Source organism: Mesoplodon densirostris, chromosome 6 (assembly GCF_025265405.1).
Source record: "Mesoplodon densirostris isolate mMesDen1 chromosome 6, mMesDen1 primary haplotype, whole genome shotgun sequence".
NCBI lineage: Eukaryota > Metazoa > Chordata > Mammalia > Artiodactyla > Ziphiidae > Mesoplodon > Mesoplodon densirostris.
Genome location: NC_082666.1, coordinates 6657540 through 6725774, shown reverse-complemented (window position 1 = coordinate 6725774; position 68235 = coordinate 6657540). Strand labels below are relative to the sequence as shown.

Here is a 68235-nt window from a genome sequence, read left to right as displayed (position 1 = left end):
AGCCGGGACGCCCCCGGCGGGCTGCTGCAGGAGGCGCCCCTCAGAGAAGCCGTTTGCCGCCGGTGTGTAACCTGATATTTTTCTGCACGGCCCCCAGAGGAATTTTTCCATTACCCAGGCAGCGCCGCAAGCCGCAGCCTTTTCCCTCTCCCCGCCTGGCTCGCCCGCCGCCCCCCGCCGCACCCCGCTGTTCCCCGCAGCCTCTCAGAGCCGCCGCGCCGAGGCACTCTGTGCAAATGTAACCTTTCAGCAGGCCCCGCCTCCGCCAGGAAGCTGCGCGCCGGGTTGCCAGGAACGCAGCGCGGCGCGCTCAGAGCTGGAAGGCGGCCCGTTAATCAGCGGCGGCTGACAGAAAATCAGACAGCCCGGGCGGCCGGCCGGCCTCGGCCCTCTCCCTCCCGGCGCCTCCGCGCCTCGCTCGCTGCGCGCCCGCTCTTTGTTCCTCCGGCTCGCCCTGCTCTTCCCTCCGCGGGGCTGCGCCTCTCCATCACGCCCCCTTCTCCTCCCCGATTCTCGTCCTCTCCTCTCTTTTCCCTCTCCTCCTGGCCCTGTGCTTCCCGCTCTCTCCCCCTCCTGCCAGATGGCCTCGGACTCGCTTCCTTTCCTTCTCCTGGACAGCAGAAAGTCAAAGAAAAGGGGCGCATTCACCCCGTTCTTCGCCAGCTTATTGGGGGGAGGTTGGGCTCCCCAGTGCGCCTCTCGGTAACATCTTCCCCACCGTCTCCCCGGGATCTCAAGACCGGCCCCCGCCCCAGATAGAAAGATCTTAAGCTGAGCTTTATGAATGACCTTAAGGTGGAGGAGTCCATGAAATCCCTAAAATTTTATGTCCCACTTTGGGTGCATGGCGGGGTGGGAGGGGGGGGTTGTCCAAAGGTTTCGTGGGTTTTTCAAAGCAGTCAGTGATTCAGAAAGGTTAAAAATCACAGCCCTAGAGATGCTTCCCATTCATCTTAATGAATCTATTCAACACATATTTATTGAGACCTACTACGTGCCAGGTGCGTGCTAAGTCCTGGGCATATAGCCATGAACTCCAGACGAGGACCCTCACATTAGACAAACTATAAATGTGTCATTACAGGCACTCTGGGGCTGGGAAGGAACTGGGGAGAGGTTGAGTGGAATGACAGGTGAGCGAACCTGGGCTGGGGCGGGTGGAGGGGTGGTCTGAGGACTTCACAGGTGCCCCGTTCCTACAAAGCCTGCACCCCAGCCTCACCACTCCCAGTGCAGGCGCCAGGCCGGTGCAGCCCTTCCCCGTTCTGTTCCCACACCACCATAAACACACTCAAAGCATGCTTGGGGCTGGGGGCAGGGGGGACACTACGGCCCCACCCTGTGCCCTCTTCAAGGCAGTAGAGCTGGCAGAGTGACCCAAAGGTCACCGTGTTCTATGTAGACAGGCTCAAAATGTGAGGCTGTGCTTGTTTTTTTTTTTTTTTTTTGCGGTACGCGGGCCTCTCACTGTTGTGGCCTCTCCCATTGTGGAGCACAGGCTCCGGATGCGCGCAGGCTCAGGGGCCATGGCTCACGGGCCCAGCCGCTCCGTGGCCTGTGGGATCTTCCCGGACCGGGGCACGAACCCGTGTCCCCTGCATCGGCAGGCGGACTCTGAACCACTGCGCCACCAGGGAAGCCCTCTGTGCTAGTTTTGTAGTAAGAACATTCGCTAGCATCCCTTGAGCAGCTGCTCTGTAGCAGGCACTGGGCTAAGCATTTTACATGCGTCATCTTTCATTGGCTTATTCGCCGCTTCGACAAGTGTCTCCTGAGCCCCTCCTCTTGCCTGGCATCCTGCCAGACGCTGAGGATAAACCACTGGGGGTGCTCCTTGCCCTCATGGAGCTCACAGTCTGGTAGAGAAGAGACAACAGGCAATTAACAGATGTCACAGCGGTGACAAGGGCTGGGGATGAAATAAGCAAGGCAGTGAGAGAGACAGCAACCAGTGGGCAAGGCAGGAGGCGGGTGGTAGCTAGGCTGGCTAGGGATGGTCAAGGCTGCCATCCCTGAGGAGGGGGCATTCAAGCTGGGATGTAAAGGGTGGGAAGGAGCTGGTCCCCTGACGGGCCAGAGAGGAAATTCCCAGGCAGGGGTAACAATCCACAAAAAGGTTGTGCCATCCTTACAACTACCTTAGGAGGTGGACACCACCACTGTGCCCATTTTACAGATGAGGAAACCGAGGCTCAGAAAAGTGAAATTCCTTCTGGCCTGGGGTCACCCCGCTAGGAACAGGCAAAGCAGGCCCTGGAATCCAGGCCTTCCCCCCACCCTTTCCTCTTTCACCTCCGGCCCCCCCCCACCCCCCACCTCCTTCCTGAGGACTGGTTAGCAGGCTCTCTGTGAAGGCAGCAGTGTGTGGCGGTGTACAGTGCAAAATGCTCTAGTCTGGACTAGGAGGCCTGAGCTCTAATCCTGTCTCTGCCTCTCCCAGCAGGGTGACCTTGGGCAATTCACCTACCTTCTCTAGGCCTCAGTTTCCCCCTCTGTGTACAAGGATAATAAAGGCATGCCTCTCACAAGGCTGCAGTCCAGCGAGGTCAAGGGCATAGAGTGTTTAACAGAGGTCTGTGCACCCAGAAAGCGATCGGTGTGATCGTAGCTGACGCCAGATTAAATGAAGTGTCGCTATAGAAGTGGTTTCTATAAGCTGGCAAAAATGAGACAGGATATTTTGTTGCTGCGAATGGCAGTGAGGGATTGCCTCCACCTTTTGTTAAAGGGTCCGTGGTGACGCTGCCCGATGCCCCCTCCTCGCTCACCTCCCCAAGCACCCAGCCTTTGTCTAACCCTCCACATGCAGCTCTAGCGGTGCTGTTCAGTTTTGCCCATCAAGAGGTGGTAAGGAGATTCTGCTCACTGCACCCCTGGCCTCAGCAAGAATTTACTTTTTACAATCCCCACCGTGCTCCTGGGCTGCGTGTAGGAGAGATGAGGGGCAAGGAATCCCCGAGGATGGGGAACTAAATTCTGATCCTGGAGAAAGAGGAATCTCACGGTTGGTGGTTAATTTCCACTGTGAACTTGGAGCCAGGCAGAACTCAGGTCTGCTGTCTGGCTTCCACCCTCTCATCTGTAAAATGGGTGTGATAATAACAGCACTTCCTTTGTAGCTGATCAAGTTCGAGAGGCCTTAGCCAGTTCCTGGCCCCAGCAAGGGCTCTGCTGTCAGTGAGCCTTTATTATTGTGGTGTTTCTGCCCTGGGAGGTTGGGAAGACAGAATAGAGGTACCATGTGAACTGAACATTGTAGGACAAAGAACTGGAGGGCGCAAGGAAAGGGAGTGGCCGCAGAGGGGCACCTGGGGAGCGGCAGATGGGCAAGGGGCAACTGAGGAGGAAGACAGGGTGGGCCTGTATCGGAGCAGCCTCAGATCTGGACAGCTGGCTGCCTCTTCCACACGCTGCATCAGTGAGGATGCTTCTGGCTGCAGGTAATGGGCATGCTGACTCAGGCTGGCATAAGCAATAAGTACACCAAACAAAACATAACAGGCAGTCCAGAGGTGAGGACAGCTCCCGGGTCGGTGCCATACCTTCTTCAGCCAGAGCTTAATCCTCAGGGAATAGTGGAGGCCACCTGTTTCCTTCCTGGAGTCCAGCGGAAGGGAGAGAGGACCTGGCACGGAGTGGGTGCTCCATGAAGGTTTGTCAAATGAATGCTGAACGGTGCCCTATTTCTGTAAGTTTAGAGAATCTTGAGAGAGCAGCCATCAGTTAAATAAACAAGCCTTCAGACCAGGGTTTCTCAGGAGAACGTCTGGACCTTCTACATTGGAATCACTAAGGGGATGGGTGACAGGCTGAATAATCTAATCACCCCTAAAGATACCAGGTCATAATCCCTGAAACCTGTGGATGTTACCTTATAGGGCAAAAGAGACACGGCAGATGAGATTAAATAAAGGATCTCGAGATAGGGAAATTATCCTGGATTGTCTGGACAGGCCCTAATGTAATCACAAGTGTTCTTATAGGAGGAAGGCAGAGGAGATTTGATAGAGAGGAGGAAAGGTGATCTGAAGACAGAGGCAGAGATTGGAGTGATGTGGCCACAAGCCAAGGAATGCCAGCAGTCACCAGAAGCTGGGAGCAGCAAGAAACAGATTCTCCCCTGGAGCCTCCAGAGCAACCCGCCCTGCCAACACCTAATTTTAGCCCAGTGAGACTCAGTTTGGACTTCCGTCTACAGAACTGCAAGAGGATACATCTCTGTTGTATTAAGCCACCCAGTTGGAGGTCACGTGTTACCGCAGCCCTAGGAAACAGGATGGTTATTAAAATGCAGATTACTGGGCTCCAAACTAAAAACACTGGATGCTGGGCCAGAGACTCTGCATTTTAAGCAAGCTTTTCTCCCCCCTCTCCCATCCTGCATGACCGTTGCACACTGAAGTGTGAGGAAGAAACTGCATTGGAACAGAAGGGTGACCTGGGCTTGATCCACACAGGAAAACACTGGCGAGAATTAGCTTCGACTCATGGCAGCCTCTTTGGGGTCCTGAGGACCCAGTCCTGTGGAACTCAGCAGCTCTCCCAGGAGCCCTACCCCAAGGCCATGCATATACTGGTCCCGGCCTGGGCCCGCCTGGGCCCGCCTGGGCCCCCTCCCCTCCTCTTATTTCTTGTTCCCCTTCTCTACCGGTCTTCAGTGTCCCTTATCACAGATTACAGCACTGGATTGTGGCTTCCCCAGGGCTGTGAGTTCCCCCGGGCAGGCCCAGTCCTATCCTAGCCACCAGGGGTCCCTACATTACCCTTGGCATACACTGAGAGCTTTGTAAACACCTGAATGTCATGATGTCACTGACCCACTGACAGGGGCTGAGCAAGTACTGGCTGTCTGGTCCCCTCGCCCTGCCCCACTCCTGCAGAAGCAGGCCAGCCCCCCAGATGTTCACAGGAATGCAGGCAGAGCCCCTCCACACCCTCCCTGCCTCTCCCCCAGCACCACCCTGGGTGGCTTGCCAGCAGGTAAATAGAGGAGGGGTCTGGGAAGGAAGAACCCACAGCAGCCTGGCTCTTGGGGGCTGGAAAGGAGTGTGAGGGGACCAGCACTGCCTTGGAATAAGGACACCACTTCTCACCTCTCCCTGCCTCTAACCAGCTGGGTGACTGGCCTTGGGCCCATCCCTTTCCCTCCCTGGTCCTCCGTCCTTCAGCCAAAGGGGCTCAACAGCTGCGGTCCCCAGAGCTCGGGAGCAGGGTTCCTGCATGCCATCAGAATGCACAATATCCAAGTGTCTTTTTTTTTTTTTTTTTTTTTTTGGCCATACCACACATGGTATGCAGGATCTTAGTTCCCCCACCAGGGATCTAACCTGAGACCCCTCCAGTGGAAGCACGGAGTCCTAACCACTGGACCGCCAGGGAAGTCCCCAAGTGTCTTTTGTGGGGACATGTACTACTCCCCAGTTCCAAGCAGGTCTGCTCCTCCAGGCCGTGTTATCTAAACCTGCTGCATTCACTCACTGAACTCGCCCAGCTCTGAAGACTTGCGGGTCTTTCCCCATTCTGCTCCCGGGCCTAAAGCAACCTTGCAAATAAGTGTGGCCATTTGCCAGCCCATGGAAGGCTGATGGCGAAATGATCAAGTCCAGCCCTTCTTTCTACCAGCCCGGGATAGATGGCCACTGCTGGCTACCTCCGTATCACTCCTCCGCTTAAACCCTCCAGGGCTCCCTGTTGGCTACAGCAGTCCTTTCCAAACCTCCCTTTCTAGCAGGGAGACTTTCCTACACCTGTGTTTATAAAACAGATGAATGCTAAGCAGCTCATGTTGAGGCAGGAGTGAGGGCAAGACTGGACTCTGCCCCCAACCTCCCCTCTCCTTGTATGGTTTGCTAATATTGGCAAACCATTAGCCAAAAGATAAGAAAGGTATGAGTGTAGCCCACAGACCTCCCACCCCTCCTTGGCTGCCTCCTGGGACAGGGGTCATGGTTGCAGGAAGCCTCCCCAGGAAAGAGCCCAGCAGGGTCCCCACCTCCCAGCGCCTACAGACACACCCACAAATGTTTGATGGACCACCACCCTGCACCAGGCTCTGTGCTAGACACTGGGATACACGAGGCAGAAATGGCTGCCTTCAGAGAGCAGGAACCTTTGGGGAGGGGCCTGGCACCCAAGAAACAAGTCCAGGGGTAAGATGAACAAGTGCCACAAAGACAACAGATCCAGGAACGGGAATCTGGCATGAAGGATTGGGGGACATCGTTACACCAGAGGGTCAGGGAGGGCCTCTCTGAGAAGCACTGGGAACAGAGCATCAGAGCAGAGGGAACAGCACATGCAAAGGCCCTGTGGCTCTGTGTGCTCCTAGTCGGGAATCATGGGATAAGCAAAACTGTCACAAGTCCCTGCCTCTCCTCAAAAGGACAGGTACGTGTCGTTCCCAGCAGCTTCACTCATCAGTCAGAGACCAGAAACCAGAATAGCCATTGACAGGAAACGGGATAAACAAACAGTGAAATTCAACTGAGCAATGAAAAAGGAAGGTACGGGTGGGGCTCAATGACACGGATGAATCCCCAGAATATGCGGAGTGAAAAAGCCGAGCAAAAAAGAGACCGTCCTCTGCTTACACTTGTGTGTAAAGGAACAACAGTCCGTGGGGATGGAGGTCAGATTAGTGGATCCGTGGAGTGGAGCACGATGGGAACTTCCCCCAAGCGATGGGGATGTTCGGATGGATTCTTGCTCAGGGTGGCGCTCACACAGTGACACAAATGTAAGAACGGCAGAGCTGTACACTAACAGGACAGCGTTTTATCTTCTGTAAAGTATACCTCAAGAAAGTACTGAAAGGCAGAGAAATACAGTTTGCCCTATTTGGAAAGAAAGACTCCCGCGTCACCCCAGCCCACCACTTCCAAATCAGGAGTCACCCTGCAGGCTTTGCCTGATGTCACAGCCAGGGCAGAAGAGTCCTGGCTCCCCTCCCACCCCGGCAAAAGCCACCGAAACCCCGTCTTGCCCAATGCGCACGTGAGGACGAAGGTCCTCCCTGACTCTCCCTCTGTCTCCCAGTTCTTTCGACTCGAGGTTCGAGGGCCTGGAGGGGGTCCCGGGGTGGGGATGGGGTGGGCCTGGAGACCAACTTTCTGGAATGTTCGGTGTCAGGCTGGGAAGGGCCCGGCCCCTCTCGAGCAGCTAGGCTGTAACCCGAGCCTCCGGTTACGCGGATTTCTCCCAGGGCAGGACTCCCACCCCCCAGGTTCTGGAATGCAGCCTGGGGCGTGGAGGGTGGCCCGGGAAGGGGTAACAAAGGTGCAAACGCTTTGAAATTCTGCTTCCTGCCCCCCCAGCCCCAGAGCTAAACAAACACTCCCTCTCCTGCTGGCTGGGCCTTTATCGGGAGTGGAGTGGGGACAGTCCGGTGCCAGCCCCTGCCTGGGCTGGGATTGCGTTTCCATTCTCACCTGCCACCACCCAACCTCCAGGCCTAGCTGCGCCCGCCGGCTGCCCGAAGCCCACCAGCGCACGAGGTCCAGCGCTTCCTCCCCAACTCGATGGGCTCCAAACCTGGGCCCACCCGTTGTCGGGATGACATTCAGCCCCACAGGTTGGGGGTCCGGGAGGAGGAGGCATCAGGGGCCTCCCGCAGTGGTTGAGGCTGGCAGTGAGGCCAAGACTGAGGTCGTGGGGTTAAAGGCCAGCTTGGGGGAAACATGCACCCCGGTTGCTTCTCCCCTCGCCTACCCCAGTGAGGCCTGCTTGCATGGGTCCAGCGCCAGGATTCTGGTTCTCAAACCCGGACAGGCTGAGGCAGGGGCTGTGTAGTGTCCCCAGCATTGTTTTGTTTAGCTACCTTTATTCGGGGGGCCTTCCAACAGCTCCCTGAAGCGCAGTGAGGATGGGATGCGGATGCCGCGGGCGGGGCCCAGCTCTGGGAGCTTCCCAATCTCAGCAAATAAATAAGGGGGTGGGGAGGGGCAACATGAGGCTCCAGCCCCTCTCCGACGTCTCCAGAGGTGACGGGGGAGCAGCCAGGCGGGAGAGCTTACCGGGACAGGACAGGGGAACCAGCAATACACACGCAGTGACACACGCACGTAATGACACACGAGTGGGCACTCAAGCACACGCATAGGCACCAGGCCCCCCTCCCCCACTCCCCCAGCTCCCAGGCCAGTCCCAACAACCCAACCCCTGCAGTGTGCTTTAAAAAGCCCCAGCAGAGCCCACCACTCCCCCAGAAGACCCCTGTCCCACCCGCTGGCCCTACAGCAGCCTCCCCTCCTCCCCCGCTCTCTGCCCTTCCTGTCCTCCCACCGCTGAGCCCCACCTTCACCCCCCAGCTCAGCTCCCATCTGTACCCCGGCCCTAAAACACAAGGCTCGGACTTCCCTGGTGGCGGAGTGGTTAAGAATCTGCCTGCCAACGCAGAGGACACGGGTTCGAGCCCTGGTCTGGGAAGATCCCACATGCCACGGAGCAACTAAGCCCGTGCAACACAACTACTGAGCCTGCGCTCTAGAGCCCACGAGCCACAACTACTGAAGCCCACATGCCACAACTACTGAAGCCTGCGTGCCTAGAGCCCGTGCTCCACAGCAAGAGAAGCCACTGCAATGAGAAGCCCGCGCACCGCAATAAAGAGCAGCCTCTGCTCACCGCAACTAGAGAAAGCCTACGCGCAGCAACGAAGACCCAACGCAGCCAAAAATAAAAAATATAAATAAATTAATAAATTAATTTTAAAAAAACCCAAAAACACAAGGCTCCCCAAGGCCAGGCCCACATGGCCCCTGGAGCCTCTCCATCCACGGAGCCTCCCCTCGGGCAGGACCTCCACCTCAGCGATGTCCCCACTGGACCCCAAGGGAGGACCCCCTGCCTCCCTCCTCAGCCCGCACTTTGGCCACCCTGGGCCCCTGTCTCATCCATCTGTCCAGGGGTATGACCTGGGGGCCAGGCGCCGGGGATGGGGGCAGGAGCTGGCCGGACCATTGGAGGAAATCCCCAGCTTAGTCTCTTGGTGAAGGGAAAGCCAGGATAGAAGTGGGCTTGAGGGCGTCATCCCTGCCGGCAGGGATGTTACAGAAGTTGAGCCAGGGTGGGGTGGGGCTGAGAGCCCGACAAGGCCCTCCACACCATACAAACCAGCAGATGTGGTCCAGCCATGTGAGACCTGCTGGTGTCCTTGGGGGTCTCCCCCTCTCCAAGCAGCTTCGCCGACTCCACCAAGCTGGCCTGGGGGTCTCCCCTGCCCTTCCCAGACCCCTGTGCTGCTCCTGCCACGTCACTGACCACTCGGCCCTTGTCTCCAAGGCTCCGTCCCCCCGCCAGCTGGGGCTCCAGGATTCTGCTCATCGACAGGCACCGAGAGAGAAGTGGATTAGTGAGCGAGTGAATGAATGAACGAACGAATGAATGAATGAGGGAAGAGCTTTTCCACCAGCTGCTCATTTACAGGCTTCCCCGCCCTTGCAGGTCATGCCCACACTCGGGGGAAGAATCTACCCCGTCCCCAGCCTTGTGTTGGTCATTAACTCAGTGCCTGGACTTGCCTGGTTAATAAATAATTAAGCTGGACAGGGGCTGACCTCAGGCTGACCTTGAGCCTCTCCGCAGGTCCTCCCCCAGTCGGATGTGTGACTGTTTCATAGTGACCCTTTTCTCCTCTTCTCTGCTGGTGGGTTCTGAATCCTGGGGAAGCTCCAGGCATAGAGAAGGCCTGGCCCCAGCCCTGGGGTGCCCCAGCCTGCCCGCGAGGCCACCTGCCCCCCACCCCAGGACACAGAGAGTAGGGACTCCTTTTTCTCCGCTCCCCTTACCAAAGCCCAGAATCCCTGAACTGAGCCAGCACGCGGGCCTCAAGCTGGGCTCTGCTGATGATGCGCTGAGTGACCTGGGGGTCCAGCTCGCCCCCACCACTGGGCCTCGGTTTCCCCATCGGTCAAACAAGGAGGATGGGTTCAGCATGACTGCAACTCATTCCGCGATGCTGTGGAAACGGGCGAGTGTTGTGACAGATCCAGAGGAGACCTCAGAGACCACTTCATCGTGTGCCGCGAAGGCCCGAGATCACACAGCAACTGGGGGCGGGCTGGGAGGAGGACACAGTCTCTTGAGCCATAGTCCGTCCTGGTCTCCCTCCCCTCCATGGCAGCCCTCCTTGTTGTCCATTATTCTCTTGTCTTCTTGTCATTCATTCATTCAGTGATAAGATAGGCAGGGCTCAGCATGGGGGGCCAGGGTCTTGCCCTCAGGGAGGCCCAAACTAGGGGACACAGACCTCCCAGGCAGCTACATTCCAGAGCAATTTGTGCAGGTACGCAAAAGGGAGGGGTGAGAGCAGGTGGAGGAGAAGAGGAGAGGGGAAGCAGGGCCTCCTGGCAGGGGTAACAGCAGAGCAAAGGCCCCACAGAGCAAGAATGACCCCTTGGGAGAGTTACACGCAGCTCAGTTTGGTTGGCTGTATCAAGACCTGATGAGTGGGACCTCCCTGGTGGTCCAGTGGGTAAGACTCCGTGCTGCCAATGCAGGGGGCCTGGGTCCGATCCCTGGTCGAGGAACTAGATCCCACATGCCGCAACTAAGAAGTCTGCACGCCGCAACTGAGAGTCCGCAAGCCACAACTAACAGTCTGCATGCTGCAGCTAAAAGGTCCTGCATGCCACAACAAACATCCTGCGTGCCGCAACTAAGGCCCGGCACAGCCGAAATAAAATAAGTAAATTAATTAATTAAAAAAAATAAATCTTAAAAAAAAAAGACCTGATGAGCCACAAGGAGGAGTTTGAAATTAACTCCAAGACAGTGAGGAGTGAAAGGGTTCGAACTAAGGAGAGGCGTGGTCAGATTGCTGGGAAGATGGCTCTGGCTGCTGCTGCTGCATGGAATGATTGAATGGAGTAGACACAGCCTGGGAGGCTATGAGTGTCACTCCAGGCAAGAGGCAGTGGAGTCTGGGTCGCTGGCAGGGGGTGGGAGAGAAGTAGATAGATCCAAGAGTTACTAAGAAGTAGGATCATTAAGACTTGATAACTAACTTCTGCTTCTGGCCAAGATGGAGTAACAGAGGCCAGATTTCCTATCCCACTTGAAACAACCAAAAAATTCAGACCAAAAAAAAAAAAAAAATACATGAAACAGTGGTTTTCAAGAAAGAACCATCTGAAGGGATTAGAGGGAACTGTGTCTGATGCTCATACAGGGTTGGAAATACTGCCTGTTCCCACCAGTCAGACTGGAAAACTCATAATTCACAGGGAAGTAGGTATAGCATTTAGGAGGGTCTTGTCTCAGAGGTGGGGAATAATTAGCCCTAAACTGAGCATTGCTAAAAACCCACCTAATAAATCATAAAGCAAGCCCCAAAAGGATCAGTTGGATCCCAAGTAATTTAACTGCTTCCCAGAATAAAGCTCAAGCAGATTTATAAAAATACAAAAGTATCCAAAAATCACATCTGGTATCCACCAAACATTACCAGGTGTGCAAAGAAGCAAGAAAACATGACCCATAAAGAAAAGAATAATCAATCAATTGAACCTGACCCAGAACTGACACAGATGTTAGAATTAGCAGAGAAGGATTCTAAAACAGTTTTGATAACTGTATTCCATGTTTTCAAAATGTTAGAGACATGAAGTTATAAAAAAAGATCCAAATTAACTTTTTTTTTTTTAGATGTTGGGGGTAGGAGTTTTTATCAATTAATTTATTTATTTTTATTGTGTTGGGTCTTCGTTTCTGTGCGAGAGCTTTCTCTAGTTGTGGCAAGCAGGGGCCACTCTTCATCGTGGTGCGCGGGCCTCTCACTATCGTGGCCTCTCTTGTTGTGGAGCACAGGCTCCAGACGCGCAGGCTCAGTAGTTGTGGCTCACAGGCCTAGTTGCTCCATGGCATGTGGGATCCTCCCATACCAGGGCTCGAACCCATGTCCCCTGCATTAGCGGGAAGATTCTCAACCACTGCACCACCAGGGAAGCCCCAAATTAACTTTTTTTTGGCGGTATGTGGGCCTCTCACTGTTGTGGACTCTCCTGTTGCGGAGCACAGGCTCTGGACGTGCAGGCTCAGCAGCCATGGCTCACGGGCCCAGCCGCTCCGGGGCATGTGGGATCTTCCCGGACCGGGGCACGAACCCGTGTCCCCTGCATCAGCAGGCGGACTCTCAACCACTGCACCACCAGGGAAGCCCCCAAATTAACTTTTAAGAGTTGAAAATTACTATGTCTGAGATGAAAAGTACACTGAATGGGATTTGTGGCAGATTAGACAAGACAGAAGAAAAGTTAATGAACCTGAAGGCACAGCAATAAAACTTATCCAAAATGAAACAGAGAAAAAAGAATTCTTTTTTAAAATGGAAAGAACACCAGTCAGCTGTAGGATAATTCCAAGCAGCCGAATATATGGGGAGTCCCAGAGGAAAGGAGGAAGGGGAACAGAAGAAATAGTGGAAGAAATCATGGATGAAAAATTTCCAAATTTAATGAAACCTGTATCTAAGAAGCTCAATGAACCCCAAGCACAGATGCTTGGTGACCAACTGGAAGTGGAGGGTGCAGGAGAAGGAGCAGACAAGGGTGATGTCCTCGCTTCTGGCCCAGGAGACATGGCTGGGGTACCATTCTCTGAGGGGGAGGCCTGCAGGGGGCGCAGGTACGGTGGGATCCATGTCAGGTTTAGGGACACAGATGGAGGTGTCAAGGGCAGCAGGCATGATGGGTCTAGTGTTCAGAAGGCAATGGAATGGAGATAGAAGTCCAGGAGGCCATGGACTTGGTGGGCCCTGCCGGAGAGAGCTGAGGGCCAGGAGAAGACCCCAGGACACACCATCAGTTAATCAAGAGGCAGAGCCTGAAGGGCCACATGGGGAGCTGAGAAGGGACATGAAGAGAGGGAGTAGGGAAACCCAAGGAGCACGGTACCCAGGTGGACTGGCCCTGCTGAGAGACTGGTCTAAAGTGGCCATGTCACTCAGAGGTGAAGTCTGGTGTGGCTGGCTTGGCCCCAGGGCAGGACTGTCTCAGGATGTTGTACAGAAAGTGGTAGATGTCCTGGGGAGGGTTGGGACCACAGGGGTCTGGAAGAGGGTGGCAAGCCTAAAATATTCTCGCAAGAGTGAGGACTAGATGGGTGGGAGATGGGGTGGAGGCAGGGATGTCTGAATTGCAGACCTCAGAAGTGCAGCCGTGGAAGTGATGGCCAGGTCAGCGTGGACCACAGTGCAGGGGCCAAGCTAAGGCCCCCGGAAACAACAGGATGCAGAAAGGGAGAGACCAGCATATTGGCCAGGGTGTCCTGGTGGCGCCAGAGGAACACTGAGCCTGGAGAGGAGGACGGTGGGAGGCCCCAAAGTCTTCTGAGCATGAAGCATTGTGCCAGGGGTGAGGAGGTGATCCCGGGGACCAGGGTGCAGGAACCACAAAGGGGTGAGGGAGTTGCGTGGGGGTGGAGGGAGAGGCAAGCTGTGGTGGGTGGAAGAGCATCACAGACTTGGGTTAGGAATCACAGAGATTCCTATGGAGAGAGAAAGAGAGAAAAGAGAGTGCAAGCAAGCTCATTTTCTGCACACCGGGCTCCATCACTCTCACCCAGGCGGGCAGCTTAAGGAAGGATGCGCTTGTGCATGCCTTCACAGGAGGCTCCAGCTCCTGAGAGGAGAGCTCTGGCCCAGCCCCGACCTGGGCCTTGAAGCCAGGGAGGTGGGATGGTGCAAAAGTCGAGAGGAGCCAGGCCCCACGGCCTGCCACCGGAGCCCGAGGATGCTCAGAGCAGACAGGCCGGGGCGCAGGTGTGAGAGGCCCAAGCAGGGACGTGGCATGCGGCGGCCTGCCTCTCTAAGCTCAGAGGCTCAGGAGAGCCTCTCTTGGCAAGGGGCCCGGGGGAGGACTCAGCCTGCTCGGCAGGGCCACCTGCTGTCTCTTGCCCCTGCCAGCCCTAGAGGCCCCGGGGTGGGGGGGGGGTGCAGGGAGGAGGCCGTTTCCCTGGACCCAAGCCGGGTGCAGGGGGCAGCTGGCCGTCCTGGCCAGCTTCTACCTCCCTCTTCAGAATCTTCTACCAGGTAAGCAGCAGCCAAGCCCTGCCCTGGTCTCTCTGTCCTTTTGCACTCTGCTGAAAGATCGGCAAGTGCCCTCCTCCTGCTGGGAGCGTGCTGTGCTCCCTAACGAATGTGCAGTTACACACACCCAGGGAGCTGTGTGTATGCTCCAAACGTGCGTGGAGACAAACAGAGACCCAGGTACAAATGTAAGCAACCTCGGAAACGTGCATGTGCTTGGGAGGAGCTACCTCCACTAACAGGCATGTGTGTAGAGGAGTTACACATGGGCGTATGCAAACACAAGGAAGGCATGAAACCACAAAGGTGAGTACCTGCACCACGTGCGCCTGCATACCCATGCCTGCCAGCGTGCACACATTACGCACCCAGAATGCAAACATAGAGCAGATGTCCAGGCACACACGGCCATTTCATACACATCCCTGTAGCTCCATGCATCCACAGAGGTGCCCATTCCATGTGCTTTTATAAGCATTCACAGAGACATTCACCCCACACACAAATGTGCACTGAAAACTAAGTGCAAGCAGATGTACACAGGCACATGCAAGACGCATGTACAAACACGCACAAAGATGCACATTTACATAAATGCACACATGCATACACACACGCAGTTATTTGTGCATATATGGAGCCACTCATGCTTATATATGTGTACATGCATGCACACGTGCACAGCCATGTACACAACGCACAAATACACACATACAAAAATGCACGTGCAGATATGTCCTCATATATATCTGGATGCTTAGAAAAGCCTAACTAAAGGCGGTCAACACATTCATGCTACACTGAAAGCGCCATGAGTGCAGGGACTGTGGCCCCCTCGTTCACGGCTGCACCGCTGAAGCCCAGCGCAGGGCCTGGTGCCCAGAGGACACTGGGAAACAGCTTGGGCAAAAGCTCAGAGGCAGGAGGGCGACAGACGGTCTGGGGAGTGGCCAGGGGTCCCTTGTGAGTGAGTGGGGCTGGGATGGGCCCGGTGGCTGGGAGGGGGGCTTTCAGGATGGTCACTCCTTCTCCTTCCTCCCACCCTCCTCTTCCTCCCCTCCTTCCCCATTGATTCTCCTCTGCTACACATACTGAGGGCAGGTGGAATGTCAGGTGGGGCAGGAGGGAGGGGGGTGTCACAGAAAACCCATGGCCTTGCAGCCAGGAAGGCAGGTCTTGCTTGGCTCTATCTTAGTGCTGGGGGACCCGGCCAGGGTACTGATTTTCTCGGGGCCTCAGTTACATGCTAGGTGTTCAGCTGTAAGAATTTTCACAAAGTGAACCCACCTGTATAACTAAACAGCATCCAAATCAAAAAAATAGAACATATCCAGCTCCCCAGAGCAAATGAAGGTCAATTTTTACAGAACATAAGGCCCCCGCAGGCCGGCCTGTGCACCCCCACCCCCGCCCCCATAAGTTTCTATTTGCCCTCACAGCCAGCAAGCAGGCACTTCGTCCCCTCAGCTCAGGACCGCTTTTCCAGGGTCCCTGCCCCCCACAGGGAGAAAAGGCAGGAACAGCCCGTCAGCCTCCAGCGCTCCGGCCCTGCCTCTCCTCAGCCTCAGGCCAGGGCCCCTGTGTCCGGCGGAGGGGCCACCTCCCCTTCAGCACCACCTCTGGAGTCCCATCTGGGGAGCCAGGAAATCTTGGGAGAGGGAGCACGGAGACCCCAAGTTTCTATACCACCCTGCCCCTTCGGTTGAGCCACTTGTTGGTAGCACCCAAGGGCCTATGGCTTTAAGGGAAGACTTGAACCCAGGGCTGACCCAGTCCAAAGCCCACAGCCCGTACAGAGGTGGAGATCATTATCTCCATTTCACCGGGGAGGAAACTGAGGCTCAAGGAGACCACGAGCAGAGCCAGGACTCCAGCTGTGGGGGAGAACTTGACCCTGTCATCCCCCTGCTCAAAGCCTCTCTGTGCTTCCCTTCGCTGGGACACTCCAAAGCCCTCCATGACCTGGCCCTGCCATCCTCTCCCTGGGGGGACATAAGGTCCAAACCCCTTTTTGTTGAAGGCCTGGGACAGGGACAGGGGCTTGCCCAAGGTCACACGCTAGTGAGTGGAGGGACAGGATTGGAGCTCAGATCCCCAGCTTTCCAGCCTGGAACTGCCTCCCCTGGACCAGCCTAGTACTGGGAAAGGAGAGACCTCCCCCACTCCTCCCCTTTCCCTCCTCCCTGGAGGCTGCAGAGGCGAGCTGCCCTGAGCCAAGTGGGCCTGGAGGACCTGACCCAACCCCGCTTCCTCCCTGACCACTCCCCCAGCCTTTTGATATGTCAGTACCCACTGAGAAGGCCCCCCCATCTCCCCTCTGTTAGCTGGGTTCTAGTGTCATGGGGCCATTTGCTGGCTGTATGGGGTGGACAGGGCACCTCCCCTCTCTGAGCTTAGTTTACTCATCTGTAAAATGGGGTTATGACACATCTCCTAGAGTCGCTGGTAAGAAATGGTGGTATAAACGTGAAATAAACCCCCAACACGCTTCCTTCCGGGCGACAAGCCCAGGCACTCCTCATAAAGCCTCCCATTTTATCCTCCCAACAAGCTAGACGTAGGAACTGCCCGGGTTTATACGGGAGAGGAAACTGAGGCTGAGGTCACGCACTTTCCCAGGCAGCAGGGCTCCAAAAACTGGGAGCAGGGGTTGGTCCTCCCCGGCCAGCTCTCTGGCTCTCCAGGGGCAGGGCCAACACTAGGGGCGTTCTCTGCACCCAAGCGGGGCTCTGGGTGCCAGGCCCACGGGACGGGGCGGCCAGCGCGGGGGCCCGGGGCCAAGCTGGGGAGGGCGGGTTGTAGTGGGCGGGCGCCTGTCAGCGCGGGGTCGGCCTTGGGTCGATACAGCGGCGGGCTGAATGGGCGAAGAGAGAGCACAGAGGCGGGGGTGGGGGGCGCGGGGGGCGGGGGGGGAGGGGGAGGAGGAAGTGGAGGACGGCCGAGGGGAGGGGAGGGAGGTAGGGCCCGCCCCCGCCCCCGCCCCCGCCCCTCCTCCCCTCACCCAGCCCGGCGGCCCCTGCCCGGGTCTGCATCCTTCAGCGCAGAGCGCGGCCCCGCGGCCCCGCCGTGGGATCGATAACTAATTTCACCGCAGCAGCCGCCCCAGTTTTTTCCCGATAATTGTGCGCCTGCAGCTGCGAGCAAGGCCCCCAGCCCGGCGTGCGGCCCCCGCCCGCTCCCGATCAATTGACACCGCCACCGGGCGGCAGGAAAACTCATTTTTCTCTCCCTCCCCGGCTCCCGGTGGGCGCAGGCGAAGCTCCGCCTCGGGCCGGGGCGCGGGCCGGTTCCCGGACTGACTCGAGTTTGGGAAGGTTTCCAGGGTATCCGAGGCAGCCGGAGGGCCTCAGTTTCTCTGTTCCACAAGTAGGGGCGTGGCCGAGGACCTGGGGGCTGGACTGACCCCGCCCCCTCGGCTTTCCCTGGGCGGGCCAGCGGTGCACCTGCCCCCCCATCACTTCTGGGAGGGAGGGCCAACAGCGCAGGCGCCGTGGTCTGGACACGTGGTTTCGAATCCGGCCTTTACCAGTTACCACTGTGTGACCTTGGACTGGTTCTGCCCTTTGGACTCTTCCTCTCCGAGCCTCAGTTTCCCCATCTTCCCAAAGGGGCTGGCATAGTCGTCGGTGCGCAGGGCTGTAGATGGGTGTGCGCACGTACGTGCTCCATAAATGGCGGGTGTCATTACAGAGTGGAGGAAATCTTCACTCAGTTACGCACTGAGCACCTGCTGTGCGCCAGGTACTGTTCTGGGCTTGAGGACAGAGCAGTGATGAAGCAGACAAAAGTCTCTGCCCTCGTGGAACTGACCTTCTAACGAGGGCACGAACGATAAACATGTAAGTGAAGTAACCAGTGAGAAGACGAGAAAAGCCATGGAGCAAAGTAAACTAGGGCGTGGGGCATAGGGTATGAGGAGGGGTTGCAAGGGCAGTGCAGCCCCCCAGGACCAACTGAGCAGGGCTTCATTGCCAGAGGCCCCTTTGCAAAGCTCTGAGCTGCCCTCTTTGCAAAGCTCCCAGCCTGCTGTCTGCTCAAGGTCAGGGAAAGCTGCAGACTTGGCATTCTCTGAGAAGGGTGGGCAGGAGGAAGGAGAGCAGAGGGGGGGAGAAGGCGAGATGGGGGGGTGTCTAGAGGGGGGGGTGTGTGCAGACAGAGGGAGAAGGGAGGACAGAGCTCCAGTGGCCCTGAGGCCTGGAAGGTCAAAGTCGGACGGGACTCAGGTAGCCAGCCGCCCCAGCTGGGCCACGGAGGCTCAGAGAGGGGCAGAGGCCTGCCCAAGGCCACGGTACATGTGGGGGTCAGAGGTGGGCTCCTGGGTCTTGGCTCCAGACCCTGCAGAAGGGTGAGAAGGGCCAGAGAGGAAGAGAGGAGAGGAGAGACTCACGAGGATAGGGAGGGGTGGGGGCAGCCCAGAGGCTGGGTCAGAGCGGGGCTGGGAGCTTCCTTGGAGCAACATGGGTTGTGTTAGGACATCTTCGGGAGGACTGGGAATGACTCGGAATGACTCAGGGAACCCAATCTGCTGACCAGACTCCCTCCACCCCACCTCCCCTCCAAGCCAGTTACCCAAATTTGACAGAGGAGTCCTAAGGCTTCTGCATGATGGTGGGTGAGCCAGGCAGGGGGCGGGGCCCTTGGCTGCTGGGGAGGTGGGCTGTTCTGGGGCTGAACAAACCTCAGGACATTCCCCCTGCCTCAGTTTCCTCATCTCGAAAATGGAGTTAGTGGTGAAGTTCTGAGGTTCTGTCTGTCTCCTTCCCTCCGGATTCCTGGCACACCCAGCCCCATCACGGGGTTGAGAGCAGTGACTCGGCAGAAATGAAAGCTCGAGACTGCTAGCAACCAAATGAGGTTAGCAGGGGAGGGAAGGGCTGGACTGGGTGGCTGGGATTTGGAACAAACGGAGCTAGGCCGCACCCACCTGTTTGTCTGTCCATCCATCCACCCACCCAGACTGTCATTCACTCATTCAGCACACACTTAGTAAGCACCTACTATGTGCGGGGCAGTGGGGAGGGGAGTGGGCATAAGGTCCTGCCTCTCCCATCCTCTCCCTCTCCCCATGACCCCCACGCTTTCTCTCGAGGAGTGGTCGAAGGAGCACTGGACTGGGAGTCAATATAGGACTGATGTCCCCTGGGTGCCCTTCTGTGCCTCGGCTGGACTAACAACAGCCACGTCAAGGGTCTGGCTCCCAGCATCATGTTCAGTCCCTCAGTTCCCCTAAGGCCAGATGAGGGATCGGAGACCAGGACCCACCCAGGGTCCCACGGCCAGGAGGCTGTGCCTGACCCAGAGCCCTGTCTGCCTGTCCCGAGTCTGGGAGGAATGATTGCCTATCAGGAAGGATTTGAGGATCCCAGGCAAAAACCAGGCTACAGTGTTCAGAGTCCCCTTGTCCTGTCCCTCAACTAGTGGCTTTGGCTGCCAGTCATCTCAGAAAGGGCCTGTGTGGGTCAGCCTAGCAGCTGCCCCTTTGCCCACACCCAATGGTGGCTGATGCCCTGGGAGGCCATCCAGGGCAACTTCAGCCTCCACAGTGAGACCAAACCTCGCTTTTCAGAGATATGTATATTCAGTCCGTCCCATCTCTCAGAACACCATGGCAGATGACATCCAAGGCCTTACAGAATTCTTGATCTGGAGACATGGGATCCTGTCCCCCTGGGCCTTGGACCAAGGGCCCTACTTTATGGCAAGGAAAGAGCACAGTGGGTGTGCAAGCACAGTAGCCACTGGTCTGACCCTGGAGCAATGGGCCTGACGGAACGCTGGGGCAGCCAGCTCGTGTGACACCCTGTGTCCAGAACCCACAGCTAATCAGTGGTGCTGTGACCCCCAAAACTAGGACACACGGTCCAGGAACAAGCTGTGGAAATAGGATTGTGCCCGCCTCCATCACTCCAGTGCCTCACTTGTAGATTTGTACTTCTCTCTGCAGCCTGAGATTTTGTCAGAGAAGAGGTACCGGTTCCCTGGTACTGGGTGGGGGTGAGGGGGGAGAGCTGGAGGGAGGGAACAGGAAGTGGAGGGAGGGAACAGGAAGTGGAGGGAGGGAACAGGAAGTAGAGGGAGGGAACAGGAGGTGGAGGGAGGGAACAGGAAGTGGAGGGAGGGAACAGGAAGTGGGGGGAGGGCTCCACCGGGCACAGAATGGATCCCACTGAACTGAAAGCTGTGACTGCCATCTGACCACTTTGGAGGCCCCATGCCAGGGACCAGCAGGCCGAGAAAGGAGTTACTGTTCAGGGGTGGGTCATCTACCCCAGATCCAGCTGCGGGGGCAATAGTTTGCTTCAGTAACAGGCTTGTGTCAAGTCTTTGCAGGGGCTGTGGATGGCCAGCTCCTTTAAGGAGACTCTAATGGGCCAGGGCCCAGTGCAGGGCAGGGGCGGAGCTGAGTCCTGCAATGGGTGGACTGTATTGAATACCTTTCCTGCGCTACTTCCAGCGTCTTGGCTTTGCCTCTTAATCCAGGCCCAGTGGCGGTGAATAAACAGCCCCTGCAGGGTCTGGCCAGGCAACTGCAGGCCAACAGTGCTTCACCCTGAGTTGCATCTCTCTTCCTGCCCTGGGAGTTCACTGATGCCCCATATGGGATGTCCATCTCCCCATCAGGAACCCACTCAGAGATCAGCTGTAACACCATTCAGGCCAGCCCTTGATCCAAGGGAGACGGAGCTATGGGGTGCCTCCCCTTTCTTCCCCCAGGCAGATCGTCCCAAGATGCATTTCATAAGGAATCTCGGACAACCCTGGGGGCCTGGGCACCCAGGTTGCCTTAATGGTGAACTCAGGAATGCACATTTGTATTGGTTCTCCTTCCTCTCCTGTTTCCCTCTCCCCTCTCCCCATCCCTCACTCTTGCCCCTGCAACTGTACTCCCCAAAAAACTACGTGTATCTTAGCCTTTATTTTAGCCTGCTTTCAGGGAGCCCAGACCAAACAGGTGTTATGGGCAGAATTATGTCCTTAACCCCTTCCCGCCAAATTAGTAGGTTGAAGTCCTAACCCCCAGTACCTTAGATGTGAATATATTTGGACACAGGGTCTTTAAAGAGGTGATTAAGTTAAAATGAGGTCATCAGGATGGGCCCTAATCCAATATGACTGGTGTCCTTCTAAGAAGAGGAGATTGGGACACAGACACGCACAGAGGAAGGATCACATGAAGACACAGCAAGAAGATGGCCGTCTACAAGCCAAGGAGGGAGGCCTCAGGAGAAACCAACTCTGCCTATACCTTGATCATGGGTTTCCAGTCTCCAGGCTGGAAGAAACTAAATTTCTGTTGTTTAAGCCATCCGGTCTGTGGCACTTTGTTAGGTCAGCCCTGGGAAACCAATACACAGGTATATTCTATTGTCCCATTTTACAACCAAAGAAACAGAGGCTTTGAGAGGCAAAGGACTCGCCCAGGGTCACACAGCTAGTGAGTAGCAGAGCCCAAATGCAAACAGGGGTCTTTGGGCGGCAGACTGCAAGCCCTCCACACTAGGGTTACTAGGAACCCAGTAAGTCTTCAAATCCCGTCCCCCCACCACCCAGTCTCCCCTCCCACGTCTGGGAAGCCCCTCCCTCTATCCAAGCCCACCCCTCCTTCTCCAGCCTTGACTGCATTGGCCTTGGGAGGCTCCCTCCAGCTGCCCGCCTCTGGGCCTCTGGCTCTGCTGTTGCTGCAGCACTAAGCTTTGCCAGCTCATTCCCTCCCGCCTTTCCTCTGAAGTCTGTTCTCCAGCAGTGTTACACATACACACACACACACACACACACACACACTCACACACTCACACTCTCCCGCACGCTCTGCGCTCACCTCAGAACTCAGGCTCTTTCTACCACCTTCCCTAATGCCTCCTGCAGACCAGCCACAGAGTGGCTTTGGGGGTGCCCCCTGAAGACCACACCTCCCTTGCTCCCTGTGTCCCAGTTCCCCAGTGAGCACCCTCCTGTCCTAGCTGGGCACTGTGCACAGAGCACCTCACTAACTCCTACCCCCTGCAGCAGGGACTAGTATTGTCTCCATTTTCTATATGAGGAACTGGGGCCCAGAGAGGGATAGGGCTCTGCCTAAGGATGCACAGCAATGACAGGTGGGGCTGGGATTCATCCCAAGTCTCAGGACCGAGCTCTCTCCAGCAGAGGCCAAACTCAAAGAATGGGATTAATTCCAAAATGTTGTGGCTATGACACGGGACTTTCCCTGCGAGCAGGTTAGGATGCAGGGCAGAGGGCAGGGACTGGGCACGTGCACCCGGAGGTCATGCCCCTCCCTGCTACTGCCCTGATCCTACCCCTGTGGGTGTTCCACTCCCCCAAGGACAAGCATGAACCTCCACCCTGCCCACACTCATTATCATGTGGCCGCCTGACGCTCGGCCATGAGGGTGCTATGCAGAGACCCTCAGAGACTCCCACTCGGAGGGTGGCAGGGGATGCTGGCGGTGGCCAACTGTTATCAAGCACCTCCTGTGTGCCAGGCTCTTTGCTGTGTTGTAGCAATGGAAGGGAGAGGCAGACCAGGGCTGACCTCCAAGAGCACATGGTCTAGTGGGGGAAACACACACAATGAACTTTCTGATCACAACAGATGCTGGGAGAGAAAGGCAGTCAGTAATGGGGTGGTTTGACCCAGTCTCAGGAGAGGTTAGGGAGGGCTTCCCAGAGGGCGGGGCCCTGGAGTGGAGATCTGAAGACTGAGTGGCAGTCACCTAGCTAAAGAGGGAGGGAACGGCATGGCAGCTTGAGGGAACAGCATGTGTTGTTCAAAGGGCCTGTGCAGGGAGGGCCGCAGGGAGGGCCACGGGGAGAAGGGGCAGAGAGAAGGCCTGTGGAGTGGAGCTGGTGGAGGCTTCAGATGAGGCTGGAAAGACTCCCAAGGGCTAGGACATGGGGGGCCCTGTGAGCACGTTAGACTCTTGTTTTTCTCTGGAAGACATTTGTGTTTTGAGACCCCTGCACCAGTTCTCCATGATGGAGAATGGGGTCAAGGCAGGTCGGCAGTGTGTCCAGGGCAGAGGGCCTGGCTGGGGATGTGTTAGCTGGCACGAATATTAAAAAAAAAAAAAAAAAAAAGACGCAAAACTCAGCACAGCAGCAACAATAATACCCAGTCCTCACCTGAAACTGACACAACATTGTAAATGAACTATACCCCAATAAAAATTAAAAAAAAAATCCAGTCCTGATTTCAAACTGGAAGGGACCTCAGAGATTCTTAGTTTGTGGACACACAGTTTTACACACGAGGATACTGAGGCCTGGAGAGAGGAAGTGCTTTAAATCCACATGAGTCTGCTGGTTCATTGATTTAACATACATTTTTTTGAGCAACTGCTAGGTGCCAGACACTGTGCAAGAGGCTGGGGACATAAAGAAGAGCAAGACAGAGCTGTCTTACTGTCCCAGGGTGCGCTGAGGCCAAACCTGCGTGGTTCTCAGGGCAGGATGGCTACTAGGGGGGAGGGAGGGGGATAACGATATTGACAAAATTATACTCACGAGCATTGTCCATCCCCAGACACTGTGTCAAACCTTCCTTAAACATGATCTCATTAATTGCTACAACACTGCAAGGGAGTGCTGTGGTGCCATTTTACAGATGACAGGATTAAAAGAGAGGTGGCATGACCTGCCTCACCCACGGATGAGGGAGGGACCAGGCAGGCTGTCTGGGCTAAGGGGCCACCCCTCACCCGGCCACCGCACCCCAGCTTGCCCTCCTCCTGGCCTGATCAGGTCCTCCGCAGGACCCAGGACCCCGGCCAGAGCTGGGGGATGCGGGGGCGGGGGGCTGCCTGGAGAAGTAGTGCCTGAGGTACTGGGAGGTCTCTGCTCCTTCCCCCATTCAGCGGAGGAGCCCAGGCTGGGGGATGGAGGTCATGGGGAGGTCAGGGAGGAAGCAAGGAGCGGAATGTGTCAGCGCTGAAGGCTGCAGGCAGCCTCCTTCCTTCTCCCACTCTCTCCTCCCCCTCCAACAGTAAAGCAGCCTCCCTGAGTCCACGGTCTCTGCAGGGGCGAGGGGACCAGAGTTGGGAGTGGAGCGCTCTGGCCTCCCCCTGCTCCAGCCGCCCTCCGGGGCACAGTCTTGGCTCCACCACTGTCCCCCATCACTACCTGCAGGAACATACGGGCTGCACACCCCTCCTGCATCGAGCAAGCAGGCATGTGCACACGCGTGTGGTCGCAGCCTCCTCGCTCATGTATCCACACCTGTGCATTCACTCGTTCATTCATTCATTCCACAAAGTTCTGAGCACCTGCTCTGGGCTAGACCTCATGCTGGGTGCTGGTGACAGGGGAGAACAAGGCAGTCTAGGTTTCTGCTCTCAGAACAGGACCTCAGAAGGAAGAAGGATGCTCACAAGCGATTATCCTACCCTGTGGTTAGTGCTGAGACCAGGGGAGCACATGGGAGGGAGTTGCTGTGAGGTCAAAGGGTAATCATCCCAGTGGGGGTAGCAGTCAGGGAAGGCTACCTGGAGGAGGTAACCTTTCCAAGACCTAAAGACTGAGTAGGAGTTAGTCAGTGAGGAGGAAAAGGGAAAAGTGTTCCAGACAGAGGGAACAGCATGGGCGAAGGCCTGGACTCCCACGGGAACATGACCTACCTAAGGAACGGAGTGGAAGCAGGCAGGCCTGGATCTTAGGGTGCAAGCTGGGGAGCTGGGGAGGTGGAGAGGCTGCAGGTGCTAGACGGTGCTGGGTCCTGGAGGCCATGGTGAAGTGGTGAACTTCTCCCTGGGCCAACAGGTGGCTGTGAGCCGGGGAGTGACAGGTCAAAGGTGAATTTCAGAATGCTCATCCAGACTGCACATGTACCTGCACGCAGGTCCTGGCCCACGCAGACCTGCACATGCACACCTGTTCACAAGTACCTGTACACACATGCTTCCCACCCGGACACACGCAGGGATACACCTGTGTGCCTGGCCCTGTGCTGAGCTCTTCACACACATGGCATCCAGTTGGGCCCTACAGCTAAGTCCTACCAATTCTCTGCATTTTACCGAAGAGAAAACTGAGGCTCAGAGAGGTGGGGGGACCTGTCCAGAGACTGATGTGATAGCTCAGCACAGTGGAGAAGCAGCGCCCGGGCTCCGGTCTCCAGGCTAAGCTTGTGACCCCTGGGCTCTGAGACCTCCTGGTGAAGAGAGGCAGTGGCGGACAGCAGCCCAGAGGGGCGCCACAGCTCTGCTTTGGAAGCACATTCGCCTGTTTCTCCTGCTCACCTCTCAGGCGCCCCCCCCCGCCAACAGCAACCCCAGGCTCTGCAGTCAAACGGGCTAGTTTTGTTTCCTGGAGAAAATACAGATGGAAAGTCCCAGACAAGGACTCCTCTGTGACCCCATGACCTCAGAAAGCTCCCACCTCTGCCCCTTAATCCTTTGCAAAGCAGCATCACTGCATATTACTTCTTTTCTTTCTGGAACAGCAGGGCTGGCTAAGACCTGGGAGAAGAGCTGGTGCAACACCCCCGTATGGGTTTGCTGTAGCTGCTGCAACAAATAACCACAAATTTAGTGGCTTAACCCAAATGTATTCTCTTATGGTCTGGGGGTCAGAAGCCCAAAGTCCAGGTGTCAGCAGGGCTCTGTTCCTTCTGTGGGTCTAGGGTAGAATCTTGCTTCTTCCAGCTTCTAGACGCTGCCCACTTTCCTTGGCTGTGGCCCCACCCTCCTTCAAAGCCAGCAGCACAGCACCTTCCAATCTCTCTTTCTGATTCTGAGCTTCTTGCCTCTCTTGTGATTACAATGGGCCCACCCCCCTAGCCTGACTGTAAGCCCCTGGAGGGCTCAGCAGTGCTTCTCCCACCTCCCCCAGCCTTTACACACTGCCCAGGATAGGCATGGGGTCCACCACTGCTGCCTAGAAGACAGGGAACCCCATCCAGGCTTCCTGGGAAGGAGTCAAGATGCTCCTGAGGTCTTCGGCTCTCTGGCTCCAAACTTGAGACCTGCCTCTCCCTTGCCAGAGGTAAGAGCTGGCCAAGGAGGAGTTGAAGTTTGAGCTGGTGGGGACCCGTAAGTCCTGCATGAATTCCCCTAGGCCTGATTGGTATCTCCCACTTTGGGGGAACAATGCCAGCAGCCAGTTAGCTGGGCCCCACCAGGCTCTGGACCTCTCCTGGGGGCAAAGGGGAGGGGGAGCTCCAGGACCTGGAACCAAGGGCACTCCAGGGAGCTTGGAGCAGGGAGTCCCTACTCTGCCATGTCCCTGCTGGGCCACCCATGGGGAGTCTCACCCCCTCTCTGAGCCCCAGGGGCCCATTGGGAAGATGGAGATAATCGTGGAGCCCTCTTCCTGGGTTGTGTGGGGATTCAGGGCAACTGGTTGAGCACGTACTGTGTAGTAAGAACAGTTCAAACCTGCGAAGCAGGCAGACCTGGGCCTTCGTGGGGCCCTGGCTTACCATGAAAACAGCTATGTCTCCACCTGGATCCTGGAGAGAAGGTGACACACAGCGGAGCTGCCGCCCTCCTGCGCTCAGCTGACCTCTGCTGTGAGCAAGTAAGAGCTTTGCGGAATCTGGCAGGGGGCCCAGCAGATGGGTGACTGGTATCCCAGTGGGACTGGGTGGAGAGAGAACGGGGCCCTCTGGTCGTCTGGGCCTCTCTCCCTGAGGGATGGAGTCTCAAGGCTGGAGACTGGCCTTTCCAGGCCTCCTCTCTCTGCACCACACCCAGAAGAATTAAGTAGGAAGATGTCCCCAGGAAGAGCTCCTTGGCAAGACACCCCATGGGGAGGCAGCCACCACCCAGGGGAGACGTTGGAGAAACGCTGGTGAGACAACATCCCTGGGCTCCTACCCACCCCCAGGCTCACCTGCGTGCTCCCCCAGGATCAGGACACCCCAGGAGCCAGAAGCTGGGGCAGGGCCACCCCAGCTTCCACAATGCCCTGGAAAGATCTTTTCACACTGATTCAGTACCAGTTTTTGAAGGAGGCCAGAGGTTGCCTCCACGTCGCCCCTCCCCCTTGGTTCTCTGGAACCCTCCATCACAGCTGCCCTGCCCCTCCGTCCCCTCCAAGTGGTAAACCTCCCTGCCCCGTCCAGGAGCTGGCCTCACTGAGTCCCCTTGCATCAGGCCAGGCTCAGTCCTGGAGGCCACAGCCCAGACCCTGAGCCAGCCCAAGGGGGGAACCCACACTGAGGGGGTGCCCAGTGCATTTATGGGACACATGGAGATGAGCAAATTCAGTCAGGTCAGTAGTTCATTGTGCAGCAATTTATCACACACTGCAGAGAGGTAGAGACATATCAGCTCTAGAGCTAGAAGGCCCTAGGTTCACATCCCAGCTCCACCACTTACCAGCCAGGTGGCCTTGGGCAGGTGATTTGACTGATATTGTTCCTCAGTTTCCCTACCTTGAGAGTTATTGTGAGGATTAAATGAATGACTGCAAAGTAACGTAATAAATACACGTCACCTATTATTATTATTATCATTATTATTATTGTTATAAGCCAGGAGATGAGAACTGTTGACACAGGCTGCTAGATCTCTTTTCTCTTCAACCATAAGAATAACACCCCCGGGCTTCCCTGGTGGCGCAGTGGTTAAGAATCCGCCTGCCAATGCAGGGGACACGGGTTCGAACCCTGGTCCGGGAAGATCCCACATGCCGCGGAGCAACTAAGCCCATGCGCCACAACTACTGAGCCTACACTCTAGAGCCGCAAGCCACAACTACTGAGCCTGTGTGCCGCAACTACTGAAGCCCGGGCGCCTAGAGCCCATGCTCCACAACAAGAGAAGCCACTGCAATGAGGAGCCCGCACACTGCGACAAAGGGTAGCCCCTGCTCGCGGCAACTAGAGAAAGCTCGTGCGCAGCAACGAAGACCCAACGCAGCCAAAAATAAAATAAATTAAAAAAACGAACAAACAAACAAAAACGAATAGCACCCCCCATTCTTAGCTAGGCATAGAACTGCCTGGCCTAGAGACTACATTTCCCACCTTCCCTTGCAGCTAGATGTGGCCATGTGACCAAGTTCTGACCAATGGGATGTTGGCAGAAGTGCTGGGGTTCACTCCCTGGGAGTCTCCTTAAAGGACAGGGAGGACACCTTCTCCCTTTTTTCTCCTTTCTGGGATTAGAATGTGAGCATGGAGGCTGGAGCTGGAGCAGCCATTGTGCACTGCGAGGTTGCAGCTGTGTGTCGAGGACGGCAGGGCAACAAGACAGTAGGAGCCCGGGTCCCCAATGGCCATGGACTCTCATACCAGCCCTGACTGCCTGTATTTATTTCAGCAAAGAATAGAAACTTTTCTTGCTTAAACCACTAATATTTGAAGTCTGCCCTGTGTGAAGCACAACCAAATCCTTTTTAACACAGAGATGCAGGCAGTTCCCTGCCTCGTGGGGACTTCAGTTGACTTGAGAGTTGTGGAGGATCCATAACCATGTAAACAAAGAAGGAAATAATTGCAGTTGTGAAAAGAGCTATGAAGGAAATGAAACGAGGGAATGGAGAACAATATGGGAGGTGGAAGAGGCATTGACTGACTCTGGGAGGACAGTCCACGGAGGGCCTCGGGAGGAGGGAACAGCCGAGCTGAGATCTGAGGTGGGAGGAGAGGAGAGGTAAAGGAAGGAAGAGGGACCCCACCCTTCCAGGAGCACAAGCCTGGGGTGGAGCCTGGTGGTCCTGGGCCCCTAGCCTGGTCCTGCCTCTTCCCAGCTGTGGCACCCAGGCGAGCTATTTCTCTCTCTGAGTCAAAGCGTTCAGCAAGTACCTGACACATAGTAGGGCTCCAATGAAAGATGGCTGTTTTAGAACACACGGGTGACCGGTGCATGAAATCATAGGGGGGACAGAGGCAGAGGGTGGAGCTGTGTTCTGGAAGTCTTCACAATAGAGGGAACATTTAGATTGGGTCCTGAGGGGGGACTGCCCTGGTGGTCCAGTGGTAAAGAATCCGCCTTCCAATGCAGGGGACTCGGAGTCGATCCTTGGTTGGGGAACTAAGACCCCATATGCCACGGGGCAACTAAGCCCGCATGCCACAACTACTGAGCTTGTGCGCCACAGCTACTGAGCTTGCGCCCGTCAACCAGACAGCCCGCAGGCCTCAACCAGAGAGCCTGCAGGCCGCAAACTAAAGAGCCCACACGCCACACCACGAAGAGCCCACGTGCCTAGGGGAAGAAAAGGTCTTCTAGGAGCGTGGATCACACCCCCTTTCTACTTGCCATGCACTTTGGAGCCAGCCCCACCCATCATACCTCCTCGGAGCCTAGCTTCTGGTTTCTCCATTGGCCAGTCCATTCTAGGTGGGGTCTGACATACAGGCTGGGATTGTCTTCTAACCCCAATTTAATCCCTCCTGCTTCTTTTGGTCACACCCATTGCGTTCCCTCAACCACCGGGCAGTGGGGACCTTCTGGGCTGGATTCTGTGGGTTCCCAGGTCTAGCAAGGCCCTGCTGAACCAGGACCCTGCCCAGACCCCTTGCTGTCCCCTGGCCTCTGCCACACCACCCTGCTCTTCCCTCCTGCCGTGAGTCCCCTCTCTCACACTCACAAAATCCAGCCCACCCACTGTGCGCTCGGCCATTGCCACCACTTACTCTCACCTGCCCTGGCCTTTGCTTTCAATTCATCCATGCCACTTCCTGCAGGAAGCCTTCCTGATGTCTGGAGTAAAGCCTTTTCTCTGAACTGTCTGTAGTCCCACCATCATGGCCTGTATTTATGGATCTATTTGATTCGTGTCTGTCCCCCCCCCCACTAAATGATGAATCAGTCCTGTCCACAGAGGCATCCACAGCACTTAGCACAGGGCTGGCACAGAGTAAGTGCTCAGCAAACACTTATTAAAGGGAGGAAGTAGGAGAATTAGTCCAAACTTCCAGGAAAGATGAGAAAACAGGCTGAGAGGCTTGGCCCAGGCGGGAGTCAGGTCTCCTGCCCCCGGAGTGAGCCCTCCATTCTCTCTCCCTTCTCCCCTCTGCCAGCTTAACCCAGGAGAGAGCAGACCGTGGGGCGGGGGTGGGAGCAGCGGGAGGGGTGGGAGGGAGCTGCAGACAGAACACCCAGTCCCTTGGGGAGGCAGAAAGCTGGAGCTGGAGGGGAGGCTGAAGCTCGCATCTGGTTTGGCCCACCTAGGCCTCACATCCACCTCTACACCCCGCCTAACCACGCCCCACCCTCCCCCTCCTGGGGAAGCACCGGAGGGCCCTTTCAGAGCTGCCCTTGGATTTGTGTGCACATACAGCCAGTTATATGGTGCCGTGCATGCATCTAAACATCAGTTCCTGACACAGAACACTGAAACCTGTCTTGAGGCTTGCGGCCAATTTGTTCCTGTATTTAGTATATGAAAGCCCCACCCCCCTCCACAAAAGGATGGTGCCTGGACCCAGGAGGCCTGGGTTGAATGGAGTCCTAGGTTTGAATCTAGACTGAGGGGCTCCCTCTCCTTCCTGAGGCCTAGCACTGCCAGTTCTGTTCCCCAAGCTCTGGGACCTGACCCTTTTGCGAGCCTTAGGGTCCCCATCTGCAACTTGGAACTAGAACTCTGTCCCCGGCCTGCCACTCTGGGGTGCTGGGACAGGCGCGGGAAGTCAGCTGGGCGGGCAGAGGAGAGGGTTCAAGGAGGCATCATGGGACACTGGGGCAGGGAGTCAGGAGGCTGGGGCTTTCTGGAAGCTGTCCGTGGTTGAGCCCCTCTGCAGTGAGGGCAAGGCCCGGGCTGGAGGTGGGGAGAGAGGCCACCCAGCTTTGTAATTGGAGGAATCAGTGTACCGGGAACCTGGAATTCTCTCAGCGCCCTCCACCTCCCGCCACCAGACTGGCTGCCCCTAAGGCTTATTATTATGGCTGCTGTTATTGAAAGATTCCTTTTCCCTGTTTCCCAAGCGCGAACCCACAGCTGATCAGGATGCAGTCGTGGAGTCCTCACAGCCAGAGGCCTGTGGGGGGGGGGGGTGGTTACCGGAGCGTGGGCTGCCACAGGGGGCGCTGCGGCAGCGGACCAGGAGGAGGGCACCTGGCAGGGGTGGGGAGCGGTTCCGAGGAAGGCCCACAAGAAGAGATAAAGCTCCAACCCAAGAGCTGACCGTGAGGCCTGGAAGGAAAAGATGGGAAGGGCTTTTCAGGCAGGAGGAACAGCATATGCTAGGGCCCGAGATAGGGCAATATCTGGGAACCACAGTTATTGTCTGGCCCAGGGGCTGAGTGGGAGCATCACGACCGGTGGTGATGGCATGGTACCCGCCGGCGGGGCCTTGAACGCCGAGGACAACCCTCTTCTTAGCTCCATGGGCAGGGCTTGGACGTTCCACACCCCCTCCCCCGCCTCCTCCCCTCCTCCGGGAGGTCCGGGAAGGCTGGACCCGCCGCTGCCCTTTCAAGTCGGCCTCCCGGAGGCTCCGAGCTGGCCGGGCGCAGGGGCCGCTGCTACTCCGCCGACATCAAAGCCCGCCGCCCCGGCCTGATCCGGGTGCGGGAGTGGCGGGCGAGCCGGGAGGGAGGCAGGTTTGGGCGGATTCCCCTTTCATCCCGCGGCTCGGCCGGCGCGCCCTCCGGGAGGCCCTGCACGTCCCTGCAGGGCATGTCCCTACAGGGCCTGGCAGTCAGGGAAGGTAGGGGCTGCGGGGACCGCGAGGCTGCGCTGCTGGGCCCAGCGGGGACAGAGCCTCCATCCTGGTCGGGCTGTGTGACATCGGGCCTGTCGCTGCCTTCTCTGTGCTTCGGCTTCCACAGCTACCCTCCTCCCTGCCCAGGAAGCCCTAGCACCGGGAAGATTCTGGTCAGATTCCCTAATGTCTGGATTACTGAGCTCCGAGCAGGGAGCTAGGGCTCCCCTTGGTCGGCAGCCACCCTAAGAGGCAGCTATACTTATCACCCCCATTTTACAGATGGGAAAATCTTGGCATTAGGAGGTCACACACCTGGCTAAGTAGCAGAGCTGGGTATTGACCTGGGTTTGTCTGTTTGTTTGTTGTGTGGTTTTGTTTTTTTCTCCAGAGACTTGAAGCTTAGCTGTTGCCTCCGGGATGAGAAGGGCAGGGCTCCCCAGAGCCCAGGCGGGGAACCATCTCAGTCAACACCAGAACCCCAGTTGGAGGTACTGTTATGATGCCCATTATATAGCTAAGGGACTGAGGCACAGAGGAGTGAAGGGTGGGCCTCAGTCTCACGGGAAATGACCAAGTCAAAATTTGAACCCACGCTGAGCCGCGGTGCCTGATTTCATAGCTTTGGCCACAGAGAGCAGTGATGTCACCATCACCATCCCCCACCTCACGGGTCAAACACACAGTTACAGAGCCTGGAAGTGCTTCTCTGTGCAGGGCCTTATCTGCCAAGAGAGGGCGGTTTTAATGGGCCTCCCCAGGATGTCAGGTGCACTCAGTCTGGGGGGATGGATGGGTGCCCGGGTATCAGGCAGATGCCACCCCAACCCAGGGATTTAGAATTCCTCCCTGGAAAATCAGATCATCAAGGAAGTCACATACCGTGAAATGAGTATGATCCTTGCCAGAAACCCACAGGGAGCACCGGAGAATCATCACACGGCACCTTACAGGCAGGGAAACTGAGGCGCAGAACACAGCAGGGAGCCCCCTCGCCCAGCATTTACTAAGGGCCTCCTGTGTGGTAGGGTCTGGGCTGGGGACCTGTTCAGTCCCTGTGCTCCCGGAACTCAGGGTCTGCTGAGAGTGGTCCTCTGTGCACCAGTCATGTAACCATTGTTCAGTTCTGATCCAGGAGGGCTTCCCTGAGGAGGAGATATCTAAGCTGAGACCTGATGTTTAACAGAAGTCAGTGAAGCCAGTGGGAAGAGCATGTCAGGCAGGGGGGAAAGCAGGTGCAAAGGCCCTGGGGGCGTGAAGGAGTCTGGCCTGCTGCAGAAGAGGGGAGAAGCCAAGGAGAAAGCAGAGGGGCAGGACCTCGGGGCTTGGAAAAGCCTGCGTGGGCCAGGTCAGTGCCTGGTGGCAGGAGAAGAGGCAAGGTGGGGGGAGGGGAGAGTGAAGCCTGGCAACCACGTCGGTGACACCCCAGGACTTCAGGTCTCCTTGGGAGATCCCCGGCTGGGAGCAGGATTGAGGTGGGAGCTGTCTCCAGCCCTGTTCTAAACCCAACTCTGTTGAGCTACTAAAGGAAGAAGGAAGGAGATCAAAAGGGAAAATTCGCAAGTTAGATTTACCCGCAATTCTATTAAACCACCAAAAGCTGTTGGAAAATAGTATTAGGGTCTTAACTCCACAAACGCTGAAAATCCCAGCCTGGAAGGCCCATGGAGGCCCGGCCCTGTCCACCCTGCACTGGGGCAGGAGGGAGGGCCGACTGGATTGAACAGCCTGGCCTGGTCTGAGGGCTCAGCCAACATGCAAACTGGGTAGAGCTGGCGGCTCCCCAAGACGGGGTCTGGGCTTCTCAGAAGTGTGCTGTGTACAGGGTAGAGCCGTTTCCACCCTGGTCTTTGCCTTGTTTGTGGAGGGGGGAGGGGGGCTATGGGAGAGGGAGGGAGAGGAGGAGACTGCCTTGTGCTGGATGGCAGTCTTCGAGGGGTGTCTGCCCTGTGGGATACCCACTTTGGTTCCTTCCCTCAAAATAATGTCAGCTCCCGGGATGGTGGAGCCCAGACGCTGGCCCTGAGTCTGGGGGATCTCCAGGTGGGTCTCATCTGATCCTCACAAGGACTGGACCCCAGTCATGAAGCTTGGCCAGACTCCCAAGCCTGGGTGCTTGACCTGGGGCTCCCCACGCAGACTCTCCCTGGGGCTAACCCACAGGTATACTGAGGCACTGTGTGTGTGTATGTGTGTGTGTCTGTACCCTCACGCACACGTGTATGTACCTGCGCACACATGTGTATATGTTAAGGGTAGGTTAAGAGTACAGACTGGCTGGACTGGCTGGGCTTAGATCCTGGCTTAGCCCCTTACCAGCTGTGTGACCTTGGGTGAGTGACCCTCAATCATGGGGCATATGTGAGTTAATCTGAGGAACCCTGCAGTACAACCCTTGAAACAGAGTAACTGCTCAGTTTTGGCTATTATGATTATTATTCCTTATTATTCCAAAAAGGCTGACTGTGGGATTCCTTTAGGAACACGTTCTAAGGAGGGAGCGGGTCTGTGGATGGGCCTCAGGAAGTCCTAGAAGCTCCTGGAATTGACTGCAAAGCTTTGTGTGTGGGTACATTTTTCTGGACAGATAAGGTCCTTAGCTTTCGTCAAAAGGTTTCATGACCCGCCCCCCAAAGTGGCACCTTCCTTTGCCAGCGTTGATGGCATCCCCAGTGCTTGGAGGGCCCAACTTCTGGGGCTGCCTGTTGCCTGGGGTGGCTCGGCAGGGCAGGTGGATGTTGGGCTGCCCTGCTGACCCACCACTGGCACCCACACTTGGGGAGCCATGTGTGCCCAGGGATAATGAGACCCCAACTCAAGGGGAATTATGTTTTAAGGTTGAGACAACGCAGCGCGTTGTATCTAAACCAGCTCCCTTCTCCGGGATGGGGGAGGCTCGAAACCAGATTTCAAAGGCGAGCTTTGAATAAACAAAACACAATAAAAATAACCCTTAGAACCCAAATGCTGAATGGCAGCTCCAGGCATATTCAACCAGCTGACGCCAGCCCTCTCGACAGGCACAGCCCACCAAGGGGCGCCTGCCAGGAGCCTCCACGCATCTGGGGCCTAGGGGACAGGCACCGACACCTGCCCCCCTCCCCCAGCAGGCCACCTGGCTCAGCCCCACCCTTCAGGCCTTGCTGGGACTCCTGCCAGCTCCATCCTGGTGGCTCTGTCAGGCTGGAAGGGTTCTTGCCCAATTTTCACCTGCTGAAGTCAGGGGCCTCCCCATCTGGCATCAGGGAAGTTGTGAGTATATGGCAAGGGGCAGTGCCCCCCCAGTCCCCCAGGGAAATGTGAAGCTGCTCCTGGGAGGTAGTGCAGCTTTGCAGGTTCCAACCTTGGTTCAGCTGTGTGACCCCAAGACGGTGGCCACACCTCTCTGAGCCTCATGTAGAAATGCAGATCATCACAGTACCTCCTTCACGGGATGGAGCTTTGGCTCCCTCCACGGTAGTCCTCGAAATTAGGACAGGAGAGAGGCTGTCAGGGAGACCTGGGCATATATGAGCACGTGGAAGGACCAGGAGATCAGTATGCCAAGGCCAGGAGCCACGCCTGGGCCACCAGAACACCCACACTTGCTGTGACACTCTGGGTCTCAGTTTCTCCATCTCTACAATTAAATGACCTTGAAAGAGCCTTCTCCGATTTCCCAGTTAGACTGACGAGTGGGAACACTATGGGCAGAAAGTGTGTGCAATACAGAATGTATATAAAATCGACACCGCACCCCAAAAAAAAAAAAATCAGTATCACAATACAAAAATACACGAGTGTAAGCATTTCCTTATATGATGCAGAATAACTCGGGAAGGTGCCCAGGAAACGTTGCTACCTAGTGGGAGGGACCAGGACCTCGTGGGGGATGGCTGAGCAGGGCTTTCTTCTCTCTGGTTTCTGGCCTCTGCCTACCGATGCTGGGCATGCGTTATTTAGTCGATACAGACATGCAGGGGTATTTGTAAAGTCCCTTTGGAGCTTTGCTGGTCCTGACCTCCTGCCTGATGCTGACCCAGCTCCCAGGGAGCTGCCCTGAGGGAACTGGGGACCCATGAAAGGATTTGGGGTCAGGACAAAGCCCAGTCCTAAGCCGATCTGTTACTGCCCCTCCAACAAACCTCGTGGACCCTCCTGCCAGCCCTCCCTGTAGCCCCAGCCCAGCATTCACCACAGTGTAATGTCTGTGTCCAGGACCAGCTATACAATTTGCAAGGGCCCAGGGCAAAGTGAAAATGTAGGGCTCCTTGTTCAAAATTGATTAAGCATCTCAAGATGACGGCTTTAAACTCAGTGGAGGGCCCTTTTAGGCAAGCCCCTGTGTGGCTGACGGCAGGGGTCACACACTGCGTGCCCAGCCCCGTCTGTATCTGCCTGGCCACCACGATGTGGGCTCCCTGAGGCAGGAGTGTGTCTGTCTTGTTCACAGAGCCTGGTACACAGTAGATACCCAATAAATGTGTTCTGTGAATGAATACGGGAGAAGGAACAGAACTGAAGTGTGGGCAGAGTTTACCATTGATAGGCAGCCTGTGTATGCTGGCTACAGTCCTGCCCTCCTGCGCCTTTCCCTCTGGGCCAGAGGAAATCTGGGGCTAGTTTTTCTGGAGGAGGAAACCCTCACCTCAGGGGAGGCAGCTGCCCTGTGCTCTCCTGCACACCTGCCTGTACATCCCTCATCACAGCACTTCTCACTGACTTCTTATCTGGAGCTCAGCTGTGTGACCCTGGGAAAATGACTTAACCTCTCTGTGATCCGGTTTTTTCATCTGTAATATGGAGCTAAGGGTGTGCCTACTTCACAGAGCTGCGCCCTCCTTCATGGATCAGTAAGCTCTGAAGCATGGCAGTCTTTGGACCAATGTCTGTACAAGGACCTGCTCGATAGCCTTTGTCGCTGTGCCTCTGTGATCTCCGGCGAACTCTGAGCTCCATGAGGGCAGGGCCCAGGTCTGTCTTGCTCACGTGGATTCTTGGTTAACATTATGGAATGGCTGTGGGCTGTCCGAAGTTACTCAGAAGCCATCCTGGGGAGGCATCGTCCCCTGGAGAATGCACACTAGGGATCTGGGCTGCCTGGGCCAGCAGGTTCCTGGAAGAAGATTCTTTGGGGTTTGCTGTGCCCTGCAGCTGGGGGAGCTGGAAGCCAGCCCAGAGCCCAGATGGGGGCTCCCTGCGAGCTTGCGGGTGTCACCGCAATCCCCAGGGCTGCCAGGTGCAGACAATAAATCCGGAAACCCTGGCGGGTGAGTCATTAAGGGTCCCCAAGGCCTCATGATGGGAGATGGCAGACGAGCTGCCCCCGGCTCTTTGGGTCCAAGTGCCACCATTCAAGAGGGTTCCAGAACCCAGTGATGGGTCCAGTCTCTGCTGCTGGCTCGGACTCCACCCAGCATCCGAAGCTGGCTCCGATGGGCCCAGACGGCACAGTGAGCATCACCAGTATCACCCCCTTTCCTGAGGCTGTTTACAGGGGAATGTCGAGGCTGGTGGAGGTGGCAGCATGCACTGTCTCCACGGAGGGGTTTGATGGCCCTCGGCAGGAGCCCCTGGAAGCTGCAGACCATCTGTCACTTAGGGCATATTTGGGAGGGAAGGACAACAGGACCCCAAAAGGCAGAAATGTCAGGGAAAGGGAGGACGTGGCAGGGCGGGGCGTCGGGGGGAGTTAGGATGAATGGCACAGACAAAGGCAGTAGGAATGAGCAGTGCGCGGCCCCACGTGGCCGGTGCAGTGGGGGGGGGGGGGTGTGCGTGTGCCTGTCTTGGCTAGGGGAACTCCAGCCCTTCCTCCTGCCTCATCAACAGCCCTCCTGGGCCCCTTGCCCTACCCTGACCCGTGCTAAGAATCGTGGCACCAGCCTCGCTGCAGGGCCTGTAGCAATCACCTCCCTTCCCGTGCTCTTGGTCTGCTGTCTGGGTCTGACCATGCCTCCATCTCACTGTCGTCAAAAGGCCCAGGTGTCCACCCCGTGCCCCAAACTGTGGGTTTGGTCCCCCCTCTGTGCCCCCAAAGCCCGGGCCTCCCCTCATGGCACTTGTCACTGTGTCCTGCAATCGCCCATTTGAGTCCATGTCCCCCACCAGACTGTAGCGTCCTGAGGGCAGGGCTGCGCCTTACGGTGCTCCCAGGGCCCAGCGTGTGTGTGGCACACAGTAGGTGCTCACTGAACTGCCGGCAGAATGAAAGTGAATGAGCCCCTGGGGCAGCTCATGTCCCCAGAGCCCACCGTGGGACCGGCTCTCTCGGGTTCCATGTCTCCCGTGGCACCTCATTGCTATCCGAGCTCGGGGTTGGTGGGGGGGCTCTCTGACCACGCCCCTGTCTGGAGGCAGCGCTGCCCTCCCACCTCCCCGCGGGTCCAGCCCCACCCTCTGGGCAATTCTTGAGGCTTGCGGCTCACAGGACCCTTTGCTCCTGTCCTTTCGCTTGCCAGTCTCCACAGCCTCCGCAAACACCACCTCCAAACACGTCTCTCTCCCTCCCTGACCTTGCCCCGGTTCTCCCTGCCCCCAAGGTGCTCTTCATGCAGGAGGAGGGACCCGGGGCAGGAAGGATCCTCCAGACCACCCTGCTTGCCCTGGGGTGAGGGAGCCCCAGGATTGTACATCGTCCGCATCTCTTCCTGCTGAATCTGAATCCTGACTCCAACCCTTCAAAACGAAGTGACCTTGAGAAAGAGATGAACCTCTCTGGGTCTCGGTTTCCCAGCGACAAATGGTTGTGAGAGGACACGGGTGTGGGTGTCTGAAGGCTGGGCACTGGCATAGGACAGGCGTGGACCTGGTCCCAGCTCCGGCTCCTGCGCTTGGCATGGCCTGGGCAAGACCCCCTAACTTCTCTGGGCCTTGGTTTCCTTATCTGCAAAGGAGCCAAGGAGATGCCCTTGCAGCCGGTGGAGAGGCCCCGTGAGGTGGGGACCGCCGTGAGAAAGGAACAGAGATTTTCCTGCTTCTCCCATCACTTCCTTCTGCCCTGGGTTGGGAGTCATTCCTCCCTCCCCGCCACCCCCAAAACTAGACCAGCTCCCACTGCCCCCCCAGCCTGGGTTGGCCCCGGTCTGCCCATGGTCCAGGGCCGGGGTGTGGGTGGCAGATGGAATGGGGTGCAGGCTGCTATTGCTCAGAGTGATAAGGGCAGACAGGAACTGGAAGAGACCAGTGGGGGATACGCCTGCCTTGCCCACCCCCAGAGATTCAGGGGGGCTCTGAGCTTGTAGGCAGCAAGAGCTGGGGCACCAGCCCCAGCCACAGCCACTTCCCCAGCCTTCCTGCCGCACTGCTCCCAGGAGCCCAGGCGGGATTGGCCATCTGCCAGCCCTGAGTGGAAATGTACCAGCGAAAAGGACCCTGCTGGGGACCCTGGGGAGGGGTCCATCCCCTCCCTGCAGCACTCCCTCCCCTTCTTGGGCACCCCACATTCAAGTTCAAGCTCTGCCTGCAGAGGGGCAGGGGCATGTTGGAAAGGTCTACACAGGGCTGGGGTGGAGGTTGCATCTGCGGCCTCCAAGGCAACAAGTGGACTCTGGAATGTCGGGGTGCAGTCGCTGGGAGACCCTAGCTGGGGAGGACGTGCACGTGTCTTCTGTGAGTATGTGGGGTTTCTAAGTGTCGTGGTGTGAGTCTTTGCATGGGTGTGGGTGTGGGTGTGGGTGTGGAGGTTTGTGGTGCCTATCTGTGTGCATGTGTGACGTGTGTGTGCGACGAGTGTGTGGTGTGCGCGTGGGGCGCGTCTCCGGGGGCCTGTCTGCGGCTGTCCCTGCGTGTCCCTGCGTTTCTGCTGGCAGTGGCAGGAGGGGAGGCTCGGGGCTGCCGCTGAAGGTCCTCTTGACACAGAATCCATGTTTGGCGAGGAGGGAAAGAGAGAGCGGAGGGAGGAGCGGGGAGGAGAACGGAGAGAGGGAAGGAAGAAATGGAGGGCTGGGGCGGGGGCGAGGCGGGCGGGGAGGGGGCGGGGAGCGGAGGGGTCCCCGAGAAACCGGGCTGCGGGACCCCGCGTGGCCGCCCGCCGGGTTCCCATCCCCAGCCCACAGGGCTGGTCCCCGCCGGGAGGCCGCTGTCCGGCCGCCCCGCTTTGGGAGCCCCGACGCCGCAGGGCCGCCCCCCGCCCCCTTCCCCGCCCCTGTGCGCTGCACGCGGGACTCAATCTTCAGTGCTCGCGGCTGACGGCGCTGTTGCAAGCTTAGCAGTATTTTGGTTGAACAACGAAAAGCGAGAAAGACAAGTTGGGGGTTGGGGAGCCTCCCCTCCCCGCCTCGCGGTCCAGCAGCGAACTCGGGCAGGTGGAAGGAGGCGGCGCGGCGCAGGGCCGGAGACGCGAGCGCCGCGCGAGGGGAAAAGTTTCCGACCCTTTAGCAAGAAGCTGAGAAGTTTCGGCCGCGCCGGGCGGTGCCAAAGCCAGGCCAACACTGCCCCCGCGTGGGCGCGGCGCGGCGCTGCAGCCGGTGGCCGGTTTGGGGTCCGCGGAAACTGAGGCTCGGAGAGGGCGAGGTGGGCTGTGCAAGGCCACGAGGAAAAGGTGCAGTACAATCAGGCCTCCTCCGGGACCCGCAGGCTCTCCAGGAAATAGAAGTACTGGGGGGGGCGTGGGGGAGGGGTGAAAGTCCAGAAAGGGGGGATGGAGGGGATAGGTCATCCCAGGAATCGAAATCCCACTACACTCCCCAGTGAAGGGGAATGGTAGCACTGCTCCATCCCATCCCCACAGGGTTGGTAGATCCGTGGCCTTTTCTGGAGCCAGGGCCCTCCTTCGAAACAGTTCTCCCCCATCCACAACCCGTCCTGGCCCTAAAATCCCCACGGCCGGTCCACCCCAAATCCCAGCCTTTGCTATTCAGCACTGCGTCTGGGTGTGGATTCCGTGGCTGTTTCTTCACTGGCCAGGAGGTGGCGATAAAGACCTCGATCCCGGCCTTGGCGAGGGGTTGGAGCCAAAGCGCTGCTTCTAGGAGACAGGGGAGGGGGCCAAACTTTGCCCAGCAGTGGGAACGCAGGTGTGTGGCAGGGCCAAACCTGGCAGACAGGCAAATGGGGGTGGCACTGCTGGGTCAGTGCAGCGGTCAGAAAAGCTCCAGGCAGTTCCTGCCACCTTGTCTTGTGCCACCTCCTGTGTGACTCTGAACACTGCCCCCCTAAGTGGAAGAGAAACATCTGACCCCTGCCCACCCAGATGCTTGCCCCCCAGGAACCAGATGAGACCCTGGCCTGGGGAACACAGAAGACAAATGTTTGTCCCTTTGGCCACAGTCTGGATGCCCTCACCCCACAGGGGAGGTCCGCAAGCAGCCTTTGGTTCCCGTCAAAGATGGAGGCTGGGCTGGGGGAGGTTGGGGCAGGTGCCTGTTTCAGGTGTGGGCTGATCTAGGTTGACAGAGGCTTGGTCCCAGGTTTGAGGTGTGTGGCAGGGTCTCCCACCTCCCAGAAGAGGGGCTCACTTGGAACAAGCCTGACCCCTGAAGATGCCTTGCCCCCCATCTTCATCCCAGCTGTGACTCTGCCCCAGGCCTCCCCCTGGCCCAGGACCCCCAAAGACCAGCAACCAGGAGAGGTTTGTAGGGTGAGCCCTGACAGCAGATACCAGCCACCGGGGATGTGCGTTTATTTGTGGGTCAGGGAAGGCCTCTCCTCACCCCTCACCCGTGTCCACACCTGGGCTTGGTCACCAGCAGCCATTCACCTCTGAGTGCGACGCGATGTTGACGGCAGGAGAAGCTGGTGCCCCTTAGGGCGGCCTTGTTTCAGGACTGTGTGTGCAACACCAAGCTGGGCAGGAAGGACTCCTAGAGCGAGAAGGAGGACCAGCTGGGCGTTTTGGGGGCCTCTGGGCAGGAGATGGGGTTCCCTGGGCCCAGGGGGATTCTACACCACAGCCCGAAGGGGCAGGCACTGTGGTCAGCCCCATTTTACAGATGCGGAAACTGACACGAAAAAGACCCCACCGATCGAAAGTTAGGAGCTTGCGATCTGAACCCAGGCAGCCTGGCCTGAGAGCCCCCCTTAGCCAAGCACATACGGGGGTTTTATCCAGAGCCCTGGCCACCCCACTGGGCACCAACCCCCACCAGGTAGGGGGGCTCCAGGTGGCTGGCTGCCAGCAGTTGCTCACTAGCTTCTGGCTCCAGGAACAGGGTGATTTGCCCACCTGCTCCAGAAAGGTTTTGAGGTCCCCCCGCTGCCTCTGGGTGGTGGGCCTGGGGATGATGGGCAGGCTGCTGTTCATAGAGGTGTCCTCAGAGAGGTGGCCCTTCGGCTCCAGGGTGGACCTAAGGGGGACAGGAGCCCATGAACTGTGTGGACCCTGAGTCCCAGGTCTACCCATGGCTGGCAGAGCCCTCAGGGGCCCAGACCACAGCTGGACAGGGAGGTGTACAGGATGAGGAGATGCATGAATCCCATCCCCTTCCACAAAGCCTCACAGGCCAGGGAAGTCCCAGCCGATGAGTTGGCCATGGTGTCCTCCTTGGCCCTGGGATACAGAGCTTTGGGCAAACTCTCCAGCCGTCTCCCGACACACCCGAACACCTGCTCCGATGTTGCTGACCCGCTGGCTGTCCTGTTCTCGAGGATGCCCCGCTGGACTGGAGGAGAGAGAGCACGGGTGAGATCTCCACCCAGGCGGGGCACCTATACCCCCCTCTCTCCTCCTCCCTCTGGCAGGCAAGATCTGGCAGAGTCCTGTCTCCATGGCAACCCAAGGCTCCCAGTACCTTCTGGCTGCCTCCAGGGAAGGCTCTGGTTTTAAAACTATCCTGCATGACTGTTTCTGCCTCTATTACCGAAGCTGTGCCCCCTACCCCCTCCCCACACCCCCACTCCTGCTTCAGCCCAAAATGGGCCCCACTTCCCACAGTGGGAAGGCCAGTCGTCCCACCATGTAAATCCAAGAGATGATGCTGAGAATCCTGTGGGGACGGAGAGTGTTTCTTGTCCAACAGCTGCCCCTCCGGCTGGTCAGGAATCCCGAATTCCTCAGGATGGAAAGGGCTGGGAAGCAGCCGCTGAGCTCCACTCTGGTGTTCTGGGGTAGGACCACAGCCCAGTGGCTGACAAGGAAGCGTCTCCCATGCCAGCCAACTGCCATTCCCAAGAAACTTTCTCCAGGTGCTCCCTTTCCTTGGATTCCCAGGGGTGGCCAGGGGGCACTCTGGCTTCTCTTTTCAGCTGCTGTGTCATCTGCCCTCAGGGCCTTGGCTGCCCGATCAAACAACCAGAAGTTGGGCAGAATTGCAGATTCCACCTCCAACTTCCTGTGACCCTGAGGGGGATGGGTCGGGTTCCTTCTGAATCAGCCAAGGTCCTGGATTTTGAGGGCTTTGCCCCCAGCGAGGCTTTGGGGCAGCCGTTCCCTGAAAGCGCACACAGTGGGTGCTTAATAAATAGATGAGGCTGTTGGACTGCTGGATCCTGAGAAGAGAAGGGGCTGGGCAGATGGGGAAAGCAGGCCTTAGGAAAGATCATACCAGAGCAAAGACGTGTATTCTTCCCACCTCTTGACACCCACTTCAGAAAACACTGGAAACTGTGCCAACATGAACAAAGCTCTGCCTGGGAACCTGGGCCTGGTGGTTGGTTCTTAGCTTCTTTGCTGGACCAGGCAGTGCCAGCCTTCCGTGGAGGTGTGACCTTCTAGAACTTTCTGGGCACCCCCCAAGCCAGGCCTCCGAGGTCTGCCTTCAGGGATACGGGAAAAAGATGCTTCGGGTGCCTTTGTTCCTACCTTCTCCAGCCCCTGGAGGCCACGTGCGAGGTCTGCAGGCTGAGGTTGTGGGTTCCAAGGTGGGCAGATACAGCATGTGGGAACCCTTGGCAGTGAAAAATCCTTCCGTGGTAGCCAGGCCTGGACAGCCACTGTTTCCTGGCCCACAGCTGCAGCCTTGGGACACCTCTGCTGGACCTCAGACCCTCTACTTGGTCCTTGAAGGTCACCCCAACAGCCTCCGGAGAGGCCCGTTCAAGGGCCTCCTCCACAGGATCAATGGCCTCTTGGACTTTTTGGCTGGCCCCTAATTCCCAGGACCCAGGGCCACAGCCTCTGCTCTTCAGGTTTCAGGCTGGAACTTTCTGGAGTCCTGGAGCTCCCCTTCCTGTCTGCTCACCTGCACAGCTGCGTTCCCAGTAGCGGAGCGCTGTGTCCCGTAGCATCTCATCCGCAAACCGCACGCGGAAAGGGCAACACCGCCTGCGGTGCCCTGAGCCTTCCCCCGAGGAGTTGTGGGTGAGCACGGCCTTGAGCTTGGGGGCCTGTGTAGCGTGGGGCCTGGTGAGAGAGATGAGAAGGGCCTGAGCCCCCAGCCCCCCATGCCACCCTGACAACACACATCCACCAGGCCGGAGCTCCCTGTGGGATCCTGACAATCACAGCTGGCCTCTCCTGAGCACTTCCTGCCCTTCAGGCAATGGCTTGTAACAGGCATCAGCCCACCAAACCCACACAACTCTGTGAAACACGATCATTATTCCCATTTTACAGATGAGGAAACTGAGGCACAGAGGGTTTTTGATTTTCGTTTTTTGCAACTTGCCCAAGATCGCACAGCTGGTTAGGGGTGGAGCCGAGATCTGAATTCTGGTTCCAGAGCCAGCTCGTATATCAAGCAATTCAGCAGAGACAATAAGGATATGAACTGCGGAGTCAGGCAGTCCTGGGTTTCAATTCTGACTCTGTTGAGCCTGAGTTTCTTTGTCTGTAAAATGGGGATCATTGTTGTGCCCACCGTACAGGGTTGTGAAGAGATGATAGGGACTGAAAAGCACCGTCCCCCGCACCACCAACCAGACCAGGGTCTGCAGGGCCAAGGGTAAGCATCTCTAACTGAGAACTGTTCTTATAATCGTCAATTTCAATTATGCCCCTTCCCAGTCCTGCGACATGGGGCAGACTGCCCTCAAGTCTCCATTTTACAGTTTTCCCTTTTAAATTATGTACTATGTATTGTAGACACGATAATAGCATCCTTATGAGAGTCTGGTGAGTATCAAATAACTTACGTGAGGCATCTGGTACAGGGCCTGGCAAGGAGCCTGTGCTCAATAAAGGGGATCTGTTATGGTTACATTTATTAATTTCAGCCTCCAGAGCAAGGCTGCAGGAGGGCTTGCTTGATTCATCCACAGCTCTGTTATTCAGAAATGCCACATTTGACCTTACGTACAATGCTTATTGATATATCTGACTCCATTTATCTGACCACATCTTTATGTCCGTTTGGACACAGAGGGGACACTTTTCATAAGCCCATTGAAGAGCCAGGCATCCAGGAGATGGCCAAGACAGTGTCGGCTACAGGCATTGGGACCTAGTTATGCAACAGCTGTTTGCTTATCCATGCCTGCTTGGTGCTGGCCTCAGGACCAGCCAAAGGCTTGCCCCAGCTGTGCCCACTGGTCTGAAATCTCAGCTTCTCCTCTCAAATGCTGCTGGAGCATGTTCTAATGCACCCAGCTGTCCTCAGCAGGGCCTACTAGGGAACCCCACACACCTTAAGGTGCTCAAGAATTAGCTCCTGAATGTGAAACACTGTGAAGATATCCATCCTTGTTGTTGCTTACATTCAAGATAATGAGCTCCATACTCTTATTTATTATATCTTATGAGAAGTAGTGTGTTTATTTGGTCTGATTGATTTAAAGTTCCTGGGTTGGCAAATGTGTTTCATTTCTGGCACCTACACTGATCCACTGGTGGTGTCTGCCTGGAGCACTGTGTCAGGAAGGGTTCTGAGGCTCAGTGGGCGAAAAGTGCTGTGATCAGTTAGTACTGTCTGCCATGGGTCCAGGAGGAGAAGGAATGGCATGTCTAGTGTATTTCCTCTCCCTGGTCTTTAAACTCATGGGCAATGCTCTTCACCTTTCATCCATGTTTAAGCCTGTTTAAGCAGGAGGAATTATTTCTGCATTCTTTTCCCCCTCCATTAGAACTACAGTATCTAGGTCCAGTTTAGCTCTAATGCCCAGGCTCTTCCTACCCCCACCCCTTATTTTACTTCCCCCGATATTTGACATATAGTAAAAGCTAATAAAGGTTAGAGGAAGAAATGGATGAATGAATGGTGGGGTTGTGTGAAAGGATGGAAGACTGGGTAGCTGGGTAGGTGGGTGGACAGATAGATGAATTAATGAAAAGGTCTTTTTTTTTTTTTTTTTTTTTTGACCACACCGCATGGCTTGCAGGATCTTAGTTCCTGGACCAGGGATTGAACCTGGGCCACAGCAGTGAAAGCACCGAGTCCTAACCACTGGACCGCCAGGGAATTCCCGAAAAGGTCTTAATACAAGGATTGGATCTTAGGAGGATGGGCACATGTATGGATGCATAGGTGGGTTTTAATGATTATGTAGATGAGTGTGTAGACTTGTACATGGCTTCAAGACTAAAAATGGATAGCATCCTGGATTTACAAGTGGATGGAAGGATTGGTAGATGATCAATCCCTGGATTCATGGGTAGATGGATAGAATTGTGGGAATTTGGGAATAGCTGGATGACTGGCTGGCTGGCTGGCTGGATACGTGGATTAATGGATCAACAGGAGACCTGATTCACGGGTGGATGGATGGATGGAGAGATTCATGAATAGGTTTTTAAAAGACCTGGTTCACAGATAAGGTGTATTCAAGGGCGAATGGGTGAATGGGAGAATGAATATATGAATGGATTCATCGATGAATTATGAAGGTGTTGGTAGAAGACCTGATTAATGGGTGGATGAATTCATAGATGTTGATGGATGATCCTTGAACAGGTTGGGAGAAGACCTGATTCATGGATGGACACACAGATGGATGAATAGGTGGACAGATGGATACATTCATGGGTGAAAGGCAGAGGAAAGAAAGGAAGGAAAGAAACGCTCTTTCTCCCCACTCCCCTACCCCATCCTCCCATAACGCACTGATTGGTCTTCTCGACCGTGGTGAATTGTGAGTGATCTCTCCTGAAGGGCCCCAGGGCAGGTATCTGATGGAGCAAAATCTTCTTAAGACTATTCTTGAAGTACAATGACTGGCCCCTTGAAGACAAATAGGCCACACCTGCCATGAGTGATCAGGGTCCCCCACAGTCAGAGCATTGATGACAACCCTGTCCCCACCAGCTGGTCACTGACACTTACCCCAGGTCTGGGAGGACGGAGGAGCGGGGACACTGAGGAGGACTTCCAGAGTGTTCTGACACACCCCTTTGATGTTATGATGCTGAGTTTGCTGGGAGCCAGGAGGAGATGGAAATAGTTCTGAGTCTTCTCTTGGGGACAATCCTTACCAGGCTCTTCCTGGTTACATGGCCTTGGGCCTCAGTTTACTCATCTGTACAATAGGGGCAGTGGTAGACCCGCCCTCGAGGGGTGGTTGCCATCGCCAGGACTCTGCCAGGCATACTCTGCTAACACTGCCATTATTCTATGCCAGGTGGTGGGACCCCCACCGGAAATGACTCAGCTCCCCCGTGGGGGCCGTAGGGGCCTCACTCAGTGGTCGCGGCTGCTTCGCAGACTCAGCCCTGAGCTGGCATAGGAACTGCCAGGACCGTCCGGGGAGGAACTCTCCTAGGAGGTCGCCCAAAGAGTCGGGGTTCTCCCTGGCCGAGCCCGTGCGGGGGTCCTCGCACTGTCCAGGCCCGGGTCCCGGGTCCCGGGGCTCGCCGGCCAAGAGCATGGGCGGCAGCAGCAGTGACCTCAGCCCTGTCCGGCTCCGGGCCGCCCGCTGGGCCACGGTGGGCAGGACGGGCAGGCGCGACCGGGGGCGCCTGACGCCCACCCCGGGATCCGAGGGCGAGGACTCACACGCGGGGGCCTCCCACCACTCGGCGCCGCCCTCCGAAGCCCAGGAGTCCCCGGAGGCCCACGCGCCAGAGGCTGCTCGGAGCTCGGGCAGCAGCAGCCTCGGCAGCAGCGGGTCTCTCCGTCTACGATCGCCACCGCCGGGGAGCCCCTCGGGCGCCACCTGCTGGGCACAGGAGCTGGGCCGACGCCGGGGCATGTCTGGCCCTGCGCTCAGCTCAGGGCATCCTCAAGCCAGTGGGGGCGGTGCCGTGTGAAGTGGAGAGGAGGGCGTAGACCAGCCTCCAGGCCGTAGCGCCCGGAGCGGGGCAGCGTGGTTCGGGGCTACTACCACCGGCTCGCCAGACAGTAAGTGGCTTCAGGCTAGAGCGTCCGATCCTGAAAAACGGTGACGGTGAGAGTACCCACTTTTTTAATTTTTTTAATATCACAAATGAGGTCTTTTATTTGTCACCATTAAAAGTCTGATTTTTAAACAGATTCCTGGACTGGCTCATATCCATCAGCTCGTTCAACTTTAGCACCTGTCTCGTCCCCAGTAGCTTTTCCAGAGCTACCACCTTCACCATGTAGCTCCATGAGTTTTCCCAATTCAAACTTGGGCTTCTTCAGCATTTTTACTTTTCTAACAGACATCATGGAGTGGATAAATAGATTGGCAGGCCTTTTCTATGTCTTTTCCAATGCTGTCTGGAATCAATTTATTGACCACCTCTTTCAAGTCATTTGTCTGCACCTCTCGAGTCATGATTTCCATCATCTTCTTGCGGATCCGGTGGACCGGCTGGTGCTGGGCATAAGAGGTCTTCCGAATCTGATTGTTGCGTTTTTTAGTAAAACCCACACAGAAGAGACGAAGCAAATAACCATCGGTAGTCTTGACATCAACGTGAGCTTCAATCATGGTCTGCCATTTTTTGACCGTGGAGCACATTTTGTCACAGGTAAGATCCATGCCATGGAAGTTAGTCAGGCTTTGCCCTGAACATCCTCAGTAATAAGCTTGAATTTTCTAAATGCAACTTCATCATTCTGCAGATCAGCAAGGCTCACTTCAAACACACGACCCTTGAGGCCATCAGATGCGATTTTGGTTCCTTGAGTTCTCGTGACTAGTGTTTTCCCAATATTTCTTATATTGAACATAGCTGATGCTTTCACATCATACCAATCTTTCTTAGAAAGTGGGTCAACCACTTTCTTCTTGGCTCCCTTTTTACCGCCTTTCATAAGGCACTTGTTCTTTCTGACCGCCATGGTGCTGCTCTAAGAGCCAAAAGGCAGTACCCACTTTCTGAGTTACTGTGACGTTTAAATGAGCGAGCACATGTAAATGGCTTAGAATAATGACAGGCACGTTGTACGTGCTCAACGAAGCCTAGCTGCTGTTGTTATTATATTTTAAAATTATTATTTAGGATTTAGTCTCAGTTCCACTACTTATTAGCTGTACCCTTGGGCAAGCCAATTAATGAACAGTGCCCTCATCTGCAGAATGGGGATAACCCAGCGCCTGCTCCTTTGTGAGAATGAAACAGCACCACATGGTAGAGAGCACTTAGCATCTGGAGTGTTCAAGGTGCTGTTACTGTTGCTAGCGCTGAGGTGGGCATTGGGAAACCTGGAACCAGCTTGAAAGGGTGACCTGCCCTGCAGCTGCCCATTCCTTCTGGAGCCCCAGAGTCCCTTGGGTGGGAGCTTAGTGAAAATACAGATGCCCCAGATTCCAATTCAGAGGTCTGGGGTGGGGCAAGACATTTTTAACAAACTCCCCCTTTGGGAGACGGAGCCCCAGCCCCGCCCCCCCATTTCTGACACTGGCGTCTCTGAGCCTGCTTCCTCCCTGCCACACCCCACTCCCAGACTGTTGTCAGCTCTGAGCTGGTTTCTAGTGTCACGCTCATCCTAGTGGGGCTTTGGGGCGGGGCCGGAGACGGTCCCCTGAAGTTAGAGGCCCCTACCAGGTGGGCTGCTCCTTGGAAGAGCCCGTCTTCCCGGCTTGGTCCTTCTGCCGGCCCCTCCCTTCTGCCTCCATGGCCTCTTCAGGGTCATTATGATCCACCCCTCACCCAAGGTGAAGTGGGCACTGAGGCTGGGGGGCAGAGGGCAGGGCTGTTGTGCTCAGGATGCCAAGCCTGCAGTCACAATGGAGCGTGGGACTCCTGGCCAGGGCAGCCAGGCCCAAGCAAGGGATGGAGGGCCCTGGGTTCAGCTACCCTCTCTGGATCTGGGAGGCTCAGGTGGGTCATGTTTGGGCTGGGTGGCTTTGGAGGTGGAACTTCCACTAGAAGTCTGGGTAGTAAGAATGCGGTGGGCCTGGAAACCACGAGGAACCAGTTGTGAGTCCATGCTGTGTTCCTGCTTGCTGTGTGGTGCTGGATAAATCTCTCCTTTCTCAGGGCTCCGTGGTAAAATGGACTGTTGGGCTCCACCTGTGACTCTTGGCTGGGAGGGGGCAGGGAAAAAGCTTGTATTGTAAAACTTGAGTGGGGGATGAGTGTAGTTTGGACCAGTAATTTCACTGGCCTGGTAGGATTTTACAATTTGAAAATGAAAAAAATGACTTTGGAATTCAAATGACAAGATGTCTGCCTGGAGGAGGCATCCCAGACAATGTAATATATTTCTGAAAATACTCCTCAGCCAGGGATGGAAGGGCATACCTCCTTGAGAAGACAGAATATTGAGTGGGGAAGGTGAGAAATTTTTATATTTATTCTAAGGATATGTGAGTTTTAAAAAAATGGATGAGGAACACCAGACTACCTAGATGATTTCTAAGGAGGCCTCCAGCCCTTACATGCTGCAAACATTTATTGAGCATCTACTGTGTGCGAGGCTTGGGAATTCGGAGATGCAAGAGGCTTTGAGGTTAGTGGACTGGCCAGACCTGGAAAGGCCTTGGAGTCCAGGTGTAGGGAAGGGAGTTTGTCTTCCATTGACAGGAAAAAAAAGGTAGGGGTGGATTTTTAGGCACCCCTAAAAAAGCTAGGCTCAGAGCTGCCCCCCAAAGATTATAGAAACCTCCAGATTGAGATTGCCCAAGATTTATCCCCTTGCCATAGAGACATGGAAAATGAAGCTTGGGAGAGGAGCCCAGGCCAGGGGAACCAAGTCTGACCTGCAGTGCCCTAGCGAGGATGCCACATAATATGGACAGATTTGGGGGACTCAAAAGCAGGTGGGGCTTTACAGGGCAGCCCCCCCCCCCCCATAGCTTTCACTTCATTAGAGCAAACACACCTTAAACCCCTCCTTTGTGCAACGCCCAGAGGAAGGCACTGTAAATTTAAGCCAGGATGTCAGTTTAGGAAAAAAGAACTTATGATGGGCTGAAATCTTGACGCATAATATCCCACAAATTCAATCCTCAGAGCATTCCATCTCTCTGGCAGAAGTGGAGACTGAGGCTTGGAAAGGTTCACAAGGTCTACCTACAGCAAACTCTCATTTCCATCAAGGCTGCTTCAGGGACCGCTCAGAAATTCTGTGTATGGCAGAAGCCTAGGGGAGGGCAACCTTTTGGGAACAGAAATTTCATGGATTTGCTCTGCTTATTTGGAGTGGCAACCCCTTGGCACTGTCAAGGGTATTTTTCTTCCTTTTTTTTTTCTTTTTGATCTGTATAGTTTAAGATGTTAATTGTTATGGCTGGGATTAAGGCTTGCATAAGACTCCCCCTCCCCTTTTTACCCAGTGGAAATTCCACAGAACGCTCGTTTTTAAAAGTCCAGCCTTGCCGCCTCCAAATGAGCTGCAAGCTGGAGGCGGGACAGGGTCGGCGCTGCGGCTTTTTAGAGATGGGAAGCTCTTCCCGGGACAGTACTCGAGTTAGGTCCGGAGCCCACGGGGCGGATCCCGATGCGGCTCCGCCCCCGGGAGCACGGAAGTGACGTAAGCGGGCAAAGGCAGCGCGCGCCGCGAGGTGTCGCGTCTGCTAGAGGTTAGGCGGAGCTGCTTGGGGGCTGGTGGGGGTCTTCGCCGCCGCCGCCGCCGCCGCCGCCTCCGCCTCCGCCCTCCCTTCCATTTTCCCGTCCTCTTCTCCCGGGTCCTAGGAGCCCCCGCGTGGGGTGAGTAGAGCGAGGCGGAGCGGGGGACGGCGGCCGCCGGGAAAGGGGAGGCCCCGGCCCCCAGCTGCCTCGGCGCCCTGAGGCCCCAGCTCCTCACGTGACCCGGGCGCGAGCCGGCAGGGCCCCACGTGCGCGCTCCGGGGAGGTTCGCCGTTAGGCTGGCCGGCCGGCCCTGGGCCCCGGGCCCCAGGTGGGGTGGGAGGAGGAAGGCCGAGGCCCCCCAAGCCTGATCAGGGCACTCCCCCACGCCGGCCCCCGCCGCAGCAAGTTCCTTTCCCTCTCTGAACCTCAGTTTCCCCTGTGAGATACGGGTAAGGAGAGCACCCACTAGGAGGGTGGGTGTGAGGATTCAGTAAAATGGTCAGATCAGAGTCGGGCACAGGGTAGTGCCCGCTTGCATAGGCGTTGCTATCATATTTCACCTTGGACCCGACCCCAGTTAGGGGTCAACATAGGTGCCGCTCAAAAGACAGCCCGCCGCGAGGAGCCCTTGGAGCCAAGGTCAGCCTGTTGGCAGAGAGGCTGCCATATCAGAAGGCCCAGGCTTTGCTGCCCATCAACTGTGTGATCTCTCTCTGGACCGTGGTTTCTCTGTACAATAAGGGATAGAACCAGCTGGTGTCAGAGGCCTTGCGGGTGGGGCTGGGCAGTATTGCACATGGTCTGGATGTATGGAATCTGCCCAGTGAGATGGGATGAACCCCTGGGAGAACTAGGGCCTTGACCCAGTAAGAAGTCTGGATTCCGTCCTTATTCTCTTCCTGGTTTTCTGTGTGTGTGCATCACTCCATGAGTGGAATGGTTTTTCTCTCTGTGAACTAGGGACTGTGGCAGGGTTGAAGTACATGTGGAATGCTTTGGTGGAGACTAGAAGCCGTAGAATCACAAAGATAGAGTCACCAAAACCAGCAGGGTTTCCGTGCTTCCATGGATGGGAAGCTCACTCCCCTCTGCGGATCGGCAGAGCTGAGTCACTGGAATGACCACCCAGCAGTAACAGTAATAATCCCTTAGGTGTAGCCAACACTCTGGTTTATAGGGCCTTTCAGCACATTTTCTCATTAGAGCTTCACACTTGGCAGAGAGAATTGATGAGAATCTCATCTGACAGAGATTTTTGAGATTAATGCATGCCCAGCAGTGTATGGATCACTTTATGCTTTTATATCCACGTTTAATCATCATAGCCTTCCTATAAAGTCAGTGTTGCTGTTCCCATTTTATAGATAAAGACACTTAACTGAGGTTGTGTCTTATCTGAGCTTACAGCCAGTGAGAAGCGGAGCCAGGATTCAGACGTGGTTCATTCAACTCCAACAGAGCCTTTGTTTTTAAATCCCCCCCCCCTTTTCTTTTGGTCTTCTTTACTCCCTCCCTCCCTTGCTTTTTCATAGAACACCCTGCCTTTCTCAGAAGTCCACCGGCCATCCACACAGAGCCAGGGAGAACAGGCCCTGTCCGTGAGGCTGTGGGAAGGAAGAGGTGACATCAGGCAGGCTCTTGCCTCCCGAGGCTTCCAGGCTTTTCCTTAGAGGCTGGTAAATGAGGAGGATGCGCTGAGCCTGCAGAGCCTGATGGTGGCAGTTCCAACGCCATTCTCTTCCATGGATCCTGGGAGGAGAGTAGTAGCTGGGGCGGCTGGCCGGGGTGCCCCTAAACACCTTGGAGGGGGCGTGGGTAGGTGGCCAGGTGATCATGAAGGATTCCCAGACACATTCCACTTGCTGAGGAGCAGAGATCCCTGTGAGCAAAGGGTCCCACTTCCCCTCCGAGGGCACGAAGCCAGACCACCCAGGCCCCTCCCCTGTCCCTGCGGCCACGTGGCTCCTTCCTCGCTGTGATCCGGGCAGAGTGCAGGAGGACTTCCTGCGGGTTGACTGACAGCCCCGCCGTTCCCTTTGACTCCTAAGGACCTCCTGCCCTCCTCAATCTGGACGCTGGGAGGCAGAGTGTAGACAGGGCCCCAGAAGTCGCGTTTACTAATGAATCTAAAGCTGTTAGAACAAATGTCAGGGTTACACTTGCCATTTCCCGGCCTAGACGTGCCTCCCCTGGCTTGTTCCTAGAATCTACCCGTAAGTGGAGTTCTGGTAAATTGGATTATTCGGGGGACCTTGACATTTAAAGGAATCATGTTGTAAGGCTTTTGGTAAAGCAAAAAATCGTATCGTCAGTAAAGGGCTTCCGTGATAATCAGGTTTGAATGATGCAATTTTTGTCTGTAGGATTTTCTTCAAAGTGCAGAAGGACTAGCCGCACAAAGGTCCTTCTAGGATTCATTCAGCAACCAGTTAGGAAACGCCCACCTTGTAGCAGGTGTTAGGCTAATGGTGTATGACGTAGCGTCCCTGGGCTTCGGAAGCTTGCCTCCTGGGAGGGAAGGCAGACAGATAGGCAGAGAGAGTACAGCCAGGGAAGCGTCTGGCCCCGGATTTATTCTGTTCATCTGATGGGAAGGGAACTTTGTTGAATACCTATGAGCTACATGAGACGCAAGAGAAATACAGCGATACATCTCAGGGTGTCGCCACTGCTTTGTAAGGAGTTCCCAGTCCAGTGGGGAGATAGACACAACTACAAAACCAGAAGTTTGTGTGATGGGGACAGGGCCGAACGTGCTGAGCTCGTCCGAGCGGGAGCACTGCTGTGTGGCCGGCTTTGGTGCTGTCCTTCCTGGGTGACGGCGGAGGGGCTGGGAAGGAGTTGCTGTGCTGCCTGTCGGCAGGGGCTGGGGAGCCCACCTGGCCTTTCAGACCGCATCCACATAAGCAGCCCCCAAACCCAGCAAAGTGAATGGTAACATTCAGGCTGGTGGCTCCCGTTCCTGTCAGTTCTCAGGGAGCTCCGGTGACACGTACTCTGCCACAGCTAGCATTCTTGGGGACTGGCAGCTCTCCACGTGCTTTTGCTTGTCATGTTCCTCGAGGCTGGAACAAGAGTTCAGTCTCACAAGCAGCGTGCCACTTCCTCCTTGTGGGCTGGGGGTAGCTTCAGGGGCTGAGACACGGGTGCGGGACACTGCCGTGAGCCAGGGGTGGGGGGCAGTCTTTAGAACTGAGGCCCCCCCAGCCTGTTACCCCAAAGGGCTCTTGGGTTGGTGCCGTAACTGGAACCGTCCTCATTAGAGTCCCAAGCCCTGTACCTGAACGGGGAAGGGAGGGGATCCGCCTGAGAGCTGATTCAGGAACCTGAAGAGGGGGTGCAGCCAGCGGTCTCTGGGGGCACAGTGGAGGGGGTCTACGGAGGGCGGAAACCCAGGTCTAAGGGCGACCCTGCTGGGGCATGTGGGTGCTGTCGGCTCCCCCCTGTTGCTCAGAAGGCCCGCGTGTGACCCCTGTTCCTGGGGAACGCCCGGGTCCACAGAAGGAGCCGGGGCCGGGGACGAGGGGGAGGCCGCCTTCCCATCTGTTCCCAGCAGCCAGGCCAGGCCCTCCCCTGGTGCCCCCACTGGCTGGCTGGCGTCTCCAGAAGGGGCTGGCCGTGGCAGAAGTGGAATTGCATCAGGGAGCAGCATTTCTGAGTTGCTTGGCTGGGGTGGGCCTGCTGCTTCTGGAAGGTTCCTTGTCTTCCAGCACAAGTTCAGAGTGCAGGTGTATGTTGGAGGCTAACTACAGACGTGGCAGTGAAGATCTTCAGCGTTTCTCATGTTTTGTTCCCCTTCGCTTCTTCTAGTCTCTAAGTTACGTGTCGAAGGCCCGTGCTTGTCCTCAGGGCACACTTCTGTTACGTCTCTTGAAGCTCTTAAAGCACTTCTCGGTCTTACGGGGTTTTCAGCTGGTTTTGAGGACCGTACCGGGAGGTCAGTGACTTAACTACAGCCCCGTGGAGCACTGTAAAGGGGGCGGAGTGAGCCCCCAGGAGCACAGACGTGCACAGCTTTCCTGGGGGACTGGGGGGCTTTCACCCCTGCACTGAGGGACTCCTGTGGCTCGGTGCCGGGACGCAGTGGTGAAAAGGCAAGGTCCTACCATTCTAGTGGAGGCCAGACACTGTTTACTAGTGTCATTTCAGCTAGAAAAACGCACTCTGAAGGCAGCAACCACGGAGATTGGGTAAGCGTGTTGGAGGAAGGCACCTTAGACTGGTCAGGGAAGGCCTCTTTGAGGTGATACTTAAGTGAAACGCTGTGTTGAATCAGCTGCCCACGTGGGAAGGCCCAGGGCTCGGCAAACGCACGGGCCCCTTGACCTTGGGTAGGATGCTACTGTGGGCATCGCCTCCCTCTGCACGGGGCTCGTGGGGTGCCTGGGTCGCGGTGAGTCGTGAGGGTCCAGTGGCCAGCGAAGAGTGCTCAACGCGTGTGGGCAGAGGAGGGGTGGCTGCTAACCCCCGTTCCGTCTCCTGGCACGGCCCTGCCGTTCCTGCACCGTCGCCACGCGGCCCCCGCAGGCTGGGTCCCCGCACACCCCTGCCCTTCAGAAACTCAGCTGATCAGTTTCCCGTTGTTGACAGACGGTACCCGTGGCCCCAGGCTGCACTCCGGGCGCTGTACTCCAGGCCCCGTCCGCCAGGCCGGGCTCACCTCCCACACTCTTTTCTCTGTCCACACTGCAGCCAGCCCGGCCGTCCCCCGCCCTCTGTGTGGCACGCGTGCCATGCCACCTGTGCTCTGTCGCTGTCCCCTTTCAGAGCACTCCTTGTCCTCCAGGCCCGGCCTTCTCCTGGCTGCCGCCCCGCCTGCCATTCGGAAGGGACTCCTCTATCCCTCGAGTCTCCAGAGCGCTTCTTGGCTCAACGAGAGTCCTCGTTTCTGCCCCGTGTTCTCGTTGGTTCCATTTCTTCCCTGTCTCCCCTGCTGTAAGCCTCTGGGTGTCGCACTTTATCTGGACAAGCCTCACAGCAGCTGGAGCAGCCCTGCGCACGGTGAGCATCTGTGGATGAGCACGGTGCCTCGGGAGACGTGTGACCCTCCACCCGCTATGTGGTGTGGCCCAGCTGGCTGAATGTGGCGCTCGCGGTGGGCCTCCGCTCTGCCATCAGGGCCCGGCCGTCTGCTTTCACTCTCCCCTGTAGCCCACGCGGCTGCCAACACAGCCTTCCAGAAGCACACACGTCAGGCCACTCCCTGCTTAACCTAGAGTAGTTCCAGCTCGCTGCTCTTTGGTGTGAAGTCCGAACTAATAAATATGACCCTTAGGACCCGAGTTTCCCGTTGGAAGGGCAACGCACGCTCCTATCTTCCTGGAACAGTCTTCTTGGTTGCTGAGCGAACGCTTCCTCATCCTTGATGTTAGCTGGTGTGTCGCTTCTCCTGACACCTGTGCTCTGCCAGCACCTTGTACCTCTCCGCAGCCCTCACACACGCGTGATCGTGTGTATCCGCCTGTCTCCCTGTTCACAGACAGCACCTGGCACAGAGTCAGACTCACGGGTAACCGTGGACTGGACCCCGCAGTGAGCTTGTTTCTGTGCTCGCGACAGAGGAAGGGAGGCGTGGGGCTCCTCGGGCCCTGCTGGGATCAGCCGGAATGTCCGCTGTAGGAGGCTTGGGTTCCTTGCTTTGTTTTCCTTTCTCTTAAGTGTCGATCGGGGTTCTCTGTACCCTGGGTTCAGAAGCCACTGAGTCAGGTGTCATGTAGGGTAAGGAAAGAACTAGAAGCCAGGACTCTTGGGTGTCCTGCTCTGACATGAAGATAGCTTTGCAAAATGACTTGAATGCAAGAGACGGGAGGCAATGCCCTCTAATGGGTAGAAGCAGGTTGGGGGACACTGGCCACTCCTCTGCATCAGGCAGGATCGTGTGACCAGCAGAAGCATGCGGGGGGCCCAGGGCCCTCAACCTGGCTGCTTCCCTCCTTTTTTTATTCAGGGACACCGCTGCTGAGTCTGGTGCCTGAGCCAAGACGTGGCTGGTGACAGCATGACGAGCGAGGTGATAGAGGACGAGAAGCAATTCTATTCCAAGGCCAAGACGTACTGGAAGGAGGTCCCGGCCACCGTGGACGGCATGCTCGGGGGGTATGGCCACATCTCCAGCATCGACATCAGCAGCTCCCGGAAGTTCCTGCAGAGGTTTCTGAGGGTAGGCAGGGCTGCTGTGCTCTCCAGGAGGAGAGGCTGTATGTAGCGCTGGTGGCACTGCCTGCCCTGCGTGGGGCGCCACCTTCCCACTCGCCACCACAGGGTCACCCCGCCGTGTCCATGATCCAGGCCTTGAAGAGCGGGTGGGGCGGGGCGATTCACAGGCTCTGCCCCGAGGTCACCCGACAGGCGGCGGCTGTTACGCTGGGGCCTCTGGGTGCCGGAACGGAGCGGTCTTCTCACAGACTGTTCTGTTTTTCCAGAGGCAAACCCTTTGCTCCCCTGCCGTGTTTGCAAGCACCTGGGCTGTGGGTGCTGGCCGTTCGGCCAGCACAGGCTCCTGGTCCCTCGCCCCGCCACCCTCCTCTGTGCCAGGCTGGCATCGCCATGGCCAGGGCCTCCCTGCCTGTCCCTTGGCAAACACTGAGGCTGCTGCTTGCCCCCCGCGCCACCCACGTTCCATCTTCCCAGATTTGTGCACTGAGTGCCCTCTTCCATCCTTTCACTGCTTGACTTCTTTATTCTCTCTCTGCTGCTGTCCTTTAATGGGGTCTCAGGAGTGACAGGAGATGAACGCACCTATTTGATTTAACACCTTTAAGTGGGGGTTGGCTTTCATGTTAGAGACACGTGGCCCAGAAAAAGGCCGTGCTGTGCTTACGCTCACTGCTGGCCCCACCAGTGCCAGCTGCCGGCCCCTGCCCAGTCCTGATCTGAGTAGTTGCAGGGGCTCATGAGGAAAGGCCCCTTCACAGTGATAGGGCCCCTCTGGCTTTCTAACCCTTCCGTATAGTCCGTGCCCTCTCTGCTTTTTCAGGAAGGCCCGAACAAGACGGGAACCTCGTGTGCCCTGGACTGCGGGGCCGGCATCGGGAGGATCACCAAGAGGCTGCTCCTGCCTCTCTTCGGAGTGGTGGACATGGTGGACGTGACGGAGGACTTCCTGGTCAAGGCTAAGACCTACCTGGGCGAGGAAGGCAAGAGGGTGCGGAACTTCTTCTGCTGTGGCCTCCAGGACTTCAGCCCGGAGCCTCACTCTTACGACGTTATCTGGATCCAGTGGGTGATAGGTGAGCATCCCGCGCCCCTTCTCCGCCCGCCTGCACATCTCTCAGCGCCGAGGTCGGGCTTCCCGAGGCCTTGGGAGCCGAGGCTCCGGCGCGGCTGCAGAGGGCGGCCAGCGGGGATTCCTCGAACCCTCCCTGCACTGCCCAGGACTCCACCTAAAAGGTTCAGTTGCTTCCATGTTTTGTTCCAACTCAATACCTGCTGTGACCCATTTGGGGACAGATTTTGTCGTTGAGAAGTTTGAATTATCAATAACTTACTGCATTCAGAGAATGTGGAAATGAGTTTTCCTAAGAAGGGTTTTCAGTAAGAGGAAGAGTTGAAGCCTTGCTGCCCTTCTGCTGTTCGCGGTGAGCGAGCCCTGTTTTACCATCCGGTCCTGCACCCACTTGGCCTGACGGCGTACCCAGGGTGCTCTCCTCAGGCTGCCGACCTAGCAGCAGGCCACCTCCTCCAGGTGGGCAGCCCAGGCCTGCTGGGAACACGCTGGATTCGCCCTGTATTTTGTGGCCCTCAAAAGCCTGTTAGGAGTTGTAACGTAGGGAAGGAACTCTGTTTGGTACACTCCGCCGATCCAGGCCTAGGAGGGGCGGGTGGAGTGTAGGTGCTGGGCCTGGCCTGGAAGTCACCCAGTCAGGGTGAAATCCCAGCAGCATACTTTGTGACTGCCCTTGGGTAGGTGACTTCTGAGCCCGTTTCCTCTTAAAATGGGGTTTGGTAAACCCCTGTGGGCTGTTGAAAGCCAGGGGCCCTGTGTGTTCAGCACCGAGTAAGTGCTCAGCAAGTGGACACGCAGTGGCGCGGAGGGGCTGGCATCCTTCCCTCGTGACGGCCTCTGCCTCCCCCAGGCCACCTGACCGATCAGCACCTGGCCGAGTTCCTGCGGCGCTGCAAGCGGGGCCTCCGCCCCAACGGCATCATCGTCATCAAAGACAACATGGCCCAGGAGGGCGTGATCCTGGACGATGTGGACAGCAGCGTGTGCCGGGACCTCGATGTGGTCCACAGGATCGTCCGCAGCGCGGGCCTCAGCCTCCTGGCCCAGGAGCGGCAGGAGAACCTTCCGGACGAGATCTACCACGTGTACAGCTTAGCCCTGAGATGAGTGGGGCTGGCAGGAGAGAGGGACCAGTGTGGGGTTGCGGGGGGGACTGGCAGCCACGCGAGGTCCACAGGCTCAACCTCGACAGTTCGGGGGTGCTGAGCGGGGCTGCGAAATATACCTGTCTGCCGGCCACTCACTATACAGACTCTTATTAAAAAGGCATAAGGGGACCCAGTCGGGAGGGGTGCCGCTGAAGGGGGCAGTGAGGCTGGAGCGAGTGGCGGGGACTGGGCCCCTGGTGCTCGCCCCGTGGGAACCCGGCGATCCCATCCGAAGTGAGACGCCCTGCTTTCCGGTACCACCACCTGGCCTCCCTGCCCCAGGCCTGGCTGGCTTCAGAGGAAGAGAGTAGCCATTAAAGCGGCTGCCGAGGACTTTATACCTCCAGAGGGGAGGGGAGCAGGGCCCGTGGAGCCTGCGGCTCTCCGCACCCCCCTGCCTGCGCCGAGCCTATGCGGTGCCTGCCGAGTCGTGCGGTTGATGCGACGTCCACGCTCCGAGTGCTGTTTGGAGAGGGGCCCGTAACGTGAGCGTCACCACAGCCTGCAGGGAGGGGAGAGGCCTGGGGCTTCCCTCTGGCTGTGCCTTGTGGCTCCTCCTTAGGGGGGCATTTTCAGTCAAAAATAAAAGGGTGAACCCCTGTACCGGAAAGGCCTTCGCCAGTCTGGAGTGGTGCTTTTCTTTACTGGGACAACAGGGTTGTGCTGCTTGGAAACCGCTCTCCTAAGCTGGGCCTCTCGTGCCTGCCAACTCTTCTTCCCTGAACTCGGGAAAGGGCGGTGGAGGGGCGGGGGGACGCGGGGGCGAAATGTTACACAAGGACCTTTAAGGCCAAGGGAAATCGGTTTAATTTTATGATATATCATTTGGTTGTCTCAGCTCATCTCCCAGGCATTTACACAATTCACAGTGACCACCCTGTGTGACTTGCAGACATCCTGGTGAGGGCTCAGCACAGGGCGGAGGTTGGCTTTCAGTCTCGGTGGCTTTCTCCGTCAGATGAACCCTCACAAAGCGAGACATTTTGGAAAGACGGCGCCTGGTCATGCATGACTGCTTTTTAGAAAGCATGGTCCCCCAACCCCAGGTTTGGCACAAACAGAGCTGCCACCAGAGCAGAGCCCTGCACCTCGGTGGGCAGCCGGGCCCCAGAGCTGCGGATGCTGCAGGGGTCAGCTCAGCTTCCTCCCTGCCTGCCCCAAAGCACTTACTTTCTGACAGACTCTGGAGTGAAGAGGTGCGTGTAAAGGGTCTCGGCTGGGCTGCACCCCACGGGCCCCTCCCGCCTGCTCCGGCCTCAGCCGCATCTCCACGCAGGGCAGGCCAGCTTCCTGCAGCCCGCAGGAGGGCCCGGTCTCGGAGCTACCCTGCTTCTCTAAATGGCTGGCGCTTCCCTCAGGTTAAGAGGGTACAAACGTGTCCCAAATCTAAACCCTGTCCCTTGTTCCACTGTGGGGTGAGACTTGGGGGTGCTGCCAGAGGGAAGTGGGGGCGGTCTCCCTGGAAGACAGAAGCCTCTCCCCACTGGAGCTCTTGCAGCTGCCGGGTCCCACCTGGCTTTCCCTGTCCTCAGTAAGGATCCAGTCTCGCCTCCAACATGCACCTTCTGACAGACGGGGCTGAAGGTTCTCCCCTAAGGCCGCCACGGGTACTTAAATCCACCAACAGGTTGAGCTGCCCAGACCCTGTTCCCTGCAGTCGCAGCTGTCAGATGTCGTCTTCGACGGTGCCACTGTGCTCACTGAGGAGGTACCACTTGAGCCTGTCAGGCAGAGGTAGGGCCTTGACCTTCGCGTCCACAGGCCACGGCTGAAGGTAGAGCCGGATGTAAACGCGACACAGGTGCTTGAGGGGTGGGGGGTAGCTGTCCAGCTGCCTCAAGGAGAAGTGAAGGGCCTGGATCTTGTCTGCCAGGCTGCCCACGGGATGGATATCGAAGTTTTCGGGCAGCTGGAGTTTGTGGGAGTTAGTCACCATGAGATCCAGGACGGTCTCGGCCTTGCGCAGCAGGTCCACGTGACTCTCGTCCTCCGCGCAGCCGGGGTGGGAGCACAGCCTCTCGAAGATGATGTGGAAGCCGGACCAGCAGGAGGCGCCGTGGAGGGAACAGTTGTAGGCGGCCCCGGACTCCAGCAGGAAGCGCAGGAGAGGGAAGTGCAGCTTAAAGCTCTTGAGGCAGATGTGCGTGAGGGACTCGTGGGCCGGGCACTCGCTGGGGTCGGCGCCGTGAGTCAGCAGCAGCTGCGTTACTTGGAAGCAGAAGCGGTTGATCAACTGGGCCTCCTCTTTGTCACCTCCCACCGTCTCGCCCAGCAGAAAGATGATGCAGGTGAACACGGTGTCCCCGTCTTTGGTGGTAGCCTTGACATCCGCCCCTAGAAGAACCAGGAGGGGGAAGAGACGGTGGGAGGAGGCCTTACATGCTGGCAAAGCAACGCTTCGTGTTCCGGGGGCAGCGTGGAAGGACAGGGCTCACCTCCTTCCAGCAAGAGGCGGATGTTCTCAGTGTTGTGTATCTGCACGCCGTCACTGCTGGCCAGGGCGTGGAGCAGGGCGGTCTTTCCTGGGGAGGGAGAGTGAGTGGGGGGCAGTGGGGGGCAGTGGGAGGCCGAGGTCAGGCCAACCCCAGAGGTGGAAGGGAAATACAGACCTCGGGATCAGAAAACGAACTTCAGAGATGACTGACCTCTCTCAGCTAGGGCTGAGGGTGACAGGTTTCTTTCTTTTGAATTTTTTTGAATTTTTTATTCTTTGAATTTGTTTACTTTTTATATAGCAGGTTCCCACTAGCTATCTGTTTTACACGTGGTAGTGTATACATGTCAATCCCCATCTCCCAATTCATCCCACCACCAGCCCCCCTGCCACTTTCCCCCCTTGGTGTCCATACGTTTGTTCTCTACATCTGTGTCTCTATTTCTGCCCGGAGGATGACAGGTTTCTCTGGCCATTCTTTCTCTACTCACACAAAAATGGGAACAGAAGGGCCAGGGAACGTAGGACTTTTCTAGACTCTGAGATGCTACCTGAGACTCAGGCTGGGTCTCTCCCAACAGGGAGCCCCGTCCCTCAGAAGCTGAGCGCACAGGTAGCCCATTTCCTCCTACAGATGCCCTCACAGGGCCGATGATGCACTGCCTCTCAAGCCTCGGCGAGTCAGCAAAATGCACCAGTGTGCGCTCGGCCGTGCTGTGCCATCAGAGGGGCTGCCTCCAGCCTGCCTGCCAAGCCATCGCCCCGGGTTACCCTGGGTAACCTCACAAGGCAATTCGGCCCAGGCCCACCCTGCTCCTCTACAGGAGGCACCCACCATGCTTGTCGGCCGCGTTGACATCTGCTCCAAGGTCCAGGAGGCGCTGCAGGCAGGGCAGGCGCTCCGGCTCCTCGCTGGCCAGGTCCAAGGGGCTGCTCTCATGGATCTGAGTCAAGAAAGCACAGCCGCGTCGGCCCGGGGGCCTGTGAGCTGCTCAGGGCCCCGACCACATCCCCCCTTCATAGCAGGCCGGACCTGGCTCTTACCCGGTCCCTGCGGTTAATGTCGGCCCCGTGGCGCACCAGCAGCTCCACCATGTCAGGCTGGTTTCGCAGGACGGCGATGTGCAGGGCTGTGTAGTAGGTGACCGGGTCTGAGGGCACAGACACAGCTTCGTCAGTCCTGCTTGTCGGCACATTCTCGCAGGGTCCCAGGACCGGCCTGGCAGCCCAGCCCCAGTGCTCCGACCTTAGGGCTCCCAGCACCACAAGGGGTCAGGACACAGCTGTCTTCGTCGGACAGTGCACAGAGGCAGGCCTAGGTTTGGGTCCTGGGGGTGTTCTAATTAATGAACATAGTACTTAATCTGGGTTTTAGTTCCTTCTGTAAAATGGGACCTAAAGAGGGCTGTTGGGAGGAATACCCAGAATGACAGCTCCCTAAGTCTCGCAATAAAAGCCAAATTCTCAAGGCTGGGTCTCCCAGTGGCTGACTTCAGAACGCCTCCCCCACCTCTCTCAGCTCCTTGACCCTCCAGGAGCCCAGAAGCCTCTGAGCCTGTCCTCAAATGGGGAGGGGAGACACGCCTGGCCACATCCTGTGTCAGCACAAAACCCCCAGGTCGGCCACAGGTCAGCCCTGCATGTCTCCTGGCTGACTCTGCCTGCCCTCCCAGGGTCAAAGCGAAGAGGGAAGGAAAATGGCTCCATCACCATCCCCCAGCACACAAGCTAGAAGCCAACGCCATCATGCTGTCATTTATGCCCAGTGTGTCTTATCTGTTTTCCCCTCTCCCTGTAGCAGGAACAAGAATGCAAGGTGGCTCAGAATGAGTGGCAGAGAATTACATTCCCTGAGCTCTGGGCACAGCGCCAGCAGCCACATTTTCACATTAATGGAAGCAGGGATTTAGCGGGGAGCTGGGGGAAAGTTTGCTAAAGCATCACATGGTAGAAGCAGTGACAAACTCGCTCTTGATCAGAGGTGGTTAAGGGCCATTTGAAAGCCCGCAGGGGGATAGGAGGCCACCCAACGTGGGTTTCCTTAGTCATCATCCATGACATAAACGAGGGAAGTATCTCCCAAGAGAACAGTAAAAGCAGAGCCTGAAGGCTTGGCCGCCCACCCAAAGCAGGGCCACACTTAAGCCACCTACCCACCCCGGCCCCTCTGGGCTCCAGCTGACCTTCGAAGTTGAGGTTGGCCCCATTCCGCAGGAGCACGTCAGCTGCACGCGTCAGTCCCAGCTCGGCCATCTTCAGCAGGGCGTTGCTCACGCCTTCCTGGTAAAATGGAGAGTGGGCTTTTCTCTCCAGCAGCTCAGTGAGAACAAGGATCCGGCTCTCCTCGCTGGCGACATAACTGGGCCTGGGGCAGGAGAGAGGCAGACGAGTTGAGGGTGGGAACAGCAGTGGGACCAGCTGGCTGGGTACCCTGTGGGCGGGTGGCCTTTAGTCTCCTGCTGTCACACACAGGCAGGGCCCTGGCTCCGTGGGGCTGAAAGTCTCTTCAGAAGAGGTTGGTGGTAGAGAGGGCCCAGCTGGATCTGCTCACTGGAGCAGACTCCTTGGGTTTGCTGAGAAACGACTGGGGCTGTCTTCAGCCTCCCTCCAAGCGGCCTAGAGAATCTAGCCCCTGGCTTGGGTACAAAGCCTCATACACCTGGGCTGTTGGCACTGAAGGGAACTCTTGTGGCCAAGATCAAGAACCAGACACTGACCCCCCCCACCCCACCGCAGACAGTGACTGTCCCTGAGCTGCAGAGTATACCAGACCAGCCCAGGCAACCCCACAGCCAAGGCAGTCAGCAGACCTCCTCCCTCGCTCACACCCAGAGACATTTGGTGTTCTGACGGCTGAGTGCACACAAATTCCCAACCCACCTACCTCCCTCGCCAATTCCAACTGATCCCCAAAACGCACACCTGAGCCCCCTTTCCTCTGCTCTTTTCTCCGTTCCACCTAATACACTATTAAGTTTACTTATGACTGTCGGTCTCTCTCCTTTGCAGCACAAGCATCATGAAGGCTGGGGGTTTAGCTCACTGACGTATCCCTGAACGATGCGCTTTCTAACACCGTTCCCACCGGTTCACGGATAGGCCCACGCCTGTGCAAACTCGGCTACGGAAAGCACATTTCGCACTGCTCACAGATTCCACCCTGCTCCTCTGCAACTCCAGGTGGAGGGCACGGGACAGGCAGGGCGCAGGGTGGGGCCCTGAGGCGGACACCCCACCCTCCGGCCCTGCCTGCGCTAGCTGGGAGCCCTCACCACCGCCGTCTGTCTTATCTGTCAGGTGGGACACCGCCCGCCCCGCCCCGCCATGTCTGTAGTGACAATAAAAGGGATGCAGCTCCGGGTCGGAGGCGGGAAGGGAGCGACTTACCCGTCCAGGGGCTCCTGCCGCTCGGGGTCCTGGATCCCCAAGGAGCCCAGAATCGCATCCACTAGCGGCTGGTACTCGAAGATAATCCTCCGGAAGCCGTGCAGGAACGGCATTGCGGCGGCCGCACCTTCCGCCGAGGCCGAGACGCCGATTGGGCACGTTCCGGGGGCCGCGGTCTCGGCCAGGTTTGACCACTGCTGCTCCAGTCCCCTCGCCGGCCCACTACACCGCCCAACCAGCTGCTCCACGCCGGAAGTAGCTCTGGCACTTCCGGCCCGCTCCAGCCCGGGAAAGAGAGCGGGGGACGACAGCGCCCTCTGCGGGCTGGGAGGACCGCGGCGCGACTGGGCGCGCCAGCTGAGGGTGTCTTGGGGGGCGGCCCTGGGGGACTGGAGGGCGCGGACCTGCAGCCCAGCCGGATCCCAGCTCTTGGAGGGCCCGTCCCTTGCCTGCCCGGCCCGGCTCCGCCCTGCGATCCCGCCCGCGGCCGCTGGGCGCCGTCCGAGCTCCGCCCATTGAGCGAGCAAACCGGCTTGACCCCTGTCCAACTCCCTCCCGTGGTGGAGGTGACTCGAACCCCCGGCGCCCGCGAGACGCCCTGGACTCGGGTTGGACCACGGCTGGGCCTGGCTCTCGCCTCGCCCCGCGCTGACTGGACCACACTCAACCCGACGGGCGATGGGGATGATTCCTGAGTCTCTGTCCCCTGGAGCTCCTGGCCCCGCAGGCTGCTGGCTCCTTCCACTTTCTGCCTTGATGGACTCAATGAACTTGTATAATGGGGATAATCAAACGCACGCGAGAACCTGGATCAAGAGCTCTGTCACTGTGCGTGGAAGTGGAGTCTAGCAGGAAGGAGCCCAAGCCTGGGGCCACTTTTCTGGGGTGAAGGCATCCGGCCCTGGGCCTCGCATTTGAACCTCCACAACCTTGAGGCCCACAGTGGAGCCCTGATGTCTTCGTGATTCTGGAAAGTCCGCTATGAAGATGTGCGCCAGTCCCAGCTGTGCCCGTGGCAGCCCTGGTCTCCCATCTACCCCTACTTCCACCACATGGGCGTGGGAGCTCTCCTGCCTGGCACCTGTCAGAGGCAAGCATTGTTGAGTGAAGTAGAAAACGTTTAGAGATGAATTTAAAGACAACCCCGTGTGTCTATGATTAAATGTAAAAAGATAGATAGAATAAGGCTCCCCTGCCAAGAGCAAAATCAGTCTTAGCAAGAAAACCCAGTCCAAGGTATTCCAGGTCCAGCTATGGCGACCCAGCAGTGTGGAGTACACAGCAGGGGCTGGATAATGGCTCACTGTTATTATCGTTCAGTTTCCAAGGTTGTTGTGCATACCAAGTGATGAGTTATTAAAATCCCCATCAGGCCTCAGAAGGCCTCATTTTGCCTGCCCCTCCGTTGCCTAAAGGAGCAAGAAAGAGGGGTGGGGTTTAAGCCCTGTTAGGACAGGCCAGCTTAGGGTTGCCAGAAGGGGCTCCAGACCATAGGGTCCCTGGTTCCCAGCACACATCTGCCTTGGTTCTCACTCCAGGAAGAAGTATCTTCTCCTTAAGTGAAATTGGGACATTTTTTTGCTCACACAGCAATGGAGATTTCCAGCTTGTCTCGTAAAATCAGAAGATCGGGCACCTGGGCCCAAATTCCCATCTGGCAACAAGGCGCATCTGGATGGGGGTTTGCTCTGAAGTGCCTCAGTCTCCCCAGGCGTTACCCTGGGGGTTTGGGAATGTCTGCCCCTGTCTGAAGGATCCACACCCCACCCCTCAATTGATCCCCAGGCCCTGAATGGTGCAGCAGCCCCCAGGTTTCACAGCCCTATTTGATCCCGGGTCACTTGCTCCATGGCGCAGGTGAGAGCCCTGAGGGGCCCGGAGGAGGCTAGAGCACGTGGAGGTAACTGGAGGAGGCCCACCTAGAATGGGGTCCAGGGCAGAACTGGGAGTGGTGGGCACAGCCCGGTCTGAGGCCAACTTCTGCCCTGGCTTCATAAGGCCGTGGTAACAAAGCACCGCAAACTGGGTGGCTTCAAACAACAGAAATGTATTCTCTCCCAGTTCTGGGGGCCAGAACTCTGACGTCAAAGTGTAGGCAGAGCCATGCTCCCTCTGAAGACCCTGGGGAAGGTTCTGGCAGCCCCGGGCATGGCTTGGCTTATGGCAGCACCACCCCAATCTCTGCCTACCTTTGTCTTCATGTGGCCTTCTTCCCTGTGTCTGTCTCTCTGTCCAAATCTCCCTGTCCTTTCTAAATGGCACCAGTCACTGGATTTATGGCCCACCCTAATCCAATATGAATTCATTTTAATTTGATCACCTTTGCAGAAACCTTATTTCCAAATAGGATCACTGCAATAGTTTCCACAGAGTTAGGACTTGGAAATATCTCTTTGGAGGACACAAAGCTGCTCCAATGGATGACCCCAGGCATGGCCCTTCTGGTCTCTGGGCCTCAGTTTCCCTACCTGTAACCTGAAATCCCTTCAGCTCTGACAGTGTTGGAGCCAATGAAGAGGTCCTTGATGTCACCAATGGGCTCTACCACCAAGATAACTATAACTGTCTTGTGATTAGGATGGTGACAATCCTGAGTTAACTTTTTTTTTTTTCTTTTTTTGCGGTACGCAGGCCTCTCACTGCCGTGGCCTCTCCCGTTGCAGAGCACAGGCTCCGGACGCGCAGGCTCAGCGGCCATGGCTCACGGGCCCAGCTGC

At 57.0% G+C, this 68235-nt stretch overlaps 3 protein-coding genes and 1 pseudogene across 5 annotated transcripts; 1 reads left to right on the top strand and 3 right to left on the bottom strand.

Moving 5' to 3' along the window:
- Positions 1-41240: 41240 nt before the first annotated feature.
- C6H9orf50 (chromosome 6 C9orf50 homolog) lies at positions 41241-47591 on the bottom strand. The gene is made up of 7 exons (XM_060100443.1): positions 47019-47591; positions 46727-46733; positions 46508-46646; positions 43712-43875; positions 42022-42193; positions 41758-41878; positions 41241-41395 (listed from the first exon to the last, which is right to left on the bottom strand). The coding sequence occupies exons 1-7, from the start codon at positions 47589-47591 to the stop codon at positions 41354-41356; spliced, it is 1218 nt and encodes a 405-aa protein (XP_059956426.1). The 3' UTR covers positions 41241-41353.
- Positions 47592-47845: 254 nt separating this feature from the next.
- On the bottom strand, positions 47846-48653 carry LOC132491734 (small ribosomal subunit protein eS1-like; annotated as a pseudogene).
- A 2619-nt stretch (positions 48654-51272) lies between these two features.
- NTMT1 (N-terminal Xaa-Pro-Lys N-methyltransferase 1) lies at positions 51273-60321 on the top strand. Of its 3 annotated transcripts, none has more exons than XM_060100591.1 (4): positions 51273-51335; positions 57272-57484; positions 58301-58553; positions 59400-60321. In XM_060100591.1, exons 2-4 carry the CDS (start codon positions 57323-57325, stop codon positions 59654-59656), a joined length of 672 nt encoding a protein of 223 aa, XP_059956574.1. In that variant the 5' UTR covers positions 51273-51335; positions 57272-57322; the 3' UTR covers positions 59657-60321. The 3 variants fall into 3 exon arrangements, with proteins under 3 accessions (XP_059956574.1, XP_059956571.1, XP_059956572.1); XM_060100588.1 differs by having other exon boundaries at positions 51288-51462; XM_060100589.1 differs by lacking the exon at positions 51273-51335 and adding an exon at positions 51469-51773.
- Positions 60322-60490: 169 nt separating this feature from the next.
- ASB6 (ankyrin repeat and SOCS box containing 6) lies at positions 60491-65789 on the bottom strand. The gene is made up of 6 exons (XM_060102109.1): positions 65519-65789; positions 64315-64496; positions 63176-63282; positions 62967-63075; positions 62133-62219; positions 60491-62031 (listed from the first exon to the last, which is right to left on the bottom strand). Exons 1-6 carry the CDS (start codon positions 65629-65631, stop codon positions 61364-61366), a joined length of 1266 nt encoding a protein of 421 aa, XP_059958092.1. The 5' UTR covers positions 65632-65789; the 3' UTR covers positions 60491-61363.
- Between the last annotated feature and the right edge of the window lie 2446 nt (positions 65790-68235).

Bases quoted from the DNA above. Each gene is read 5' to 3' on its own strand.
- C6H9orf50 (XM_060100443.1), bottom strand. From the start codon at position 47,591: ATGCCCCGGCGTCGGCCCAGCTCCTGTGCCCAGCAGGTGGCGCCCGAG. The intron at 41,879-42,021 runs GTGGAAGGGGAT...TGTCCCCCTTAG, and splicing joins TCCCTGGCCTGTGAGGCTTT to GTCCACCCTGGAGCCGAAGG. The intron at 41,396-41,757 runs GTGGGCAAATCA...TTCTCGCTCTAG, and splicing joins TCAAAACCTTTCTGGAGCAG to GAGTCCTTCCTGCCCAGCTT.
- NTMT1 (XM_060100591.1), top strand. From the start codon at position 57,323: ATGACGAGCGAGGTGATAGAGGACGAGAAGCAATTCTATTCCAAGGCC. The intron at 57,485-58,300 runs GTAGGCAGGGCT...CTGCTTTTTCAG, and splicing joins TCCTGCAGAGGTTTCTGAGG to GAAGGCCCGAACAAGACGGG. The intron at 58,554-59,399 runs GTGAGCATCCCG...TGCCTCCCCCAG, and splicing joins CTGGATCCAGTGGGTGATAG to GCCACCTGACCGATCAGCAC.
- ASB6 (XM_060102109.1), bottom strand. From the start codon at position 65,631: ATGCCGTTCCTGCACGGCTTCCGGAGGATTATCTTCGAGTACCAGCCG. The intron at 64,497-65,518 runs GTAAGTCGCTCC...CTCCTGCCCCAG, and splicing joins CGGCAGGAGCCCCTGGACGG to GCCCAGTTATGTCGCCAGCG. The intron at 62,032-62,132 runs GTGAGCCCTGTC...TGGTTCTTCTAG, and splicing joins CCGCCTCTTGCTGGAAGGAG to GGGCGGATGTCAAGGCTACC.